General features: G+C 46.6%; 1 long non-coding RNA gene across 1 annotated transcript; it reads left to right on the forward strand.

Annotated features, from left to right (window-relative positions):
• The first annotated feature begins 10,249 nt into the window (after positions 1–10,249).
• LOC146830866 (uncharacterized) lies at positions 10,250–39,850 on the forward strand. Its single transcript, XR_014961202.1, has 3 exons — positions 10,250–10,317; positions 27,888–28,314; positions 39,736–39,850. It is a non-coding gene; the product is annotated as an uncharacterized LOC146830866 (long non-coding RNA).
• Positions 39,851–72,089: the final 32,239 nt, after the last annotated feature.

Here is a 72,089-nt window from a genome sequence, read left to right on the forward strand (position 1 = left end):
TCACCTTGTAAGGGGGTGCACCTGGAGACTTCAGTCGTTCAGATCCTGCTGATGTGGCTAAGACTGATTTGCAGGCCAGCCTGTCCCAGGGGAACTTGCCTGCCATAGACCACTTTGGTGCTGGAATGTTTTTGACTTTAAAGGGTCAGAGTGGGAGTCCTGAAACTCAGATGACTAGTGGTGCTTAACCTGAATGTCGACTATAAGGAATCGGGAATAACCACTACTGCTAACAAGAGTTAGAGTGGGACTTCTGAGACTCGAACTACTAGTGGTGCTTAACCTGAATGCTGCCTATAGTGATTGGGGAGTAACGACTACCGCTAGTGAGAAGGGAGTTGGAATCGGGAAGCCACCTCTAAAACACTCAAGCCCTGACCTCAGGGGACTTTGTGTATTGTTTGTGAATACCATATTTTACTTTGTGTTCATATATAAATACTCCTTTTTTCATAAAAGCAAGTATTTGCCTTAAAAATCATTAATTGCTGCTGTTGAACATATGTTGACTTGTGAGCCAGTGTTCCCCTCCCTCTGTCTACCTCCCACCTGAAAACCTTGGACTGCTCAACCCACACTACCACCTAGAGTCAAGTGCTGAAGGGGTACTTGCGCAGTTGCTCAGGACCCGTAGTAGGTTGGGCCCCAGGATATCAGGAGTAAAAGGCCTCAACTCTCAAGTTTGGGCCTAGTGACTTCTGCTTGCCCCGTGACCCTCTGAATGGGGTTCTGAAAGATGACATGACCGATAACACAATAGACATTTACATTGTAGAGTTACTGAGCGTACATACGTGGAGCCATAGCATGGAAATAGCAAAAGCCCTAGAGGCATTTGCAATTGTGTATGTTGAAAGTTACATGGTGCACCGTTTAGAAATCACTAAACTTTGGGGTAGAAGTAATGCTCCAAGATAAAATAAGGTAAAGTCTGAGCGCACCTTATGTGTGATAGAGTCATGATTGAATTAAGTTCAAGCTTAAAGCCAAAGCCTGTTCCAAAATCTCTGTGAGAAAGGGCAAACCTTCTGCTGAGAATACATGATCCACCAGTGAATATCTGAGCACGTGCTCATATTACATAGTTGTAATACAGTGCTGTAGGCAAATTCTATGAAGAAAAGATGTTTTTAAGGTGTGGATGTTCATTTCCAAAACTTCACTGGAGATTTCGAAGCATTAGATTATTAACATAGAAATTTATATCTATGTAATTTGCATCTCCACCTCACCAATCACGCCCACACACACAATGCACCCACTTACCTGTACACACTGCATTTATTTTCTTTAACTTTCGCCCTGTCAATGTTTTGACAGTTGTGTACCTCCTTCACCCATTTTCGCATTTATTACGCTAGTTACAACTGGCACACCTGGCCATTGCTGTGTACGCTGTGCAAAGAGACCAAGGATTGGATCAGCATGGATTCCGAACTCCCTTGTGACCCAATGGCTGGCTCTGTGAAATCTGCACTGAGTCCAGACTGAGCTCCACAGCCCTGAATCATGGCCCACCCACAACCTGAACTCCCTCAGCTCGATAGGGGCGGCTCTCATCACACTATACATGTGTAATGTGAGGCATGACAAACTACAGACACGCCATCCTGGACAAAGCAAACACCCTTAGATAATGCAAGAGTAAAAAAAACGTGAAATGTGACAGGATCATCACTCTCCCAGACTGGGCGGGCAGTGTCCACCTTTGCTGACTGCAGCTGCCACCCTTGGTGGAGCACAAGGGGGGGGGAGGCAGGACATTTCCAGGTGGGCACTAGTCCCACCACTGCAGGGCGATGTTACTGCAAATTATTTTTAGGACACAAAGCTATATCAAGCAATCTTTCGGTAAGTGGGCACTTTATGATAATAGTTTTACTGTGTACCTCATGGATCTGTGGAAAGATCAAAATTATTATTTCCTCATATCAGAAAATCCCACAGTGTAGCTGATATTTGTGTCATAGTGACCACACCGTCATCCGCTTCAGTCAACACGCATACACAGACATCACCCAAAGATTACACTGACACTTTATTTGTGGGTGAAGAACTGCTGCAGGTTTATTTCATACAACACAGTATGATAATAAAATTGGGTTATCTTACGGGCGATCCAGGGCAGGCAGCCCCTTGCTGCCCCGCCCGCCTGGTGAGCCAGCACACACGGTGGGTCGATGCCCGGCAGTGTGGCACATAAATATCTGCAGATCATCCACTGGGTCACGTGATCTGCCTCCTACTCCCGCCCCTTCCGACAGGGGCGGAGCATGTTGTGGCCACCCCCGGTTGGTCAGGCCCCCCAACCGCCCGAAGGACTAACGGGGCGCCGTCGCGGTCTTCCCAGAACCCCCTTCGGCTCCTGGACCTTGGCTCGGGCACCCTTACTGTGCCGGACAGGGGTACCCTTACTGTACCGCCTGTCGCAGAGGTACCCTTACTGTACCAGTCTGCATCCAGATCGCCCTGTAACTCCGCCTGCAACGCAAAAAGAAAAATTAAACATTCCAATAACGCGCTGAGCCTGCCACGCGGGGTAAGAGGAAAGGGTGGGAGAACGCGTGTCCAGGCTGGCTGCGGCGCGCAGGAGACAGAGGAGGAACTGGGCGAGAGAGCCCACTAAGTAGGGAGTAAGCCGCGCCCCCCGCCCCCCCCCAGCCCGCCCCCAGCTCCACGCGATAGGGGTTTTTCCCAAGTGGGCGTAGGCCTCGCGCGCGAGGCAGCACGGGGGGAAGGCTCCGACGGGCGGCCACTAGAATGCTGCCCTGCTGATGTCCCACTGCGTGGGACGCGGGCAGCGGCATAGTGACCACACCGTCATCCGCTTCAGTCAACACGCATACACAGACATCACCCAAAGATTACACTGACACTTTATTTGTGGGTGAAGAACTGCTGCAGGTTTATTTCATACAACACAGTATGATAATAAAATTGGGTTATCTTACGGGCGATCCAGGGCAGGCAGCCCCTTGCTGCCCCGCCCGCCTGGTGAGCCAGCACACACGGTGGGTCGATGCCCGGCAGTGTGGCACATAAATATCTGCAGATCATCCACTGGGTCACGTGATCTGCCTCCTACTCCCGCCCCTTCCGACAGGGGCGGAGCGTGTTGTGGCCACCCCCGGTTGGTCAGGCCCCCCAACCGCCCGAAGGACTAACGGGGCGCCGTCGCGGTCTTCCCAGAACCCCCTTCGGCTCCTGGACCTTGGCTCGGGCACCCTTACTGTGCCGGACAGGGGTACCCTTACTGTACCGCCTGTCGCAGAGGTACCCTTACTGTACCAGTCTGCATCCAGATCGCCCTGTAACTCCGCCACAGCTCTGGGGAGGCTACCGTCGCTGCCAGAGCCCCCTTCCTCCTTTCGCTGTTTATGGGTGCCCGCCCCTGCGAGACAGCTTTAGTGGGCTAAATAATGGGTCCTGTTCTGTAACCGTAAATATACGGCATTAAGTTGCAACATTACTCAGAAGCCCAGGGCAGACTAACCACGAATGACTCTAGGCCCCAGTGCCGCTCAGCTGAGGCGTGACTGGAGTTACTAGCCCTATAAGCGATGCCACTGCAGATCTTCCTATCGTAATTATGGGAAGATCTAGCACCTACAAATGGAGTCAGAACTAAACCATAGCTGAATTCGTCAATCCATCGCTTCCCTTCATAACCTAGCACTAAGGTGTTGATTTCCGCTTTGTCTACACAGGGATGTATAGATAGCGGCATGGTACCTAAAAAAAAAAAAAAAACAGCTGCTGCTGCGGGCAATTGCATGATTTCTTTAGCAGGACAGAAGATTTTTTAACTACTAAATGGACGTCTGCTTCTTTCGTGACTCCGGATAAAGCCGATATGGCTGACTGAGCTGCCGAAGGTACATCGCTCAGCTCGAGGACCCAAATTTGTGAACGTTTCCCCCCCTCCCTGGCTCCAATGAAATGTTGGGCGAGAAGAGTAACACCTAAATCTGATTTTCAGGCTGGAAATATGGCATCGGTAACAGGGCATTGGTGAAATAGGCGCTTATGGACCTGCCATCCCCTTAATACTTTCCAATTGGCCAATTTGGGTGCCAACTGGCACGGAATTGTGTTCCCAACAGCTACAGCACCATAAGCAGGGTGAAGGTAACGTGTGAGTTAACCCCTTCACCTACGTGTATAAACACAGCTGACATCACTGTTACCTGACTTTGCTCCCTTTCACATCGTATTAGTCTATTGTTTACTACAACCGGCCCATATCTTAGCAACATCTCCCGGTTTTGGCCTCTCTACTTGCAAATTAAGTTACCTTAAATTGGACGATAGAGTCTTATACTAGTCCCGCTGTTATCCCACTCTTTCCTTACTCTCCCCTGGGACAGCGTATCCAATTCCTTGCTTGTTGAATAGCAGCTAGCTTTGGACTCTATTGCTGCTGAAAGGAGTTAATATCTTTGCCTACAGTCCTTGTTACACCGGTGTTGCAGTGCTGTAGGTAAGTCGTGGCACCGACATCATGGCTTGAAAGGAAACGTCCCATTGCTATCAAATAATTTGTTGTGCGCCCCAGTTATAATTTCGTTCCTAACCCATAATTGGCAGTGTCTCTATTCAGCCAGTGCCTCGGTCACGACCACCTTAACTCATGACAATACATCTGGCTTTTCCGCTAGCCTTGTCCATTAACCTGTCAAATGCCAGTGGGGAGCAGCACATCTCTGGTCCTGCTTATTTCAGAAGGTGCTACGCACATGTAGGTGAGGGCATACCATTCCCGGTGTCTGGTTGAAGTATGCACAGGGCATTGCCACTCTCCCACGGCAGTGCTGTGAGCCGTTTGAAGTAGTTCATCAGATTCAGCCAACCACCCCCTAGGTGGAGGCTTGCACTCCCAAACTTCTGCTCGTGTAAAACCCGGCCACACCTTCAGTTCAGGGAATTTTAGTAATTCGCGACACTGACAGCCCCAGGGGCCAAATACTGCGCTGTGTAAATGCGGCCCGATACCACCATGAACAATTGGCTTGTATGGATGGGTGTTAACTTAGGCTGGCTGAAGGCGAAGCCTTTGCCAATCACTCCTGGCAAGACGTGCCACCGCAGGTAGAATAAAGAGTTAACCAGCCCTCCTACCTTCCTTTCCCAGTCCGACCAGGTCGAAGGAGAATGCCCCTTCCAGAAAGGTCATGGCCTCATCCCTGACGCTTATCCATCCCGCATTCTACCGGGAATCTACCGCATCGCCTAGTAAAGCGAGGGGTACGTTCGCAATATCAAAGACATGCATGTTCACATGCAGACAGGAATCGGAGGAAAGCTGGGGGGGGCGATGGTGTGAATAGTGAAGGGGCATCTGGTTCACGGCTTTCAGGAATGAAAACAGCCTCCAAGGTAAACTTTTAAAATGTATGGTAGTGCTGCACGAGCAGCAAGGTATCGTTTGCGCGCTTTACCTGCACACCAACTAACGCCACCCCAGGGACACACACTCTCCTTATTAGACACAGGGAGATTAAGTGATTTTCCAGAATCACTGCATATTGATAAGGCGCTGACACTTCTCTCTTCATATGCAAACCAACAGTTGTCTAGAGGCAAGGATACGTCCGGAGCAGAGAGACAAGTGTCTTTATGACCATGCCTAGCAATCTTGCCCTGGGGCCAAACACTGACAACATTCCGATGCGAAGTCTTCGCCTGGCGAGGATGAGCGTAGTTTATACCAAGGTATGTTACTGAGACTCCTTCCTGCTCCACGCTATGCTATTGCGACTCCTTGCTATGTAAATAGTGTCCCCTTCTGCGCAGCGTAGCTCAAACCGATAGGCCGTATCTTCTCCCTTTTAAAAGCATTAGAGCAACTACAGGCATGTGAATCATCCTGGAAAATAATGCAACAAAGTGATATAGTAGGTGTGTCCTAGGATGCTCTGCAACACTGATCGGTGTTCTAATAATGTATACTTTGCATTGTGTATGCAGTTCTAGGATGAAAGTTGATAGCTCACTATCCTATATTAGGACTTTAAGTTATACATTGCAAGTAACCAAAGGATGTCCCTTTTGAAAGCAGTAACCGGCTGATCTGTTTGCATCCTATGCCCTCTGTAATGTACTTGGCACACGTCTTTGCAGCAGGCAATCTTGCCATTATGTGAGGCCTGACAATTGGCGGGTGAAAGAAACGCTGCAGCAGGTGCTTAAAAGCTTAATAAACGTTTGCCGAAAGTGCCATGGTCAGGTTGTTGGGGAAATGGATCTAATCAATCAAATGTACGATGGGGGTACTAACATTGTAGGTGTACATTATGGGGGTCGAAGCACGATAGCGGATAGATTGTGCTTGCCCAGGTCCGTCATGGCTGAAACGTTGCCGTCATAGCGAATTAAAGGTACTATACACCACTGGTGTACAGTGATTGTATATTGCAGTACAGCATTATATACAACAATATTGTATACCACCATTTTATATGTGTTAAAGTCCAAGTTTGCCCCACTTGTATGCAATTCCTCCGCTATCTGTTTAGAATTTATCATGGCATTCCTTGTGCATTTAGAAATCGGCTAGAATTACATATGTAAATTCTGTGATTTAGCTACCCCCTTGTACGTTCCCCTGGATGTAGAGCAGGAGGAGATTGCCCTGTGTTAGACTTGATTCTTCTGTGGGTAGGAACTGCCTGCTATAAAACATTTATTTGCCCGCCTAAGAGGGGCCTAACTCATAGCAACGACACCAGCATCCAACATATCCCATTCTGGCCCCCCATCCAAGTGCTATCCAGTCCCTACCCTGCTTAGCTTCCACGGCGACCGAACGTATAATTTACCAGGACACGGTAGCTCAGCGCACTGAAAGCTTTGCAATGAGTGAAAATACAATTTTTTGCGTCCCAGGGTGGGCTTGAACCACCAACCTTTCCTTTAAGAGCCGAACGCGCGAACCGATTGCGCCACAGAGACCGATGCCTCAAGCATTGCCAGTACGGGGATCGCACCTGCCACCTTCGCGGCACTAGCACCCCGCTACAACCAATCGAGCTAACCGACCAGGCCAGGAAAAACAACTAGCTCAGCGCACTGAAAGCACTCCAATCCATTTATAAAAATACAATCTTGCGTCCCTGGGTGGGCATGAACCACCAACCTTTCCTTTAAAAGCCGAAAGCGCTAACCGATTACGCCACAGAGACCGATGCCACAAGCATTGGCCAATACGGGGGTTGCACCCGCTACCTTCTTGCCACTAGCACCACGCTACAACCAACCGAGCTAATCGACCAGGCCAGGAAAAACCAAATAGCAGTAACATAGTCGAGGAACTGGGACACCAAAATCAACCTTCCACAAACGGCAAGATCAGATGTCCCCAACACGCCAGAGGGTACACTTACAATGTGCTGCCAATGCCCATTCGTGCAGGCCCGGCATATACCCCAAACGATCTCACAATTCTGAAATTGAGAAGGAATAACCTGGGATATTGTCCAACAACTCGCACTTATGCACAGATTGACCAAAACGTTGACCAGAAATCGATGGAACAATGTTAGAAAGGGGGAAAGGCCTCGCCCGTGGAACAAGCATTCTGAACAGCAGACCCCCACACTATGAGCGTGGTCGACAGCAACCAGCCAGCTACATCCCACAGACACTGCATGCATTCCTGCCACCTTTGACGTTTCATTATAAATTAAACTTTCTTCCATTGCACACATGTTGTGTTCTAGAGATGTTTCCAATGCATTTCTCACTAATGAGTACTTCATCAGGGGCTTTTACAGCGAACTCGTAAAAACAGTGAATATTTTGTGAGAAGCCCTGGCTATCCATTCACAAACTTCACCTCGTGCATTTCAGAACAGGGGTGGAGTTATTGTTGGATGAAAAACGAAAAATGCAAATTCCCCCGAGTGTTACCCTAAATCGTGAAACATGCCGATTAGCCGTGTCACAATGAACAATCTAACCCAAGCGTAACAGTGAAAACATCATATGTGGTACTTTACACCCAGTTTGTAACACCCATTCCACGCACTGTGCGAGGCTGACACCTGTTTAAATCATGCTACAACATATATATATATTTCATTTATAGTAAATCTCATTGGCTACCATTTTGTATAATCATGCTTTACGCACCCCGAGGCCGGACCTTATGCCATGTAATAAACATGAATACTTTTTACCCATCAGCTCTCGCGTCACAGCATGAAGGCCTGTACCTAGAACCACACGTGCAACAAAGCTACTTTTGGCACACAGCGGCACGCATGCTATGAATAGTGGGTCAAATTTGCAACGGAGACAAGTACATTTGCCATCAAGATAACGATACCTTGACAAAGCACGTGCAGACAGGCGTCTCAATGTCCCATCTTCCCCATGGCAGGCACTCCGCCATTGCTGCCACAAGCCCACCTGGCAGCGCATTACATCCACAACCCAGGAAAACAAGAAAGGAAACGAGGGCTGGCAAATGACACCTCCCTCAATCCTCGGCCGAAACGCGGGGAGCGCTGCACGGCATCCTCGGTGCGCCGCCGCCACCGGAGAAGACCCAACACGTCCGGCACGTTCCAAACCGACGCTGGCAGCCAAGACGCGCGCGGACCGGCAGCGCGTGCACTGCACAGACTGGAGGGGCTCCAGGGGGGGGGGGGGGGGAGCACCAACCTGCGCGCGCAGCGTAGGAAAACGGCCGGCACCCATCTAGCGCGAACTCGACCCCCGGCACCGGAGCGCTCCTCATGAGCACCGCGAAGCGTGGACAAAACGCCAGCACGTCTGCCTGGCGTGCACCGGGGCGCCCACCTGAGCGCCTCAAAGCAGGGGCAAACGCGCGCACAGTAACATGGCGCGAACATGACCCGGAGAAACCGGAGCGCCTACTTGTGCACCGCAAAGCGGGGCAAATGTGTGCACAACTACATGGCGTGGACTCGACCCGAAGGCATTGGCGCCCCCACATGAGCGCCACAAAACTGGGGCAACTATTTGCATAGCAACAAAGCGCGAACCTGACCAGGATGCGCCCACATGTGCACCGTAAAGCGGGGGCAAACGCCCGCACATTCATATGTCGCGACCTCGGCCCGGAGGCATTGGAGCGCCCACATGCGCACCGCAACGTGGACGCGACCTCGAGGGCACGAACCTGGCCTCCTGCACCAAAGTCGGCAGTCCTTCAAGCCGGCGGACCACACCTCCTACAAGTCCCGGGTGCAACCATCCCAACTATGCGGTACCTGGGAACCCGCCCGGGGCACAGCGCCAACCCTCGCGCGCCGGGGAACGAAAGACCAACGTCGGAGCGCCATAAACACGACCCACGACCCATAAAAGCATAACCATGCCACGCGACTCAAAGCGCATCCCCCCGCCGCTCTCTCCCCCCCACCCTGAGCCACAATGCCGCTTCAACCTGGCACGTGCACAAACTGCCTAGCAGGGGACACTCTACTGCCCCGGGTAGGAAACCCCAAGCGAGGGGGGGGGGTGGTGGACATGACGACTTACGGGGCTGGGGGGGAGCACTGACCTGGCTACCGACACGACCAAACACGCGCTCCGGGCACCAAGACCGCAGCGACCCTCGGCGAACCTCAGCAACCAAGAGACGGCGAATTTCCGCGTGAGGAAAACGCCGGGATACGGCCAGCCACGACGAGACAGAACGCGTGTCCAGGCTGGCTGCGGCGCGCAGGAGACAGAGGAGGAACTGGGCGAGAGAGCCCACTAAGTAGGGAGTAAGCCGCGCCCCCCAGCCCGCCCCCAGCTCCACGCGATAGGGGTTTTTCCCAAGTGGGCGTAGGCCTCGCGCGCGAGGCAGCAAGGGGGGAAGGCTCCGACGGGCGGCCACTAGAATGCTGCCCTGCTGATGTCCCACTGCGTGGGACGCGGGCAGCGGCATTGCCCACCGGTTACAGTGTTTCCAAAGCTTTGAAAAGCAATCATTAGAAACATCGCGCTTCACTGCTGATGGATTGCGTTAGTACTTGTTGCAGCGGCGGATGGCCAGTCTCAACACTCGTTGTAGGACACTGCGGCCGGGCTGCTCCGGGGGAAGGACGCAGATGGATGCTTTTTTTTACCCCAGCGGCTCGGAGAATGGCCTCACCTTTGCTCGAGCTGCTGTAGTACCCAACCCCGACTATAAATCACAGCACACTTCAAGGGCAGGGGCGGGGCACTGCAGGCAGGGCCCGGCGAGCAGCGCGCCAGATTGACAGCTCAAGGACACACGTCATCACTAGTCGCTCTCATCAATCCCCACAGCTCCCGTCCTTCCCTCAAACTATAAAGTATGCGGCACTTGGCACAGAAATGGTAAGAGTTGAACTTTAACCTAGGCACGAGAATACGAGGTAACTGTGAATGTGCAAGTAATTCCCTTTCTGCTTTTATTAGACGTTTCTTTTCTTTGGTTGTAGTTTTATTTATAAAGCGCGAACTCGACCAGAAGGCATCGGAGGGCTTTACATGAGCACCGGTTGCATTACAGACGGACACATACATTTTAGGCAGGGGAGATGAAGTGAATTGCCCAGTCACAGGATGCTTATGCCTCCCGCCACACTTGAACCTGGACAGTGGCGTAGCAGGGGCCGGTGGTACCCGGTGCGGAAAATTTCTTGTCACCCCCGGCTTTACAAAATGGCAAAAATATGTGTTTAAAACACATTTTGTTGCCGTTTTGTCACCCCACTCAATAATTTCTTGTCACCCCCAGCTTGACAAAATGGCAAAAATATGTGTTTAAAACACATTTTGTTGCCGTTTTGTCACCTCCCTCAATAATTTCTTGTCACCTTTCAGCTTGACAAAATGGCAAAAATATGTGTTTAAAGCACATATTTTTGCCATTTTGTCACCCCCTCAATAATTTCTTGTCAGCCCCGGCTTGACAAAATGGCAAAAATATGTGTTTAAAACAAATTTTTTTACCATTTTGTCACCCCCCTCAGTGATGACACCCGGAGTGGCCTCCACCCACCGCACCCCCTTCCTACGCCACCGGTTCAAGGTCTGCCGTTCCAGCCGTTAAGCCACATCCTCTCCATTTCCATTCCATTTTGCTGCAGTTCTTTAATATGGTGTTCTGCCCCCTGTTCACTTTCCTTCCATTACAACAGCTATCCCTGAAAGATGGCAACACACACTAGCCCGATTAGCACTCGAAATTGGGCACAAGTTCAGTTTGGACCACATTACACAGCGCAAGGCTGCAAATCCTGCTTTCGGTGATTTGAGGGCCGGCCCCTGCTATTTGTTATTATGGCATAAGGTTCCTTCCTTTAGTCCAGAATGTACAGGTGCTGTCGAAAACCCAACGCATTGAAAACCAGGCATACCCTAATCTGTATCATACATGTGAAAAGACCCGATTCAGGGGGGGAGACTCATGATTTTTAAGCCACAACGTTTTTTTTTGCATTTTCTCGCCTAAAATTGCATCTGATTCAAAATAGGTCAATGGGGATGGTACAGCACCAACTTTGTTTTAAATCTCCCACTTATTAGTTTTAAAATGTTGGCATGTATGAAGGCGAGCACTGTGCAAATCAGAAAGGTCCTGTCACCGTGACACATCTTAAAGAACATACACCATGTGAGAGAACGGCCTAATATCCTGCCACTGTAAGATTCGGATGGGCTAGTGATTCCTGTCGCAAATCCAGGAAATGTATTTATGCTCTCACAGCGTAGTTCTGTGTCAGGCAATGTTGCACTTGCCTGTTAAGAGGGACCTGTGGCAGAGACAGAGACTACTACTTCTCCTCTGGGTGCCCTTCCGTCAATGGAGAGCGCGTTCATCTGTTCTGTCAATACTTCATAAGACATCCATCACCAGACCAAAGAGAAGACCTCTGGCACCTACTTTTTTAAGGCCCGGCCTAGGGACAGAGTTAGTCGTTTCACCAGCCTCATACAATCATGAAAAACATATTTCAAAATAACATACACACTTACAAACACAGAGGGGCTTTCAGTCTGTCTTCATCATCCATTGGTCTGTTCAATTGTCATTCACATTTTCTTCAGCTCACCACACCATACAGAATGGGTGAGCCATTCCAGGCATTGGCACTTTTTCACTGTGAGTGCCGGCATTTACCTGATCTCAGGTGCACACCAGCCTTAAAAGAAGCGGTTTTTAATACTATGGCTGATAGGACAAACAGATTAGTTTGCAAATGAGTTTTCTTTCTATTTTTATCCTTTTAGTCATCCTCATGTATTTAACCTATATTCTCGGAATACAGTGATATTGCAGGACCTCTCAGCTGCCTCCGATGCACTCGACCATCCCACTCTCATACACATTCTGAAGTTTCAAAAAGGATTCATTAACATCCTTCACTGGTTTTTCTCAGACCTTTCCAACTCACCCTAGTTTTGTTCTATTGGGCACCTCCAGCTCCAAAATGATCCCTATCACCTGCAGGGTCCCCTTTGGTTTCATACTGTCCCAAGTCCTCTTCAACCTCTACATGGAGCTTCAAGAAGCTCTGCTCATAGATAAAAGCATCAAGATTCACCAACACGATGATAATATACACCTTTGCATGAAAGGCTCTTGTGCCTCAGACATCCAACCCTTCAAACATTGCCTGCACATCCTCCAGACCTGGGTGTCCAGTGCCTACCTGAAGCTCAACCCAACCAAGACTGAATTCTTGTTATCTACCAAGAACAACAAACAAGAACCAGTACAAACCTGGCTCAGTGACATGGACTTTGACGGTTTCGAACCCCAACTTTAACCAAATACAAAGTCATTTGGATTTCCCCCAGACATCAGTCACACCCTCATGGAACACATGGCCAATAAACATACATGAACTGGTGCCAGCTCTCTCTTTTAAAGAAAGAGTAACATTTTCTTCCAGAAAATGACTTAAGAACTGCTGCTCAAGTCCTTGTACTCTCACATTTGAACGGTGGCAATGCCCTGCTACTTGGCCTCCTAGACACCATACTGGCACCATTTAAGGGCATCCTACATGACACAGCACAAGTCATCAGTGGGTTGGCAAAATATGATCTGATCACTCCCATCTGGCTCAAACTCCATTGTCTACCCTTGCAGGCCTGCACCGTCTTAAAAACCAGTTTCATCATTTAAAAAGCCCGCTTATCTTGCAGTTAAACTCACCCTCTCTGGTGGTTCTCAGCACACCTGCAGTCAAAAAGCAATCAAACTGCATACTAAGGCCTTGATTCTGAGTTTTATCGAATGCATGTGCTTTTTTACTATACCCGATAAATGACACTAACCTAAGGTGCGATAAGTATCATCTAATGCAAGTTTAAGGGGAATAACATTCAGATTGTTGTGCTTACTACACCAAAATCCATATGGTACAGTACAAATTATACTCTCTTCTGTGAAATTCTGTCAGATTTGAACTGCCAAAATGTTAATAGGGGTGGATTATTTAGCGTACCCAGTAATTACCAGATGCCGTAAATGCCACCCAACTCCGAATTCTGACCCTTGTGCAAACAGGGGTTTATGGGGGTTAACACTCGTAGATGTCGTGTCCTCAAAAGTGAAAAAAGAAAAATAAATCAGCAGGCTTTTTCCATCTATGCACCCAGGATACACAATAACATTCAGGTATTCATCAGGACCACCCCAAAGCTGCTCCGAATTAGGAAAGAGCTGAAGACACACTCCTTTAAAGTACAGTACCTCACACAGTGCATGAGCCATGCACAAACAGACCTACCTGTCCTATCACTCTTTGACTTTATGATTGTCTTTGACTTTATATATTTTCTTTTGATGCACATTAAAACAAAAAACGATTTCTATACCTATTTAAGGTACACCTGACTACAAGGAAGCACCTTTGCTATTTAATGAAAATTATATATTTTTTCAATTTAAAAATTTATATTGCTTGAATATGGCTGCTACATTTATCGCACCATTTTTTCTGGTGTATGCTTGAAATGAGCGAGCACTGGCAAAGCCAATAGGTCTCGCCTTTGGGACTGATTGGCTTTGCCAGTTGCTTAAGAGGTGCAGTACAGCAAAGGAAACACTGTGCAACATGATAAAAAAAAAAGGAATCAACATATTGTTTGATTTTGGTCACATCATTCCACTGATGCAAGTATGTGTCAGAATGCCTGCCCACATCAGAAGAATGACACAGTTGCCATTTGCTTTAATTTTTATTTACTGATACAAGATGGCAGACGCACCTTGGATCGGTAAATAAAAAACATAAAGATTTTCTTAGCACCAAAGCAAAAAAAGAGGAAGGGGAAAAGCAGCACACAGAGTACAGGGGGGGAAACAACAAGAGGAAGAGAATACTACAGAAGTACATGGGTGCAAAGGGGTAACACAGTGTGTGGTAGAGGGAGAGAAGCACATAGATGAGAGAGGAACATGGAACAAAGGGGGTGAGAAGCAGCACACAAGCTAGACAGATGTAAAGCACATGCAAGCTTGTGGCATGCTTCAGCAAAAAGAAAAAAGTAGTTCCCTGAAAGTATACAGCAAAAGGTCACAATTAAAGAGGCTATGCACCAGGAGAGGGACAAAAACATGATGAACAAGGAAAGCCATTGAATATGAAGCAAGCAATTGACAGTGACAATAGAGCCAACTAAATGATAAGCAATGGATGGGCTTTAAGCCTACTGTAAGTTCTCAGCAATCTGGCAATATGTCTTTTTACACTGTTTGTTACCATGAGCTTTGCAGATCCTCGTTCAATATTTGCACCTTTTAAGTGTACAATTTTTAAGCCTAACACAGATCATGTACATTTATCTTCGATATCGATTTTCCAAATTTCTGCTCAAATTTGCAAGTGTGTTATGATCCTACCAACCTCACATTGCTGCTGAAAAGCAACGTGTCCGATGAATAAAAGACTGGGGAGAAACAGTTTTGTAGACACAAAAACACACATCCACCTCATGTACTATTCATATTATCGATTCATGATCTGGTGAAATATTCAATCCCTATTATTTGTCATTACCTTTACATTTTTTAGACAGCAGCCGATATTCTGCTTCTGGTCACAAATATTTCACTTGTTATTTAAGTCATGCTTACTACAAAGCACTGTCTTGACAATATTTAATTTTCACTGAGAACCAGGTGCAGAGAGAGACTAAAATCATGCTGTGTATGTCAGCACTTTACTCCCTCCTTCACTTAGCAACAGTACAGACTGTCAACTGCAAGACTGTGTGTAGTCGAAAGGGTTGAAGAGTGCAAAGATCCTACATGTGTTTTACTGAGATGTCTTGCTTTAACACAGTGAATACATGTTATTAGAACATTGGAATGTTGGGAGCTCCATTGAAAACAATGGAGTGCTCCGGGCTTATAATGGCTGGTATAAGCCCAGAGCTCCAACATTCCAATGTGTCTTTGTCCACAGCTCTGGCTGTGAACAAAGGCTTCAGGGAGCCTGAGGAGATTTCAATCCCCTCGCGCTCCCTGAAGGCTTTGTTTTGTTAGAACATTCTGCCCTCTAGTGGCAGAATGTTCTAATAGCCTTATAGCCTTCGTAGCAGGGCTATACCGGCTTTTAAAGTCCCTCTGCTTTGTTAAAGTCCCTCGCCTTCGGCTCGGGCCTTTAACGCTGCAGCGAGCCTTTAACAGCCGGTATAGCCCGCTACGGCAGGCTATAAGGCTATAATATAGCCCTTCTTTGCGAGTTCTTCCATGGTGATAGAAGATCAATCAATCAATCAATCAATGACACTTATAAAGCGCGCTACATACCCGTAGGGTCTCAAGGCGCTGGGGGGGGGGGGGGTGCCGCTACTGCTCGAATAGCCAGGTCTTCAGCTTCTTCCTGAAGGAGAGGTGGTCTTGGGTCAGGCGCAGGTCGGTCGGGAGGGAGTTCCAGTTCTTGGCGGCCAGGTAGGAGAAGGACCTTCCTCCTGTAGTCGCTCTTCGGATGCGGGGGACGGCGGCGAGGGCGTGGTTGGCTGATCGGAGGTGGCGCGTGGGAGCGTAGAAGTTGACTCGGCTGTTGAGGTAGCTCGGGCCTTGGTCGTGTAGGGCTTTGTGTGCGTGGGTGAGGAGGCGGAAGGTGATTCTCTTGTTGACGGGGAGCCAGTGAAGGTCTCTCAGATGTCCGGAGATGTGGCTGGATCGTGGGATGTCGAGGATGAGTCTGGCTGAGGCGTTCTGGATCCGCTGGAGTCTCTTCTGGAGCTTGGCGGTGGTACCGGCGTAGAGGGCGTTACCGTAGTCCAGTCGGCTGGTGACGAGGGCCTGGGTGACGGTCCTCCTGGTCTCGGTGGGGATCCACCAGAAGATTTTCCGAAGTATGCGTAGGATGTTGAAGCACGCCGAGGAGACGTTGTTGACCTGCCTGGTCATGGAGAGGGAGGAGTCCAGGATGAAGCCCAGGTTGCGTGCATGGTCTGTCGGTTTGGGTGCGGTGCCCAGGGCGGGAGGCCACCAGGAGTCATCCCAGGCGGAGGGTGAAGAGCCCAGGATGAGAACCTCCGTCTTGTCCGAGTTCAGTTTCAGGCGGCTGGTCGTCATCCACTCGGCTACCTCTTTCATCCCTTCGTGCAGGTTGGCTCTGGCGGCGGCGGGGTCGTTGGTCAGGGAGAGGATCAGCTGGGTGTCGTCGGCGTAGGAGATTATGCTGAGGTTGTGTTTGCGTACGATGGCCGCGAGGGGGCTCATGTAGACGTTGAAGAGGGTGGGGCTCAGAGATGAGATGTTTTCGCCTTCCCTCAAGTGTGATGCAGAATTTAGTACAGACAAGCGCATTAAAGCAATATTCCGTTGAGTGTATGGTCCAGAAAGAGGGATTATCAGTGCTCAGATCCCTAATCTTGATATCAATCAATCAATCAATCAATCAGGATTTGTAAAGCGCAGCTCCTTCACCCGTGAGGGTCTTGAGGTGCTACCATTCTGTCCGTCATTCTATGAGGGGTAGTGCACATTCTCTGTACACTAGTCCTGAAACCGCAGGTCTTTGTTAAAAATGCAGAATGAAATAGAAGGAATTTTTTTAAAGATGCAGGGCACAACTGCAAATACTGTACATCGGGCACAGGGGGCAGCACAGTGGACTTCCCTTATTGAATCCGTAGCGAAGAACAGCTGGAAACTGCATGTGGATATGGAAGGTAAATGCCATGCCAAGTATAGACTCTTCCCATGGCCTCTTTTTAAAGCTAGGGTTCAGCGGGTGGTTGACGCCAGGCATATCCTAGCAAATCGCATTTTGTTGAGGAGGATCAGGTACTTGCACCTTGACAACAGTGGTGCCTAAAAACTTCATAATTATAACAGCTTCTATGGTTTCTGTAGAAGTTCCCCCAGCATGTCCATGTATGGGTGTATGAGAGACACCAGTTATGGACGAAGGTAGCATCGTATTTGTGCCAACACCAGTAACGTGAAACCATAGTATAAAAATGCAGGAAGGCTCAACAATATATTATACTGTGAAACCTCCAAATTGATTTTGGCACTATGATGTTAACAGTCTTGGCATGCTGACATCACAAAGTCAACCCTAAGAACTTAAAAACCCAGGAAGTAATGTATGTACTTTCTATGTACCTCCTTAGCCTAATGGGATTGCGAGTCCCACATTAGTGTGTGAATGTGATTCATTGCCCCACACCACTGCCTCTTTTGCATCATTATTGCCTGTCTGGTGCAACTCTTAGTTCAGCCTCTTCCTGGCCCTAAACTGCTACCCGCCTTTACCAGTCCTGTTTCTGCACACCCAGGTTCTCTCACTACTCCCATTTCTGTGTCACTAGAGGTCCCATACAACTCCTTCTTTTCGCTCATGATCACACTCAGCACCATTCCCAGTCTCTCATCTCATCCTGTTCCACCACCTCCTACATCTCCTACAGCAATGTATGTCCATCAGGATTCCCAGTCCAACACCACATGGAGACTCCCATCATTTCCTATTCTAGTCCATTCTCAACCTTGCACAGTCCTTCAAAAAACCTGATCTTGCCACAGCCTCTTACACCATTCTCCTAGCTTTTCACCACACCCACTTTAGCATCCCTTTCAGTCCCACACCACCCCTGACCTTACACAATCTTAATCTCCACTCCACACTCTATCCAAACCCACTGGCAGTCCTACACCAAAGCCTTTCCTGCACATTCTATACCACCATTCCAAGAATCACACCACATCTTGCGACAATTGACTCATGTCCCTCCACCACTCTCAGTTCCTCGGTGCTCCTTTACAACATCATGTCCTACCCCATACTATAACTGACCACATATACACTGACATTCCTTAACAATGTCTATAGAACCCCATTGAAAGCCGACACCACTGCTGGTCCAGGATACATTTGGTTTATTGCCATTGCCTCAGTGCTTGTAATTCACTTCTGTCCTTAATCACTGCATGGGATGCAATGCTCCATGTCCAGCATCACAATCATGTTCGTTCCACTTGCAGTCCCATATCACAAGGCTGTACTGGGTTTTTCATTACTTTGCACTCAAAGTATTTAATCGATTATATACCTCTCTCCCTGCTAGCCATGATCTCCTCCAGCAGCTGGGTGCCAGAACCGTGAGGAAGCAGTGGGAGGGCATCAGCTCTTCAGTGCTCATGTGACCTGGGTTCCCTTCTTTGCTCTGTGGATCCTCCTGTCTACACTGCTCTGACTGCTAAATGCCTCTCAATGGTCATTCAACAGTGGTCATATTGGAGAGCACAGAGCTCGAAGTGCCATGAACTATACTGCGTCTTTTAGCTATTTGTCCTGTAATTCTGTAAATAGTTATATTGCTCCCTGCTTATTGTGTCTTCATATTTTTAAGGAAAATATTTGCCTTTTATTAAAAAAAATATTGAAAAGGTCTCCTTTATTTTGTGTTAAATTTGGCTCAATTGGGTATTTATGAGAGATTAAGGGCAAATGGCAGTCTTGTAAACATTTCTGACAGCTCACAAGAGAATAATAGATTGCTGACTCTGTAAACACAATCCATTCTGCTATACCTACATATAAAAGGCAAAATAATTTTAAGTGGGGTAGCAGAGCTGAATGCCAGTGAATGTAGGGGCGTTACAAAAGTACCTACCCATAAAATCCAATGTTCTCAAAAATCCATAACCATTAGCCCACACAAAAACCAAAGGTACCAAGCAGCCCTAACCTACCCTCAGATGGGACAGCAAAAGACCATGGCAGGAAAACTAGCTCAAACATTATGCTGACCAAACATCTGCCGGGCTAGGCACAGGTGTTCTCAAAGGAATAATATTAAGAAAGAATGGATGCACAGGTGCTCTAAGAAAACATGTCAACTTAGTCTGACAAATTAGTACTACATTTTAATTACGCCCTGGTGAAATCTTCTATGAGCTGCCAACATCTTTTTGCATTGTACATGTGATGCGTAATGCCAGAGATTGCGCCAATACACCACGAAATTTGGTATAGGTAAAATTCCTAACAAAAACTGAATTCAAGAGGCTGTAGTTCTAATGCAGGGCAAGGATAAAGGAATTTTTATTTTTATTTTTTCGAACACCTTTTTATTATTTTATGGTCAGCAATAAACTAGGTACACTACATTATACACAATCAGAAATTTGAGTCATTCTTTGATTACAGATAAGCAATTAAACATGACGGATAACTGATTGGACATATAAGTACAATACCTTAAATGGAACCCCTTCTCCCTATCCCACATTACAGTCCCCTAAGAAACCCCCAAGGGCCCCATATTGTTTTCCCATTTTCGCGGGCGACCTCTAGCTTTATATATATATATATATATAGTCTGTTCTGCTTGTTGGCACCAATCTGAGTCGGCTTTCCACTCCGCTATTCTGGGAGGTTGTATTGCTCCCCAATGTTTTGCTATGTTACGTTTGGCGATCATAGCCGCTAAGGTCAACCATATTCTCATGTATCTGGGCCATTCCTCATCTCCAGAAATCGTCAGTAGGAACCATTTAGGCTTCAATGGAACTTCTACTCCCGTCACCCCAACCTAATATCTTGTATTTTTGCCCAATAGTTTTGTATCTCCGGGCATTCCCATATTATGTATATGAAAGGCCCCTCCTGTCTGCATCCTCTCTGGCAGAGACCGTTGTCTGCACTACCAATCTTGTGAAGCAATGATCTGGGATAAAAAACTTGGTGTAGGACCTTAAGTTAGATTAGTCGGAATCTGGAGCGGATTGCTACTTCCAGTGGGCTTTGAAGGGCTTCCGTCCATTCCTCATTGTCAAGCTGCCCTATGTCTCCTTCCCAGGTGGTCTTTAGTGTTGGGTAGGGATCGGTGGAGTTATTGAGGATTTTTTGGAAATTAGTGAGATGACTTTAGCATGTAGGGGGTCAGTGAGGAGCCGATCTTCCAACGGCGAAGCGTCCACAAGTACCTCCCCTTCTCTTATATGATGCTTTAGGGCATGTCACAGTTGAATGTACCTCAGCCACTTCCCTTGCCCCATTTCAAAGTCCTTTTGTAGCATTTGGAATGTGATATATGCCTGGCCTCTCCAAACGTCCCCCAAACTGTCAAGACCCAGAAGTTTCCACTTTTCGAACTCCCTGAGTTGGCCCACCTCTGTCAGTTGGTCACTATCCCAAAGAGGTGTCATCCCCGTCAACTTCCTGACCCAACCCAAAAACCTAGCAGAAGCCCGCCATGCTTTTAACACCTTCAGTATGTGAAGAGGTAGATCTCTCAATTTTGGTTTGTTATACAAGAGGAAGGGATAGCTCCTGGTTCGCATCGCCTCTCTACCCGAAATGCGTGGTCCGATCTGTCAGTGAATACCAAGTCATTGACGCACACCATTTGAGAGACCAGGTAATAGGCCTTGATATCTGGTATAGCCAGTCCTCCCTCATAAACTCCTCTGTTCATTTTATATGAAGCTATTTGTGGCGCATTTCCGTTCCAAATGAGCGTCCTTAGTTCTGTGTCTATTTTTTGAAAAAATGCCTTAGGGATCTCATAGGGCATATTCTGGATTGTGTATAGCTGCAATGGGAATGTCATCATCTTGAATAGTGCTGCATGGCCCATTACCGTCAGAGGTAGCGAGCGCCAGCGTTTGACATCTATGACAAATCTTGCCAACTGGGACTCTGCATCTTTCTGGTAGAACTTACTTGGGTCTCTAGTTATATATATCCCTAGATATTTAAAACAGGACGTTTCCACCAGACGTTTTCACCTGAAGGTGAGAGCAGGCACTCCTCCCGCCAGTGGAAACAATAACGACTTGTCCCTGTTAATGCAGTAACCAGAGTAGTCACCAAAGATCCGAAAGATCTGGAGGATTCTATCAATTGACTGTCTGGGTATCTCCACATACAGGAGTGCATCATCGGCATAGAGGAATATACGTTCCCCCCATTCATGCCTGATTGGGATACCCCACATCAGGGGATCCTGCCGTATCCATGCAGCCAATTGCTCGAGAGCCAAAGCAAACAGGAGTGGGGACAGAGGGAAGCCCTGTCTCGTCCCCTTTTGTAGCTCGAAGATTTGAGATGTCGAGGAATCGACCCACACCCTCGCCACTGGCTTATGGTAAAGGAGCTTCACCCAGCTCACAAAATTATGTCTTAACCTGAGTCGGCCCAAGACTGCGTATAAGTACTCCCATTTCACACTATCGAAAGTCATTCTGGCATCCAGCGACAATGAGGCCGACGGATTCGAAGTTCACTCTGACGTTATGTGGAGGACCCCAAGCAATTGTCTCAAATTAAGCCTGGTGCTTCTGTGGGGCATAAACCCTGTCTGCTCTGGGTGGATGAGGGAGGTCACAACCCTACTGAGTCAGACAGAAAGAGCCTTAGCTACTACTTTGGGCTTGTAGTTTAGGAGCGAGATCGGGCAGTACGACTCGCACACTGTCGGGGGTTTACCCTCCTTAGTATTACCATGATTAGGGGCGTTCTTTGAACCTGTGGGAGTGCCCCCCTCCCGCGCCTCAAATAACACCTTGTAGAGGTGCTCAGCCATGTGAGCTAGTGTGCATTTAAATAGCTCTAATAGTAGGCCGTTTGGCCCCACTGCCTCTCCTGACTGCAGTACGCAACGCACTTTTGATTTCCTCTTTCGAGAGGTCATCCTCCAGCATCTCACTCAGCTCTGTGGACAGTGTTGGTAGTTGTATGTCCCAGAGAAACTCTGAACATTCTTCCTCCGACTTCCAATCTACCAAAGAACCAAAGAGTAGAGGGATTCATAAAACGAGGCAAAGGCCTCAGCTATCTCACTGCCTGTAGTGGAACTTCGGCCCTGTCCTTTTTTCTAACCAGGCTAGGAGTTTGGATGCTTTATCGCCTACTTCATATAATCTATACTTTGTTGCTTTTGCCTGTAGTCTGGCTTTATCTTCCACCATGTCCCTTAGTTCTCTCTACCGGCGCCCCAGCCTATGTTGTAGCTCTGCATCTTCAACCCCTTTCTCCACCACTTGTGCCTCCAGCTTAGAGATAGTATCTTCCAGGGCTAGGCATTGCAGTTTATTTTCCTTTTTCGTTACCCCAATTAATGCTTGGGTTTGGCCTCTAATTACAGCCTTATAGGCTTCCCAAAGAGTCAGTGCCGATGTCACCGAGCCCCTGTTTTCCTTGAAGAATTGTCTTGTCCCTGTCTGCACTGCTTTTTTTGTTTTGGGATCTTTACGATGCCAGGGGTCATTTCTCGGGGTGAGCATTCTGTCCCTATGCAGGCCCTGTAAAACCACCTCCACCGGGGAATGGTCTGACACACCCCTTGCAATATGCATTGCGCCATGCAATTCCCCTAGATTGTGCGTATGGGTAAGTATACAGTCAAGCCCAGAGAGACTTTTGTGGGAAGTTGCGCTATATGTGAACTGTCTAGTATATGGGTGGTGATGTCCCCATATATCCCCTTGGCCCATAGTACGGGGACATTCCCACAGTGGTCCTGTTTGTCATGGTCGAGCGACTTGACATTGTTCATGTCACCTTCAATTACCCATCTTCGCTCTGGCAGGTTGACCAACATCGACCCTATGGCATTCAATGCCGCTGGCTGCTGTCCCAGGGAGGGCATATAAGGAACATGGATTGAACCTCCTGCCTTTCCACAGACCACTTATAACTGTAAATCTCCCCAAGGGGTCTGTCCATAAACCGTCCAGGATTAGGGGGAGGGAATTCTTCCCCAGAATGCCAGTGCCTCTGGATCCTGAGGTATATCCTGCAGGTGCCAGTAAGGTATAACCATATCTATTCAGGGCTTTGCAGTGGTTGCCCATTTGATGAGTCTCCTGTAAAAGGACGATATTGGGGGAGTGCGTTTGAAGAATTGGAATACTGTGGTTCTTTTTATGCTATTGTTGAGGCTATTGACATTCCAGGACCAAATCCTCATCGCCTTCTGAACTGCCTCAGGATTCCTTATTGTGTTTGTAAATTAATTTCCTCTCTCTCCCTCCCATTGCTCCTGACATACCCATCCCTATTTGACTCTTCAATACTCGTAAGACATTTATAATTCTGGTTCCACCCTGAGCAACTAACTGTGAACAAAATTTCCTATAATACCCACATCTTAACCCCCAACCTTTGGACCCCATCCCCCTCCCTCCTACCCTGCTAAATGGGCAAAACATACCACAACTGGTCTACTTGCAGAGCGCGTGTCGCCCCTTAATCAACTTTCCAAACAAAGATGAGAGGTGCTCGGCCACGGGCAGGAATCTTTTCACCCTACTCGTCTACAATCCCTTTCTGAATAATTTTGCTATAGAGAAGCTAGTGGGACAAGTGTCAATGGCCATTATCCTCCACCTACCTCCTTTGTCTACTGGCTAAGTCTCAATATTATTTCCTTCCTTGGCCTTACGCTTCTTTTCTGTTGAATTGCTCAACTTTCAGGCCGCTTTTCTACTCTCTGCCTCTGGTTCAGCTGTCGCTGGGCCATCAGACCGCTCTCCATCCGATCGATCTCCATTCCTTCTGTTATGTTCTGCATGTATCAGAGCGGAACTGGCGCTCTTCCCATTGCTCGGGCCCTTGGAGCGCCATCCGTCCACCCATTTCCGTACCTCTTCCAGAGCGGTGAATTCCCAGGATTTGCCATCTGCCATTATCCTGAGATTTGCTGGGAACAGCATCATTTACTTAATGTTTCAATCGCGAAGTTCTGTTTTCACCGGCTCAAAGCTCCTTCTCTGTCAAGTGAAGTCTGGGAAGAAGCGGATCAGTGCATGTTGGTACTGAATATCACCTTTCACACGGGCTGAGTGCAGTATTGAATCGCGGTCCCGGTAGTTTAAGATACTCACACTTATCGTCCTCATGGTGCCCCTAGCCTGGGCGGAGGGACTTGCGCCCTGTGGGCCCTCTCCACTGAGAAGAAAGTAGACAGTCTCTTGTGTTTCAATGTATTCAAAATTAAATCCTCCAGGAATAGGTCCACGCTGGGGGCACCGCCCCCTCTGGGACCCCCACCACTCTAATATTATTCCTCCTCACTCTTCCCTCCTAGTCTTGCAGCTTAGCCGCCATGATTGTAGTTTGCTGAGTTAATGACTGTACCTGATCTTCAAGTTGTTTTGTTGCAGTCTGGAGTTGGGTGATATGTGTTTCAGTCACTGTAACCTTCTCCCTTAACTTAGACATATCTGCTCGGATTAGGTTGACCTCCAGGGTCACCGTATCTATTTTGGCTTCCAGCATGCTCTTTAAATCTCTGATGGCTTCCATTATGGCTTCCAGTGACGGCTCCTGCGCCTCTTCTCCTCCCACCGTCCGGGGATGTTTTGGGATTGTGTAGCTATCCATTTTATTTGTTTGGTGAGTCATAGCACTTTTGGGCTTCACCATTTCACCGGAAATCAGTGAAGCGTTATAATTTTGTAGAGGGTTCTCCATGGTCAGACAATCCGGGGGCAGCACCCCTGCACAGTCATAATGTCCCTCCAATATGCCACTCCTGGTATATGAAAATCTACGTGTGTACTGGCGGCCAGGTTATTTGGGAGCTGATGTACTCTAAAGTTGACCCTCCAGCGGTACCCGGGTGAGGCTCCCTTCACTTTTCCTTTTCCTATGTCGGGCCGGGCCCCCACATTTACTTTTGGGCCATCCTCACACTGGACAAGGACCCTTGACCGACAACCCTGGAGAGCCGCTCGTTGGATCAGAGTCCTGCCTCATTGTTGAATATGCCCTCAGTGGATGTAGGTAGTGGCCCCTCAGCGCCTCAAAGTCCGGGCCTAAGCTCTATTGCCTCCTCCATGCACAATTCTAGGGCTCACACAAAGTAGTCCTGGCCTTAATGCTGCCCCGCCCGCGATTGGGTTTCTTAATAAACTAGGGGGCAGCGTTTACTTCAAGACTTCATGTCCAGATGACCCGCCGGCTGCGGTTATGTCCCGCGGGCCGTTCTAGGCTGCAGCATAATTACGTGCCACGGCTCCTCTCCATGGACCAATCTGCCCCCCATTGGGTGCTGCAGGACCCCCCGCGCCTCTCTCACCTTCCTCGTCGGGGGAGGTCCTGTTTCTTGATGTGCTGCCACTCAAGCACCGCTGAACGTCTCTCGTGCCGCTCCGGCCCGAATGTCAGTTGGACCATCACAGGGCTCCTCATCTGACCCCTCCGAAGGGGCTTCTACAACCCCGGGGTCCGCTAAGGCTCAGCCGTCGTACTCCCGGGGAGAAACCAGTCCGCCCCCAGGCTCCGATTCGCACCTAGTCTCCTCTCACTCAGCAAAGTAGGTCCCAGCTTGATCAGAGCTGATGCCCTTCCTCGGCTTCTGATAATGGCGCCGATCAGTCCGACTGAGGGCTCCATGGCCGTTCACATGAACCGAGCCTCCCACGGTTCCTCTAGCGGGTCTATTGCTTTGGGTGGACCTCCACGGGGGTGTCACACACCCAGCCTCTTATATGGATATTGGAACGGATGCTGGGGTTATGCTCCGATGCAGTTGGAGCTCAGCTACGACACGGTCATTCTCGGCCATGGCCATGCCAATGATAAAGAAATTTGAAAATTCTTTTTCAGTTTAATTTTCAGTGAAGGTGACCATTTGGGTAACCTTTTCAGCATAAAGTACATATTATATTATTATTGTTATCATTTGTATTACAAGGCAAGTGCCTCAGAGAGTGAGGGTATTGTACTATGTTATCAACTTCCTCTCCCTGTTCTTAGTTGAACCCTTGGCAATTTTGGGTTTGGATTCTGGAGGGAAAGCATCACTCACCTTTTGTCTGCAGCCTCTTCTGCATCATCCACCCTTGCAATATTTTGCAATTTTTTAAATGAAGTAAGTTAATTTCAGTACCTTGTAAAATAGTTCATGTTTGTGGCAGGGCAGGCCCCTTACACTTAAGCTGAATGAGGACCACATTACAGACTGCACAGTTTACTGAAGACCATTGTGCCATGGGAAATCAGGTCAGTATTTTTGTACCAGGGGCCGATTGGCCCCTTACGAAAAATCAACAGCAAATCTTGTCGGAACACTACCTAAAAAGATTGATGCTCCTAAGAGAAAAGAGCCTAAATAGGTAAGAGAATGTGCTGAAGAAGATGCCTTCATCACAAGAAGCAGCACTATTGCTTGTATTGTGTAATCTTTGACTGCAGTATCCTCAGCTTGGCACAAGGAAAAGAGAAACCATGGTCATCCCAAAGGGTCCAAGCAACCATCTTCAACAGAGGTCACCTGAGGTGCCACAAAAAACACACAAAAATAACACACTAACAAAGCTATGTTCATGAAGGAGACCCCATGCCACCAGACCCATAATATGTTCCATGTATTCAATGTGAAACTGGCCAAAATGTTAATGTGGACCTCCTCCAATTTTCTTTGGTGGAAGAAGAAGTGTTTGTGGGTTTTGTGGAGGCACTTTGTTCAAGCCAGATGTATTTTCAACGATTGCTGTACCACATCAGTACCATCAATTGCTGGAATTGGTTGCAGACAAAATTAAGGAAAGTCCTGTGCAGTCCATCCATTTCACTACAGACCTGCCCACCAGGTGTCAGGCTAGAGACTACATGCGCATCACTGCACACTGGGTGTCTTTTAAGGGGTTAAGCAAATGTTGGACACCATCGTTGGTGATCCTTTTTGAGGCATTAGCAAGCATAAAACAGTTTCAGTGTTTTGTATGGAAAAAGCACACACAGCTGCCAACATCCTGGAAGAATTCAATACTCAAGTCTATGAATGGCTTCAGTCAAGGTGTCTCAGCGGTGACAATGCAGTTATTTTGTCAAAACCATGGCAGATAGTGGATATTTCAGAATGCTAGATTTAGCTCATTGCTTTAACCTAATTATGCAGGGCTTTTTCAAAATAGATGTAGACCACAACACAAAGGTATGAGTTGCACACATTTTAGCCATTCCTTTAAAGCCTAGAAGCAGTTGACAATCATTTAATGTGTTAATAAGGCCCCCATAAAAGCCCTCATACGGGAGATCTCAGTCTGTTGGAAATCCACCTTCTACATGCTGCGACGTCCGTCTGAGCAGAAAATGTCTAAAGGTAGAGGGCACACGGCTTCCAAAGCCTTGATAATGAGGTTTGCAAATGGGGTAAATAAAATGCCTGATCCAAGCACCAGTGCTGTTTGAGATTTTGATGTGGGAAGACAGCAAGGATGTCAGCAAGGAGGATTGTACTAGGAGCCGAGCAATCCCATTGTTGCATTTGCTGCAAGCCCATTTGTGTAAGATGAACACTCATTTACTAGTGTCAATGATGAAACAGCTGGCATGGTCAACATCTTAATCCTTTATCTGGATACAAGGCTCAGGCTTCAACAAGAGGCAGCGCTGTCTGAATCATAACTGTAGCTACTATACTTGATCCATCGTAAAAAAAAAAAGGGTAATCAACTTTCATTTCTTTTTCAGAACTGGTTGCCTCCACTTACAATAATTGGATTATCAGGAATGCAATTGAACTAGAAGAAAAAAAATTGCAACTTCAAGGATAAAGAACCAAAGTGCTTCCTTCATCAACCTCTCAAGAGCACAGTGGTGGCAAGTAACACATGCAGCAGCAGCACCCACCAGTGGTAAAACAATCACCAGTCCAAGACGCACTTCCTATCAAATCAACAACACAGAGAGAATTACTTTAACCAACCTCTGCTATGCGTTGATTTTTGATAGTTTTAAGATCTAAATAAAGCACACAGATGAAGGAAGCTCAGAAACAGCAACTGTCAACAACTATGATAAAAGGGGAGATGTTACAAAGACTGCCTGGATAACAAAACAGAATTCAACATGGATCTAAGCCATTGATCTATTTGCATGGGAAACAGGAACTCAGCAGGTTGGTGATAAAATATCTATAATGTCTCGTAGCAAGTGCAGTTGTCACAGTCAGGACCAGTCTGTTTTCCAAACATGGAGCGATGAACAATGATCAAAATGAATAAATGTGTCATCCCCAAAATGATCAGGCTCCAGAAGACACAATGGTAGATGAGAATGATTTCTTTGACATCTTAAGGATAAGGAGTGATCATTATCCAGACAAAGTTCCTGATTATGAAGATTAAGTCTACCTTCTGGACCAAAATGTAAAATCAATACACTACTAACACAATAGAAATGTCTGCTGTAAGAAAGTAAAAAAAAGTATTGCCTTTTTATATTTGATGTGCCAAGAAATGAAAATGAATTTAAATGGGCCAATTTTCCTTTGTGACTTTAACACTTTATTTTAAAGTTATGAGACTGACCAAAAGCATACAGTGATGTATCATCAAAAGAAAAATGGAAGGTGGCACTTTCACCAAAGCATGGTGTACACAACATCAAAACTGAAACGCGGGGCGTGGCTTGGAAAGCCAACATGGTGGTTGTAGCCTAGCCGGGCTCCAAGCGTCCACGCCGAAATCCGGTGATTATCCTTGCAAAATCCTACTTGGAGCTGCTTAGTCTGCAAGGCTTGTGCCCCAGATTGCGGGGGTACCACATTTATTGCAGAGCGGTGTCCAGTAGGCGTGCTCCGGAGCAGCACCAGTACTACTCCCCTTCCGGCGCCTGGGCCGCGGAGTGGACCTGTCGTAATAGGACTCAAGGCCTGGACCGGTCTGGGTGGTTTGCCGTTTGGCCAGGTGCGGGGCTCCTGTCATCTGGCGTCCCCCTGAACACCTCCGAGCGCAGGATCGGAGGAGTGCCCAGACTGGGCGCAGGTGAAGGTCGCCCCCTCCCCCCACTCGGGGCTCCAGCACCAGCCGCCATTACAGACGCGGCAGCACGACTGCAGTCTTCCTGTGTGGCCCGTGGTTTTGACCGTGGCCGTTCATCAATGCCGGACTGAGGTGACTGGAATCGCTGCGTGAGCCTAACGGCGCCTACTTCCAGGCGGCACAGACCGGGTGCACCATCTGCAAGTGTCCTGCATGCAGTGGCCGCCGGAGGGAAGCACGCAGGCGGAGTGTTGGAGCCGGGTGAGGCTTGTTCGCGGCCCTTTGAGGTGAGCGCTTGCGTGGCGGGGGGCTGCTGCTCCTTCCCCCCGCCCAGCCCTCGGTGGCCTTCAATGCCCTGCTGGCAGCCTCTGAGGCCCCCCCTCCTAATGTGAATGGGGACATATCCTGTGGGCAAGATCACCCCTGTGTGCCACCAGTTCGCTACATAGCCTGGGACCTCCGCACTGTCTGTGACTCGCAAGGTGAGACCGCTGTGCCTTGTGTGGTGAAGGGGCCTGACCTCCCATAGACCGGCGCACTGTGGTTGGTTGTGCCAGTGGCCCCCACCTCCCCTCTTGTGTGACTCTCATGCTTTGGCCTTTTGGGGAGGTACCCTACGACCCAGACGTTCTACCCTGCATAGTGACCACATTCACCTCCGGCGTGATGGGCAGGGACAAGCCAGGCGGCGCTGGCCCCAAACAGGGCACCCTGGATCATTTCACTGCGCCCACCGGGGGCTCCGCGGGCGGTGAGGGGGAGATTTCGACGCCCGACAATACGGCCCTTCTCACAGCCATTAACAATGCCAGGGACATGTTGGATGCGAAGATTGGCACAGTGGGGTCAGAGGTTTCCTTTTTGCGCCAGGATCTCCGCAAGGCTGTGGATCGCATCACTGAGGCGGAGACGAAGGTCACGGCCGTAGAGGACACTGAGTCCACCCTACAGAAAAAAGTTAACAAACTCTCTGTGGTGTCGGAGGAACTAGCCTCCAGGGTTGATAATGAAGAGGGCAGGGCGCAACGCAATAATCTGCGCTTCGTGGGCCTGCCGGAGGGATGCGAAGGTGCCTCTATGACCCGCTTCATTACTGAGTGGCTCACGATCCTCCTGCCTAAAGACCTGCTGTCCACTTGCTTCGTGGTGGAGCGTGCACACCGGGCCCTGACTCAAAAACCTCCCCTTGGTGAAAATCCCAGACCAGTAATTGCCAAAATCCTGAACTACGTCGACCGGGATGCCATCTTGCGCCATGCCAGGACATGCAAAGACTGCTTTCAACACGACTCGAGGCCCATCATGGTGTGTCCGGACTATACACGCCTGGTCCAGCAACAGTGCCAGTCCTTTACAGCGGCAAAACGTAAGCTACGAGACATGAACTTATAATATATGCTCCTCTATCCAGCCAGAATGAGAGTGATCTTTAACTCCAAATTGTTCTTCTTTGCCAACCCGGAGGCTGTCTTGGCCTGGGTCGAGGAGCGCCCACGACTCCGGCCAGGCTCACCATCGCTGCAGGACTCAGACTCCTCACGTGGATCGCGACGGCACAGGTCCCGACGAACAAAATCCAAGAGACGTCACGGCTCTGGATACGACAGACTGTCAACGAGCCCAGAGCGGTCCCCCTGATGTGCTCGACACACCACTGACTCTCAACAGCAAGTAGACATTGAGCGTTGTTTATTAATGTTTCTCCAAAAGCACTTTCCTCTGAGTGGGCGTGGATGCTAGGTCATGGGACTTCCAGGCCAAGGACTCTTAGGGTCACCCCCTTTTGTTTTCCAAATGTTCTATGGGTGGGTTGGGTATTGTTGGTGTGGGGGCTCGTGGCTCCCCTGTTGGGGGCCTGCTGTGCCTCATGCCACGGCAAATGCTCCTAGTTCACGGCAGTGTCGGGTGGGGGGTGGTGGGACATTATGGGAATGTAGTGTTAGTTTGTTTTTATATGTTATATGCAGACATACTTAATTGATCTTGATATCCGCGTTGCTATACATCCTCCGGCATAGGATGATGGCTCCAGGTGAATCAACCCCTCTCGGGGACTTTACAGTGGTTTCATGGACTGTTAGAGGTCTCCAGAATAAAGTGAAACAGGGTGCTGTTTTCTGTCAAGCTAAGAGGTATGGGGCTGATATCCTTATGTTGCAGGAGACCCACCTGCTGGGTACTAAAGCCCCATTCCTAGCCCGGTTTGGTTTCCATCACATTTACCACGCAGGGTTCACCAGGGGCTCCCGGGCTGTCGCCATTTTAATACATCGCAGGGTTCAGTTCCAGCACATTGCTCACAAGATAGACCCCGGAGGCAGATTTCTATTTGTCACATGCATGCTGTACGGTGAACTGGTCACTTTTAGCAGTGTATATGCTCCTCTCCCACTAGGGACCGCCTTCATAGACAAGATCACAAGTGTCTGGGGGGACCTTCACAAGGACTTGACACTTTTAGGGGGTGACTGGAATGACACGATGGGGCCTCTAGAACGACAACGCAGTATGAACCCTCAACCATTGTTAGGTCCCACTAAACTGGGGCCTGGCATCCATTTTGGGCTGGACTGATGTTTGGCGGGAGTATCACCCCTCAGAGCAGGGTTACACAGACCCATCTTCAGTTCATGGGTCCCAATCCTGATTAGATTATTTCTTCGTCCCCCGCATATTTCTCCACCGTTTCTCCCACCTGACTCACCATCCTCGCTGGCTCTCTGACCACTCTACGGTTGCCCTGCTGTTTCACACACTGTCTCACAAACCCCCATTTCCTTGGCTCATGTCCCCCTGACACCTCTGGTGCCCAGATTATCAGGACATGCTCTGCACAGCTATCTCCTCGCATCTGGACCACAACGGCCCCTCCAGCTCTATCTCGATGCATTTTGTGGGAAGCTCTTAAGCTGAGAACAGTTATCGTACCAATGAAAAACGTGCCCGGCGGGAGCAAATGGCGGCCTTAGACTCGCGCCAGACAGCCCTTGCATTGCAGCTTAACAGAGACCCTAGCCCAGTTACACGGCGCAACCTGCTACAGGTGCAACAAGAACTTCAGCAATATCTAATGGGGGAGGCTAGAGAAATCTGGGAGGCATCACAACACCGAATTTACCAATGGGGGGACAAATCGAGTAAAATGCTCCACCGGCAGTCAGGAGAATACTTCTCCAGCGATAGTCCCCACCATCAGAGGTGCGGATGGGTTGCAATATACATCGCCGGAGTGGGTGGCCGGAGAATTTGTGCGACACTTCATGGCCCTATATGCCAGACACGAACAGATCTCGGCCGATCTAATTGTAGAATTCCATAGGGATATCCCGCCCTGACGGCTCTCGGTCCAGCTACGCGAACGACTGGAGACTCCGATTACGATAGACAAGCTCACTGGAGCCCTCAATGCACTTAACCCGGGGCAGGGCCCCGGTCCCAATGGATTCCCGGTGGAACTCCTACGGCCCCATATATATGTGTTAGGCCCCCACCTGCTGGCCGCGAGCTAGGAGGCTGAGGACTGCCATATTGCCTCAGGACTGGCGACACACCGAAATAGTCCCTTTCCTTAAGCCGAGTCGTTCATCTGCATTCCCTATACAAAGGAGTACGAGGCAAGGCTGCCCCCTGTCACCGCTATTGTTCACTCTTGTGGTTGAAACCTTGGCAGCGTGGGTCAGAAGTGACCTGGTTCTCCAGGGCTTTGAATGGTCACAGTCGCGCTCGGACCGTATCGCTTTATACGCGGACGATGTCCTATTTTTCATCACGGACCCTTGGTTCTCTGGGCCTTGCATCCTGGAGATCCTCAGGGTTTTCGGGGGAACTACTGGCCTGCATGCGAACCCAGCGTAATCCGTACTGTTTCCTGCGTGTGGCCATCAAGGACGTGACGCTTGGGCGTCGAAGCTCTCCTGCGCCAATGACGGGTTTAAATATCTCGGCATCTTTGTGTCACCATGCCCCAAAATCTCTTGGGCACATAACATCGCCCGCTACTTGCCAGCCTTAACAGTGAAACCTCAGTATGGTCCTCCCTTCCCTTGTCCCTATATGGACGCTCGGGCATCTTTAAGATTGTGTCGCTGCCCCGGATATTATATCGCCTCCAAAACTTCCCTTATCACATCCCGCACTCCTGGTTTGCACAGGTCAACACCATACAAAACAGATTTCTTTGGAATGGTGGAGCGGTGAGGATCGCTCTTCGCACATGCGTGCAGTTCACGTAATGCGGGGGCATCGCGGCGGCTGACATCAACTCCTACTACGTGGCATCCCATCTGCTCGTGGTAAACGAGTGGTGGTACAATTCCCCCACGGACCCGGCATACGCGATTGAGCACGCGGCAATGAAGCGGACCCCCCTCCTACATCTCCTGTACAGTGCCACATGCCTAGATTTCATGCCTCCAGCAGGTAAAGTCGTAATGTCACTTTGGCGTGCTAAAGTCCGACAGATGGGTTGGAACAGAAAGCTTACCTGGGCAACTCCACTGTGGCATGGTACCTACCTTTGTCCGGTGGCCGCCCTGAAGGGATTCCGGGGAAGGGACCTTGTTGGAATATCGTCCCTCGGCAATGTGGTATGGGGCATTTCCTTGAAATCCTATCAACAACTACAAACGGAGTATACATTGCATAAATCACAATTCTACAAATTCCTACAACTCCGCTATGCCCTTACCCCCCTTGTCCGCACACTGGAGACCCTTCCAGAAATCCATCCCTTAGAGGGACGTCTGCTGATGAGTGACTTAGGCCTCCACAAGATCAGGCAAATATACCAGACCTTGACGGCCCACTCAACAAGACACGGCTGGCATGGCAAGCTGACATCCCTGCCTTGACCGATGACGACTGGGCCGAGACCATAGCTAGCCCGCGGTGGGCGCGGTCTCTACAAGATACCGCCTGATACAGTTTAAGTACTTGCACCGGGCTTATTATACACGGACTAGACTCTGGCGGATGGGTGTGATCCCATCCCCCATGTGCCTGCGGTGCAATCGAGGGGAGGGGACGTTTTTGCATACATTTTAGTGTTGCACAGCTTTGCAACCCTTCTGGCGTAGAATAAGATCCTGCCTCCAGGAGGTGTTAGCGTGGGAACTCCCGCTCGACCCGCGACTCTTCCTCTTGCATAGCACGGACGACATTGGGGGCAATATATATAAGCAACACTTGCTGTTCTTGGCTCTCACTATTGCTAAGAGAGACATAGCGCAATTATGGAAAGGGATATCTCCCCCAACACTGGGTAAATGGAAGACTGAACTAGACAGGTGTATGGGAGCCGAAATGGCAGTATTTATAGCTCGAGGCTGCCCAGCCAAGCATAGGAAATTCTGGACATGATCGGCGTCATACCGAGGGATCGAGCTCCGCCCTTTACCGCCTACAGACCCCTGATAGGTGTCCCATCTTTCATGTTTAATGTCTGGACTATCTCGCACTGTTTTCTAATGGTCTTCTATGCTAATGTATTGTTTATTCAAATCTTGAGATCTAACGATGTCTGCAATCTGTTTGAGTTATATCCCCTGCATGTTCGGCAGGTGTTTAATTTTGGTATAAACACTGGAATTATCGTGATACTATGTCATTTTCTCCTACAGGTCATTATTGGGCTGTCGCCCGCCATTCAAACGCAAAACCAAATAAAATTTGTTGTTAAAAAAAATAAATGAAAACGCAACAATGCATACCATGTTAATAGCACATTCCATCCCCTGGCAGCACAATAAAAAAAATACCTAAAGGTCTACCCAGTTGCAGCCACACTGAAAAAAAAGAACAGATGTAGAGTGTTTGCATTCCCAAAGAGGATACCCATTTTTTATTGGGTGGAGTCAGGTGTGGACAGTGTCTGTAGGTAATCCCTCAGTGCCTGCGAAATATCTTTTGGCAGGAGGTGGGAGGTTGTAGGCAGTGGCGGCTTGCAGGGGGAGTGCTGCGGGGCTGTGAGGTGGGGCAGGGGAGGGGACGGGTAGGGGGTAGTGGACTCGGACATACGACGAAACGGAGTAAAGTAAGCAAATAAATAAATAAAACTATTTACCTTGCGCGAGTTGCATCACCAACTCGGCGATGCAGCGAAACCCCCGCGTTCATAGGGGAGCACAAGAGTGCTCCAGCCAATTCAAGGCTGTTTACTCGCCTATACAAGCCGTGTCAGTACGGTCCGCAGGGTCGCAAAAATTGAGTTTGTGAGGAGTATTGTGAGGAGTATCAGAATGTTTTGGAAAAAAAAACAACAGGAGAGCACTACCATTTTTAGGTCTCGCCTGACCCAGCGCATGCGCTGGTCTGGCGAGACTTATTGAGAGGGCTCCAAAAAGTGCTACCAGGCCAGCCTAGAGCTACAGTGCATGTGCGCGGGCGCGCGCGCCGCGCTTTACCGCGAATACTTTCACTTTCGCGGCCGACGGCCGCTTTGTTGTTTGATCGCAATCGCGATCACTTTCGCGGCCGCACGGCCGCTTGGCATAGCCAATAGGTCTCGATTTTGGGACCTTATAAGTATTTAGTTATGCAACTGTTGCATGGCTAAACACTTATAAGGTCCCAAAGGCGAGACCTATTGGCTATGCCAATGCTTGTTATAATTGCTATGACTCCCGCCATGGATAGTGGGAGGCGGATCCAGCACTCCACTCGTGAAATTAACCTATCCACTTCCTATCCACTTTCGGACCACAGTTTAGGCGTATGACCTGCACCTTATCTCGGTGAATATGGATTCCTATGTAGCGAACGCAGCTTTTGCACCATTTCAAAGGGAAGTCACAGTGCACCCGAGTAGTCGCATCCGTTAGTGGGAATAGTTTTGACTTATTCCAATTAATATGGAAGCCAGATAATACCTCATACTGGATTAATTCTTTAAGTACTGGGGCTAATTTCTCAGTGGGATGATGTACATATAGTGACATGTCATCCACAGAGAGCCGACAGGAGCTGCAATGTTATGTTTCTTTGCCCAGTTTCAGGAGTAATGTGATCACCGCCTCCCATAGCGTATGCTGTAAAACACCCCTCTCTAGAGCCTCCGAATAGAAGGTGAGGGAATGTGGGGCTAAGAGATGATTGTACGCCTTGTTAAAGGCACCAGTATAGCAGTGGGGGCTCACCAAGGGAGTGCGACAGGGCGGTGGGGCAGGAGAGGGGCAGGGTCGGGGGTTAGCGGACTCAGACATACGACGGACAGGACGTAGAGTAAGCCTTACTCTGAGTTCTGTCCGTCGTATGTCCGAGTCCACTACCCCCGACCCTGCCTCTCCCCCGCCCTGCCTCACCACCCCGCAGCACTCCCTCAGCGAGCCACCACTCCATGGAGTCAATTGCCTGAACTATCTACTCAGCAGTAAAGGGTTCACTTATAAACTGTTGGTGTAAAGTGGTGAGCCACACCAAGGCAATCACGTTCAAATAGGCCGTTCGTTCAGCGTAGTCATTGCCCTAAAGCGTGGTATAAAGATCGGCGTAATAGTGAAGGAGCTCCGCCTGCATATCCCCTGTGCTGAAAAGGAAGGTGCCATCCTCCAGGTGTAATTCAGACATATATGACGTGCCTCCAAGGGACCAAAGGAGCCTGGCCAGTGTAAGTCCTGGCCGCTCCAAATCCCAAGAACTACGGGCCCTAGCATATTTTTCCAAGTAGTGAGCCTCATGCTCTGCAGCATCTCTAAACTCGGCCATTAAAGTAGCAAGTTGGGGTAGGTGGTCCTATGCGATTTGTTGAGCACTTGCTTGGTCTAGCTCAGCTAGCTCTGTTCAATGTGAGTGTGTTCTGTGCAAATCGCGGAGTATATCAGCATGTTTAAAAATGCATACGCCCCTGGTGCATACCTTAAAGGCGTCCCACAGGGTAGCCTTTGATTGTACTGAGTCCCTGTTGAGCTCAAAATATTAAATAGATGGTCGAACGAAGCTCTGAGTGTAAGAAGTAATAGCGTATTGCCATGTTAGGGAATCGCCAGTGACGCTCAAGGCTGCCAAAGGTGGGGTCGCATAGTGTCATCACAACAGGAGAGTGGTCAGAAAGTGTTCGCGGGTTTAAAACCCCAAATGTATCAGCGGTATAAACCTGGGGTAGGTAGCAACGCCACAGTGGGTAGCTCTGATGTCAGATATATCACAGAAAAAAACTCATTTTAAACAGAGATAGGCCCTTGGGGCAGTCATATCGGAAAGATATATTTTGGTCAGCAGTGGCAGTAAGCCAAATGGGACAAAGTGGGCACCATGCAGTCGGTCCACAGCACAGTCAATAAGTATTGCAGGTGAATGGCCTACTCTGTCAGGAAAAGTTCCAAGCTGGCAGCTACTTGAGAGTCCGGTGGGTCCCGATCATTGTTAGCGTATTCCAGAGAGGTGCGCTTCATAGAGAGTTGCTTGCAAAATATCATCATGTCTGCTGGGGTGTAAAAAAAATATGTCTTCCCATCAACACCCACTCAGAGGTGAGCTGGATTCCATACCTGAGTTCCAGTTTGCGTAGCACAGCTTTAGCATCTGTAAACTTGTGTTTGGTAAAGGAAAAAAGGAGACTGTTGTAAAGGAAGATACAGAGTCCATCTGTACATGTAGGTTATTTCTTTATTAGTAGCTTGGTTCCAGCATAGGTGGTCAGGATGGTAGGAGAAGATAGTTGGTACAAAGATAGCCCCACCAGGAGCAAGCTCCTAACAGCTCAGTCTGAGTTGACTAACTGACTCTCTAACACAGAGAGGCACCCAGGCATTCTATGATGTCATGGAACATTCTGATAGAGCAGTACAGTGGAGAATAGTAGACAAGTAATTTACTACAGAGACACTAGTACCTTGATACTGGAGCAGGCCGAATTCCTGTGTCCTTCAGAGCTCCACATCATGATCCCTAAAATTGAGGGACATGCAAAAATTGGCTACAGGAGGCTTCGGGCACCGGGCTGGGGCCTAGGGATCTGTGCACATGCTCAACTACGACTATGGGTGTGAAATTATGTCCACCCAAGAGATCAGAGAGCAAGCGCTCAACGAAGAATCCAAGATGGCCAGTGCCCATTGTGTCCTCTATACCGAGGATCCAGATGTTTATTGTGCCGTACCCTTGTCTCTTGAGCTTCATTTTGAATGGCTACCACTTTCAATCATGTCTCCAGAGGTTCCAGCTGCTTCACCACAGTGGCAGTAGTGTCTTCAAGGCCTGAAATGCTCACCCATGTGGTCCAGTCGAGTGGCGATGGTGTCAAAGTGTGCATCTATTCTACGGAATCACGTTTTGAGGTCAGCCATAATTTCTTTCCAGCCTGCTGGTGGATCAATTGCAGGGCCCCCAGCCGCACCCCCCCCCCTCCATGTCGGTCACAGTCTCAGCTCCCCCAGCAGGTTTTGATCGCTCAAAAGGCAGCTTCCTATGTTTAGGGTTGCCTCAGACCATGGCAATAACGGGCGCGACTGCGGCCAACTCTGTGTCGCTGGTAAGGGGAAGGATTGCCAGACCTGGCAGCAACAGCACAGCAGTAGGCGTAGGCAAAAGAGGGGCCCAAACGATGGTTGCAGATATTAGACCCAGTGGGGCGAGACGTCAAGCAAGCACAGGCCTTACCCCACCCACAACAGCACACACAGGCCACGGGTCAGTCCCAGAGGTGCAGCGGGCAGAAAGAATCCAGCAGGGCCCAGGGATGCAGGCCTTTTCGAGGTCAACTCCCAGCCTCAGGGCCCAAGCGTAGAGATCGCAGTAAACTCAGGCATCACCCCGGGCAATAGTCCCAGTTGGGGCCTCTTAGGAGGCAAGCAGGCTCGGGGTTGTCACACCTGGATCCCACCAGCAACAGCAAGAAGCAGTAAAAATCATCCGACTAGGACATAGCTTAAGTATGCCTCCAGCAAGCACCCAGGCCAAATCATGCAATTGAAAGGGGCAGGAAATGCATCGTACCACTACCGCATAGTCCTAAGGGGCCTCAACTGCAGCCCGGAGCGGCCGCTGTGCAGGCAAGATCTTCAGGAGGGAGGTCCAACTAGGCCCAGACACGCTGTGAACCACGCAGCGGGCCGCAAGTAGGATGATCAGGGACCCCGCAATGCACAACAGTCACGCCTCCTCACAGCTGTCCGGTATCTACAGGGAGAAGACAGGCCGCAGCAAAGGCACGGGCCGCGCCTCTGGGCTCTCTTAGGCATGCTGCAGTTGCAGAGACTGCTTCTTTTAGTGTTGCAGTTTCCAGGAACATCCAAAGTCAGCCCTCGATGCTAGCAGGTGGCGGGGGTGGTCCCCCATGCCACAATACTCCTCACTGCAGCCGCAGGGCCCATTCGACCCAGGATTAGAGCCAGCTCCATTTGAGCTTCGCCGCAGTGCTGCCATCTTGTTCGCCAGTATGGCGACATCCCCCTAAACTTGGTATTTTTAATATTTATGTGATTATTTTGGGTGCATGCTTCTATGTATCTCACAAAATGTTAGTTGATTAGCATTTCACCAGCATCTCTAGGTTTCTCAGAGAGTTCTCAATTTACCTTGACTCTCAAGACTCAAATTATTTGCCTTTTCCTGTTCTACAGGTCCGTCTCTTTTTGAAAAAAGTAATCTCTGCATATCCCGTCAAAAACATCTAACAGACGACCCATCTCTCGCTACGACTATCGGAAAATACTTAAAGAGGCATGCCCATATGAACTGGAAAGAGGTAATTTATTTACAGTGATGCTGAATAGTGGTTTGAATGACATAGCCTAAGTGATAAATGTGGTGGAATTGATTACCAAAGCTATACCTTACTTTTATTTGGGGGGGGGTCATTATTCATTCAGAGTACATTCAGCTAGTTGTATGATTATCTGGGAGATTGGCCTTGGTTAATGTAATGCAAAGTTGCTGGTTCTCACTCGGAGTACCTGCACATCATGTTTACCTCGACTTCCAAATTATACTGTCCTTTCCTTCTCTCATTCAACAGATCTCTTCAGCAAGGAACCTCTATGGTGCTCCTACTCTGTGGTTCATCCTTGTTCCCAAGACAGCCAATGTCAGAAAGCAGTTTCAACATTTTTATGCAGTATCAATTTTAATTATTTTACATATTTTGAACTGTGTGTGACCTCGCTATTTTGCATTCTATCCCAGGCAACTAACTTGGAAGTCTAAGGGCTGATGGAGACTGCTTGAATAGTCAAATTTACTGCCATCGTCCTTCCATGTATTTATTATTTTATATGACAATTGTATATAGTGCCGAGCACTGAAAGGTATGAGTGATTTACAAAGAACCGCACCGACGCAAAAGCCATACAGTTAACGCAATAACACCAATTAGATGGTCAATGCAATAATGATAAAACTGGTAATAGTTACCACATAATGAATTATGGAAGAAAGGGAACTAAATAAGACTGCAATGAGAACTTGAGTGAAGTATAGAATTGGTGGTAAAGGGTAGGAAGGGAGGCTAAGAAGAAGTGGAATGGATGTGGAGGAAAAGGAGAGGGAAGTGAGGACTAGAGAGTAGGAGAAAGAGACTCAGGGAGAGAATGAGCAGTCGTAGAAGGAGAAGGTGAAGGGGATGAGTTAGAACTGCACCACAAACATTTGGTAGGTTACAGGGAGGGACGGAAGGAAGCAAGATATGAGGGAAAGAACAGAGAGTGAATTTGAATTTTGAATTTAAAAACATTTCTATAGCGCACTTTTACCATGCGGTTTCTTGGCGCTGTTAGATTGTGAGAAGCAGGCAGGAGCAGAGGGGAATTTAAGCATTGTAGGCTCGGGGAAAAAGAAAAGTTTTAAGACCCTTCCGGAACTCAGTGTAGGAAGATGACATACGGAGTTCCGGGGGGAGGGAGTTCCAAAATGCTGGAGCAAGCACTGCAAATTTCGTACCGCCAGTCTTTTTCTTGCTGAAGCGGGGGATGGTTAGCAAAGCCTGATGAGTAGACCTAAGCTCTCGTCCAGGTATGTAGGGGGTGATGGCAGAACAGATAAATTCCGGGGCAGTGCCTGTTTTAGCCTGGAAAGTGGTGCAGCCAAGCTTGAACAGAGCACGCTCTTTCACCGGCAGCCAGTGCAAGGCCTGCAATAGGGGAGTAGCTCTATGGTATTTAGGCAGGCCATGAATCAGGCGGGCAGCCTGATTCTGCACTAGCTGCAAATGGCGAATGGCGTAGGCTGGAGCGCCATTGTAAATGATGTTCCCATAATCGAGGCGCGAAAGCACCATGGCCATCACTATAATTTTTAGAGCGGGTAAAGAAAAAAAACGAGAAATCTTCCTGATGATTCGAAGGGAAAAGAAACAGGAGGAAACAACTGAATTAACCTGAGAGTGAACAGAAAGTGAGGGATCCAGGAGGATGCCAAGGGTCTTGACCTTAGGAACTGGGAGCGGGGGAACACCAAGTGAGGAAGGCCAGTGAGAGGGGGACCAGGGACTGCAACCACCTCTGGTCAGGACTAATTCCGTCTTGTCCGGATTGAGTTTGAGGTGGTTGCAGTTCATCCAATCCTGGATGAACAGCATGACGGATTGGACATTTGAAGCAGAGGAAGAGGAGTGGGAGAGGTCAAAAATTAGCTGGAGGTCATCGGCGTAATTGAACACCGTGACCTCGAGCTGCTGTAACATAAAAATGAGGGGGTAAATGTATAAATTAAACAAAAGAGGGGAGAGGGAAGAGCCTTGGGGAACTCCACATGCAACCTTACGAGAGGCAGCGGTGAAACCAGCAAGATGGACTGCCTGAGCCCTGTCACTCAGGAAGGACTTAAGCCAGGTGAGGGCCAGGCCCTCTATACCCGCCGCCTTGACACGGGTGAGGAGGATGGAGTGGTCCACCGTGTCAAATGCGGCGGATAGGTCTAAAAGAATGAGGGCCTGGGGGACGTTGGTATCGATGCCCTCGCGTAGGCTGTCCATCACTGAGATCACTACCTTCTCCGTCGAGTGGAGGGGGCGAAAGCCCGCCTGCCGGGGGGAGAGGCAGTGGTTGGCTTCCACATAGGTGCTCAGGGTGCTGGTTACATGGGTCTCCAAAACCTTGGCCAGGTAGGGTAATAGGGAAATGGGACGGTAATTGGAAGGGGATGAAGGGTCGGCACCGGGTTTTTTTAGAATGGGAATGACTGCCGCAAATTTATGGGCAGTGGGGACCACTCCAGATTTGAGTGAGTCATTTAAAAGTGTAAGGGAAGGGGTAGGGCAGTGTAGGAAGACTTCTCGCAAGATACGAGCAGGGGCAAAGTCTAGGGGGGAACCTGACTTTACCTTTTGGAGCAGGGAAGGAAGTGTAACTGTGGTCAGAGGGGGGAAGGAAGTGAGTTTGGAGGTGATGGCAGGGGGGGAGGGATTAGTGAAGGTGGGGGAAGGGGGGGAGATATTAGCCTTGATCGTTGCGACCTTGTCAACGAAGAAGTCGTTGAGGGAGTCGCAAAGCGGTTGAGAAGGGGGGATCGAGGCCGTGGCTCTATTAGATGAGGCAAGCTCATGTACTGTGGCAAAAATCTCTTTAGATTGAGATTCAGCTGCTAGTATCCTGTTTGAGTAAAACAGGGTCTTGGCATCGAGTATGCTTTGTTTGTATACTTTGAGCACAGAGAGATAGATGGTTTTTTTGGCGGGACTATATTCTCTTCTCCATGCGCGCTCTGCTCTGCGTGCGGCTAATTTCCTCTCCTTAAGATCGGGGGTGAACCAGCGATTAGCAGCATGGGCACGCTTCACCGTGATCCGTCTCAGGGGAGCAAAATCATCGCCTGCCCGGGTCAGCCAGCCATCGATGGTAGTCAGCTGGTCCGGGGCGGCGAGGCCCGAGAGGTCAGGGCAGGAGTTGGCCAGGGATGAGCAAAAAGATGGCATGTCTGCCTTACCCCATTTTCTAGCCCAGGTGTTCTTTGGGAGAGGAGGTTTAGGCACTGGGGCTAGCGCGAGGGAGAAGGAGATTGAAAAATGGTCCGACCAAGAACAGGGGGAGATGACAGGAGAGGTGGTGGGGATATTTAGGGTCCAAACCTGGTCGAGCGAGTGGCCATGAGCATGGGTGGGGCTGTGAACAAGGGGACAAAAGTTAAGACTGGTCATGAGGCTGGTGAATTCTTTGGAAAGGGGGGTTTCAGCGGGATCGTTGGGCCAAAAATTGAAGTCGCCCAACACCAACACTGAGGAGTTGTTAATAACCAGTGTGGCGAGGATGTCTTGAAGGCAGGAAACAAAATTGGAAGTTGTGTGAGGGGGTCGATAGATGAGAACAGCAGTAAGGGGGGTAGAGTAAGAGCTAGCACGTATTATTAGGCAGTCTACCTCAGGGATAAGAGGAGAGGGGAGTATTTGAAAGTGGGAGTCAGTATGTGTTATCAGGGCTACTCCACCACCTCTCCTGCCCTCCGGGCGATCCGCACGAATGATGGAGTAAGAGGGAGGGAGTGCGGCTAGGACGTTGGGGAGGGAGTCTGCCTTAAGCCAGGTCTCTGTTAAAAACAAGAGGTCCGGGTTGTGGCTGTCGAGAAAATCGTGTAGCTCATGCTGATGGCTAACGACAGATCTGGTATTAAGGAGCGTGGCAGTGGTATTATAGGACGGCGTGTGGGGAACAGGCAAGATGGAATGAGTAGGCGCAGCAGCCCGAGGCCAAGGAAGACAACTTTGAATAACGGCAGGGGGTGCAGCGGGGGGGCTCGTAAGGAGATTTAAATGTTGTAAAGTGAGTGTTGGAGAGAGAACAGAGGGAGAGTGATAAGGAAGTATAGGAGAGGGCAAGGATGGAATAGTTTGAGAGAGGTCAAAGAGAGGGGGAGGGAGAGGAGAAAGGATTGGAAGGATTAAAAGCAGAGTAGAAAGTAAAAAAGAGGGAAGAGGAGAGAGAAAAGAGAGCTGTAGAGAGAGCAGAGGGGGAGTGGAAAGTAGAGGGAAAGAATGGGGACTGTTGATGGAGCAAGGTTATAGGAGGTGGGAGGTAGAAGAGAGGGAGAGGAAGGTATAGAAAGTTAGGAGGGAAGTGAGAGTAGAGAAAGTAAGAAAGGGGAAGAGGAGCAAGAACAAAGTGTTGGAGAAAAGAACGGGGAGGATAGTAGAGGATGAGGAGGGAGTGGTGGAAGTGAAATACAAGAAAGGAAGGTGGGGATCAAGTGGAAGAATTGGAGGAAATGGGAAGAGCTAAGGACAAGTGGTGATGAGGTTGGAATAGGAACATAGGGATAAAAAGGAAATGAGTAAGAGTGGAAAAGAGTAATGGACTACAGAATGGATAAGGAACATACATGGATGGAGGTGCCAAGTGGGAGAGAAAAGTGACATGCAAGATCAACTGCAGAAGCAGGATATCAAAATGCATGTGGGCATACCTTAGAAATGCTGAATGCTGTGTCTGTCCATCTCTCTCAACTTTGCTCTAATTGCCCCATCCATCCATTGAATGATTCCATAAACTTTCCCGCAGATGTGAGCTATATTGTGCAGCAATATGTTTCCACCATCAACATATCTCTTGGCAGGACAGATGTGGTGTAAGCAGTGCTTAACTTTTGAAGGAGGAAAGTAAAAACAAATCCATGGTCTCCTGTACCATCCCCTTACAGTGCCCAAGAATTGAGACATCCTGGTGCTGAATGTAATACTGAATGGTGGGTTGAGGTTAGATCCTTTTTATAATCTATGCTTACAGAGAATCAAAATTGCTTAATTGCTGAAGAAACCACATTCAAAACAGAATACTACATACTTTGCCTATACCTTATATAACTTTGTTATATGGAATAGACTACTTTTTTATTTAAAAATATAGTATACTTCATTTGGTAAAAATGGCTATGTACTGCAATGACTTATGCTAACCTCTGTTTTGGATTTACTTCTGAATCTCTCTTCCTTTTGTTGAAGAATTATGTTTGCTGCTTTACCTGCACCACTCAAAATAAGAAACCTAATTTCCTGTGGCCTGTGTCGCACTGCTCATGCCCCACCTGATTGCCTCAGGCAAGTGGGGTGCGCTGTCTCTCTGCAGCGCGAGTGGCAGCAGCCTCCCAGCAGCACCAACGAGGCAGTGCCTTACTCTTGCACCCCCGAAACAGCACACCAATCACCAAAAAAGCATGGTGGTATATCAGCCGTGATGACCAACCTCAGCAAGTCACCAGTACAGACCACCACAACATTGCCAGTTCTGGTGAACGACGCAGCTGGGTCCAAAGCTAGCTCACAACTTTGCTGGGAATGTCTGGCTTGCTTGTCACCAATTCTTGCCCCCGAAATGACAGCACCACAGACCGGGGTAAGTTGAAAGGTTTATTAACTGAAGTTTATCCCTACAACAGGAGCGCAGCTATCCCTCGGCCAGCTCACGTGTAATGACTTCCCTGAGCGCTTGCCGTTAACTTGAAATACAGAATGTAGGCTAATCTCACACTCTTTTTTACATTTTTTATAATAATTTTTTATTGAAGTCCATAAATATTGCAATACATTAAAGACATTAAGATCAAAATATCCATTTAAAAAGAAAGTTATTATCGAGCCTAACATTAGATTTCCAGACAATTATAAATATCACATACATTGCATAGAGCACTTAAGTACTAAGGAAAAAATACTTTCAAAATAAAACCATAACGCTTCCCAAACTTAAACAATATATGTGACCCAGATTTTTTCAAACTTGCTAAGACCCCCCACCCGAAGTGCATAAATACGATCACTTCTAACCGCTTGCATCTTATGGGCCCACTCCAGGACAGAGGGAATCAAATCAGTACGCCACCTTTGTAATAACAGTGATCTGGCTACTGCCATTGCGATATATAAAAGTTTTACCAATTGGTTACAAAGGAACAGCTCTGGGTCAAAACCAAAAATAATTAACAAATCGTTCACTACTAATTGAATACAACATTCAGATTCCAAATAGCAGAAAATATCCTCCCAGAACTTCTGAATCTTAGGACATTGTAGCATAATATGTGACCAATTAGCTGAAGGATGGATGTTGCAGCGAAAACAATTCGCTGAAGAATTAGCATACATTTTTTAAAGAGAAAGAGGGGTTCGGTAAAGTTGCCATTTACTAAAAAACAACATCCTTCGCCAATTCGCCCCTCTTAATGCACTAAAATTTTGTTTATTGATCGTCGACCATAAATTCACAGAAATTTCAACATCTTCATGGTCCTTCCATTTTTTTATTGCCTTCTGTCCAAGAGCCAATACCCTTATTGAAGCTAAACGCTTTCTCCATATCCCGGGATTTCTACTAGATGTATCCTCTAAAAGTTCAGTAACCAACTGCTGTTGTTCACCAATTTGGGAACCATCTAGCTTAACAAGAAATTTAGGAAGAATGTTATATGACCCTAAAAGAATAAAATCAATAATGGTCACTTGCGACATTTCAATCAAGGTCAGCCATCCTCCATTCCTCAGAAAATCTGAGACCTTACAGAAACCTACCGAGGCCCATTTTGCAGCGAGTTCCGAAGATTGCGTAATACCTGCTAATGGTAGAATGCTAGATAGTAGGGTGGCTGAATTTATTACTGAGATGGAGTATCTTTTATAAACTGCGTGACGTTTTTTAAAAAACCACTGAAGACACTTATAGCGAACCAGTTTGGGAGATTTAAAAATTGGAAGAGGGAAATGAATCTGACTTTCCTTACACATAAGATCCACAAAACTATTAATAAACAGATTTACCTGTAATTCAGGTTTAAATCTAGATAAATATTGTGCAAAATAAGCATAATAGTAATCCCTGAGATTCAGAAGAGCTAAACCTCTTTGTTCCACTTCTTCATAAAAAGTGCTGAGTGCAATACGTGATGATTTTTTTGCCCAAAGGAAGGCTGTAAACATTGATTCTACTTGGGTAAAAAATGAACCTGATAAAATACATGGAATAGTTGAAAACAAAAAATTAAACAAAGGAAAAACAGACATTTTAATCAAGGCCACCGACCCAGGATGGATAAGGGGAGAGAGTGCCAGCGTAAAAACAAGGCCTGAGCGGTGTGAAATTAAGATGGTATAAATCACTAACTTTTTCGGAGAAATATACCCCCAGATATCTTTTCGGTTTGGCATTAACACAGGGAAGAATATCAGGGTGCAGATCCCAGCTTGCTCCGCCACATTGTAAGATTTCTTTTTTCATTTTATTAATGCGATACTCTCCTAAAGCCTCAAATTCTTCAAAAAGCTGGAAGACTTTAGCCTGGACCTCTATCTCTGGCTTAATAATAAGCATAATGTCGTCGGCGTATAATTTCAACTTCGCCATAGATGGAAATGGAGGACGGATATCAGCACAGTTTCTTATTGCTAATGCCAACGGTTTGCTAAAAAAAGCAAATAAAACCGGCGATAAAGGGTACTCCTGCCATGTGCCCCGTTTTACTATAACCCGCCCAATCACCGACGTATTAATAATAACATTAGCTTCAGCATTGTTGGGTCATATTCTTAGGGGGAATACCAAAGTGACATAAAATCCTAAACAAAGTCTCCCACATAACAAGGTCAAAAGCCTTCTCCGCATCTAATAGAAGGACTAATGCGGGTATCCTCTGTGTGCCAAAATAGTCAAGAGCCTCAGTTAGATAATGTGTATTAGTAGCCAGCTGCCGACCAGCAATAAAACCATTCTGATCCGAATGGATCAATTGCGCGTTATATCGATTAAACCGAAGTGATAACAATTTGGTGACAATTTTATAATCTAAATTTAATAACGTTATCGGACGATATGAATTCAGATCCTCGCTGTTCTTATCTTTTTTCAAGAAACTAACTATATTACCCTGTCTAAAAGTCTCTGGTATTTCACCCCCCTCCAATAAAGAATTTACTAATCGAAGAAAAAATTCTGCAAATGAGCTAAAAAAGGTTTTAAAAAATTCAGAAGGATATCCATCCGGACCACAGGCCTTGCCGCTTGGGAGGGATTTAATAACGCCCTCCAACTCTTCTATAGTAAAGGGACTTGCCATAGATACTTTTTCTGTACCTGAAAGTGTCGGTAATTCGTTTTTCTGCAAGAAACTTTCCAATAAAGTCGTATCCACCATCTGTTGATGGCCATAAATAGAGACATAATGCTGTAGCATTATTTCCCCAATTTTAGCTGGGTCATCTGTACGGAGGGTAGTTAAGGGGCATTTCAGTGCACTAATTTGATTTATAGCAGCTTGCTCCCTAGCCTGCCAGGCTAAAAACCTCCCAGTGAAATTACTTTCTTCATAGGTTTTTTGACGGAATTGTTGATAGGAGGCTTCACTCTGAGCGTGGTAGTTAGCACTAAGTCCCCGCTTGGCCTGATCGAGCTGGCGCTGGTTAAACGCAGAGGGGTTATTAAGAAATGCAGAATGGGACGTTTGGATTTTCTGTTCCAAAATTCTCTTATCTGCCCTAACTTTTTTTACAATTTCTGCATCTGTACCAATAATTAACCCCCGAATAAAGGCCTTAAGTGCATCCCAAACCACGCTCACAGGTGCAGACTCACTATTTCGAAGTAGAAATTCCTTAATCTCCATCCCGATAAAACCCACCCAGGCCTCTTCATTAAAATATTGTCTGTTCAGCGACCAACGTTTAGGCGATCTAACACAATTTCCTAACTGCACCTCAAGCACCAGCATAGCATGATCAGAAAAAACATTATGTAGGAATCTCTGCTGGTAAAAACACAGCCTCTGGGAAACCAAAAAAGAATCAATCCCTGAAGAAGTACGGAATCTCCCAGACCAACACGTATACGCTATTTTGGAAGGCAAGGCTGCGCGCCAAGTATCCTGTAGATCTAAGGTACTTTCATAATGTTGTAAGGTTCTGAAGGATTTAGGTTTCAGCTGCCGCTTGGCTTGCACTGAGGAGTCTATTTTAGGATTCATTAAGACATTAAAGTCGCCCCCCACAATCAGCTCGCCAGGAACCTGCATTAGGGACTGAAACAAATCCTCATAGATCTTAGGATTGTCCTCGACTGGGGCATATATACTAACAAAAGTAATTGGACTCTGACTTTGTCTAAAAATGCAGGTGACCCAACACCAGCGGCCCTGCTGATCTTTCTCAAAATTAAGAACTGCCGCTTGAAGTTTTTTATTTAGAAATATTGCTGTCCCCCTATGGGAAGCGGAAGACGAAGAGAATCCCCTGTAAGCTGCCCAAGACCTAAACATAGGAAAATGTGCCAGTTTTGCCGTTGGAATATGGGTTTCTTGTAAAAATATCACCGCTGGGTTTTCTGTTTTAATCCATAGTTCAATTGCCCGCATTTCTTTTTGATTGTTGAGACCATTAACATTAAAAGAAACCACTCTTAACAGTTCTTTACTAGCCATAGTTGGGACCTAACCTGAACCTGGTAAACCTCCTACCCAAAATCAGACTCGAATATGGATTTATATAACATAAATGCATTTGCAATAAAAGGACTTCATTTCTTATTATGTTCGCATCCCACCCCGCGTAGTCCCACCCCCAAAAATGTGGCAAACCCCCCACCAACCACGCTGACCACATTTCACCCCCCCCCCCCCAACATGGGTGTCCTGTAATTACACCCCAATGATCTTACCCCTAGCACCCCCCAGCAATTTTCAATTTTATCAACATATTGAAGCCTGCCCACAAGTATATGATCCAACTGACTAAACCCCAATTTGGATAATTCATGATTGGAAAAACACCTGGACCTCCCGAAACAGGGGCAAAAAAAACACAACCCTATTTGGCCCCCAAAATTTAAAACAATTTATCATGATGACCAAAACTGACATTTTGCATCAAGCCTGAATCTCAACAGGGCCAGAAATAACTATCACTAAAGTACGGCTCAAACACGCATGCACAATAAAGATACAGCCCCTACTAGAATCAATTTAGCAACTGAGCAGACAACCTAACCTTAAGAGGACCATCAATGAACAAGACGATGGTCGAAAGCCCCCCAGTACCCAAGCCCATCTGGTTATAGTAATAAACCAAATCCCCTCCTAGATCCCAGAGCCCTGAGAGTTCTCTTTTAATAGTTTTTGGGCTTCATCCAGATCCGAAAACATAAAAAAAATTCCCTTGACCAGGACCTTCAGTTTAGACTGCTGGGCGATGGATGCTTGTGCCCCATTCGCTCTAAATAAATGGAGCATCTTCACGAACTCTTTCCTTCTACGCGCCGCCACAGCAGACATGTCTGAAAAGATGCGGCATTTTACAGTCTCGTTTACTGAGAATTGTCTCTGCTGGACTGCTTTAGACAAAATCCTCTCTTTAATGAGATAGTCTGCAAAATTTAAAAGGATTGTCCGTGGTACCGTGGAATTTGGGAACGGGGGGGCAGGAACCCGGTGAGCCCTGGTGATAATAAGGTCACCTTCGAACTCTGGAATTACCTTTTGTTTGATAAATGAGTCTACCCACTGCAAGGTTTGGGAGCCCTCAATTACCTCCGGAATTCCCACTATCCGGAGATTAGCCCTCCGAGAGGGATTTTCTAACTCCTCCAGTTTGTACTCAAGGATATGGTTGCTTTTGACTGCCGCTTTGGCCTCTCCCTTTACGATGATCATCTGGTCTTCTAAGGCTGAGATCCGAGCCTCAGCCTCCTGCAATTTAACTGGAAGGATTGACATTGTGCCTTCGATATTCTCTAGGCGTTGATGAAGAGAGGCAAGTTCAGCTTTCTGAGTTCTTTTCAGCTCGCGGACTTCCTCCAGGATTAAGTTTAGCATATCTTTGACACTCATCTGAAAATCACCAACTAGTTGCTGATTGGGGCTAGATACAATCTGAGGAGGGCCCACAGCGGAAGAGGAGCTCCATTCAAAAATCCTCTCGGGAGAGATCACACCCTCCAAGACTACAGGCTCTTGTAAGGGGACCTGAACATGAAGCTGAGTTGGCAACTCAGCTTGAGAAGACAATATTCTATTGGGGGCATTAGATGAAAACACACTCGGTTCTGAAACCTCAGTATTTTCTCGGCTTCCCATGACTCCTAAATGTCCCGCTTGACTCTGAGCAATCGGGAGAGTTAGAAAAGTTGACTTATCCCGATTAGATATGTGCTCCAGGGATATTTCCGTGGTAACAATAGGACCAGTTTTGAAAGCCGCTGCTGATATTGTTAAAGCTGATGAGGAAATAACCACCAAAGATTCCTTAGAGAGTTTAAGAACAGAACTAGAGCTAGAGCCAGAAGGAGGAGACAGCAGAGTTGCTTTTTTCAAAAATAATGAAAATTGTTTGGGTTCTTTTGTTGCTCTCGCCTTTTTAAAACCTTTGGGCCCTGGAATTTCTTTTGGGGTTAATCCCAACACGGATATAGCTGCGTTCTTATCGGCCGCATCCGCTAAACCATCCTGATTCAAGGTTGCAGCAGAGGCTGGAACCTCTTCCTCTGAACTCTCAAAAGTTGAATCAAGGTCGAGCAAATTTGAAGCACTCCCCTTACAGGCCAGTCTGGCAGTCTCTTTTATCTCCTTGGCCTGAGCCCGACGGGTTTTCACTTTGAGACAGGCATTGAGTAATTTCCCCATTCTGGCTGCCAATCCGCTAGGATGTCTCCCACCACTTCTGAAAGCCCTTGGAATGGTCAGTTCAAGTGGTATATACCACTTTTAAATAAACCAATACACCCACTAAAGTTGAAGGCTTCCACAGCAATTTTTAAAAAAGTTCATACAAAGCAAAGATTTCTTTTTTCCCCCCTGTTACAGCGTGGAATTGGGCCTATAATAAGTAAGGCAGGTGGAGCCAAAGTCAATACTATTGCCGAACAACCCAGGGCATAGGGAGGCAACTAGTGTAAAAAAAAAAAAATGAGGTCTGAATTTATGCCGGTTAAAGCAGGGCAACATGCAGAGGAGCCGGTTTTAAGTAAATACTCAGGATAGTAAGGATATTCAGGAAGGATTCACAACGCGCCACATCACATCAGAGTTCCAGTTGCTGCAGCTTGATGAAAACATGCGTGTGTATCCAAAACAGCCGCCACTGCGCCACATCACCTCCTATATTCAAAGTTCCAATTGCTGCAGTTTAATGAGAACATGCGGGTGTATCCAAACGGCCGCCACCGCCGTGGTTTTTCCTGCTTGCCTCGCCTTCCCTCCAGTGAGGCTCTAACCGCTGCCTGGTAGCTTCTCCTGCAGGCTCATGTAGCTTCTCGTAGCAGGCGTTCGAGCGGATAGAAGCGGATAAAAAAGCTCCAAACAACAGCGTTTCAAAACGCCACTGAACAAGGGAGAAATGCGCCGATTTTTACTTCGCCTCGATTCCCAAGGAGAGCCCATCCGAGTTTCTGAGGCTAACAAAACAAAAACGCCATCCTCCCAGACATACGCCAGGAACAATCTGCCATTTCCGTGGGGGGCGGGACTTAGATCACCTGTGGCTACGCGGCATGGTGCTCCGCAGCCATGTCCCACACTCCATGTTCTTACACGCGGTTCAAGACTTACACGCTTTCTGAGCACAACACTTACCTTGCCCTCAGTCCTCTAGTGCCCGCCTTGGAGGGAATGTACTGGGCCTTGGGGAGAGCAGGCAGCCCATGTGCGGTCATCTTGCCAGCTGTTCTGCATCCCAGAGTTCCTCTGTGGGAATTCTGGGGGAAATTGTAGCAGCCCAATCCAAGATGACTGACACATTTTTTTCTCGGCTATCCCAAACTGTTATCAAGAGTTTTTATGATTCTGTTTCCTCTTCCTGTTTAGGGCCTATTTAAAGGAGGCTTTTCCAGACATTCATTGAGTCGCAATGCTTCTAGTTTCCGTATTGTGTTCTCTCACTCCTAGATTCAGCCTTGTGGCAGTCCAAGCTCCAGCCTATATCTTCTTGACCCTTCTTAATCTTCAGTCCTGCTCCAGTTCCACTGTTTTCAGTCTTGCAGTCCTTCTCTTCTATTTCTCCTTGATACCAGGTCTTGGGAACTCCACCATCTCTTTGAGGATTTTTGTCTTGTTGATTTTTCTTCCTTGTGACTCCTTCTGGAGGGCACTTTCCTTCTTGGCATTCTCTAGTGTCAGTGGCAACGTGGCTACTGGAAGGGGGTTGTCCTTACCTCTGTCAGGCTAAGACTTTGACTTCCAGACATGGAAACTGCCTTGGGGAGCTCACTAGGCATCAAAGTCGTGACAGCCTGTTCCCTGTTTGGGCTAGCAACAGGAGGTCCCGTGGGCAAAATTCCTGCCTGAGTGGCCACTCACAGGGAATGTTGTCTTACATCCATATTCAGATGAAGGGAGGGTTGTGTGTGGTTGTAATATGACATCAGTTCTATACTTACTACTACTTAATGGCAATGACATAAGGAGAAACGTAGGAAGAAGGCGTAGGAGAAATGTGGCTCTTGCCAGGTGGGACGTGAGATGGTAGGTATGGCTAAACACTCAAAGTATACCTCTTCTAGCTTTAAAATTAAATGGCAGAGAAGGGTTGCTTGTGGACCAGGCTTCGGGGTTTGGAAAGAAATACCCTAAATGCAGCAGTTGTCATTAAGAAAGGAATCTGACTTAACACTCGCTCCAGCAGCCACTTGCTCACCCCTTCACCCATGACCCTTGTTCTCCTCATCTGTGTCCACTTCGGCAGGCTCTAGAGTAGAAAAACAAAAGACACCTATTTAGTAATATCACTGTCAACTGCAGTAGGGCATAAAAAAAAAGAAATATAAAAAGAATGTGAAATAATTGTTGGCCAAAGTGTCACTATGTAAAGTTTGCTTCGACATTTTAAAAATCCAATAGTCAAAAAATTGACACAATCAAAAGTTTGAAAATTTGGGTAAGTGACTAGGAAGCAATCATGATAACAATGAATAAGGGAAGGAGTGAAAGAGTGGGGAGAGGAGAAAACTGTTAGTCAAAGCATCAATTTGTAAGGTTTGCTTCTACAGTTTAACAATCAGTTATAAATTTGAAACAATGAAACATTTTAAAAATGGTGGAAATGGCAAGGAAAGAATCATGAAACTAATGGATAAGGTACAGAGAAGAAGGGAAGGTAGAGGAAAAAATTAAATGAGGAGCATGGAAAAGGTTGCTGCCATGATAAGTAAAAATCGGCGAAAGAAAAAATCGGCGAAAAAAAAGGAGACAGGAAGAGGTAGGCTGGGGAAACGCAAATGTAGAAGTAAGCGCAAGAAGGTTTGCAGCCCTTATGGGCTCGTGGGAAGAGCAGCTGGTGTGGTAGCTTTGAATGGAGTGGTTTATTGTTTACAAAAAATTAGATTATATTCTCACGCTATATGAACAGTTGTTTTGGTTTTTGGAAGGGATCACAACATATTTGAATTAATTCATGATTATTTTTAATATAAATGATCATAATTTGAAATTAACTGCACAGTTGAGTAAGAACAAAAGCGATTCTCTGGATAGTAAGATTAAAATTTCAAATAATAGATTAGAATGTTTTGTATAGAAACCCAAGAACGGGCAATTTCACACCACATGTTTCCAGTTGTCGCCCCTGCAAGTTGAAAATCACATTCCTTATGGTGAATTACTATGAGCATGTAGAAGTTGTAGCTTATAAGATAAGAAAAGTAAAAGAAAATATGGTTAAGAGATGTAAAATGAAAGGGCACTTCTGCCACACACTCTCTGAAGCCATCAGGTGGTTAAAGAACAAAGGGGGTCATTATGATGGCAGAAGGCCAGCCACCGGCAGCCGTGCAGTGGCGGGCCTTCCGCCATCGGACCACAATTTTCCCCCGCCACATTACGATGGCGGGGGATCCAGACTGCAACCTTGGCGGACCGTCTGCCACAGAACCGCCACAGGCAATCGTTCCGATTGCCTGGTGGACCGGTTTGCATCCATAAAATGTTGACGGTGCCTAGCAGGCACCGTCCGCCAAATTAGTATGCTGGCTTCAGCCAGCCTTTCCGTGGCGGGTAAACCCGCATTTTTAACATCGCAGCGGGTGCTGCAGTCAGCAGCACCCGCCGCAATGTTAAAGTGCAAAATGCGACCGCCATGGTGCCGGTCGCATCCTAATTGGGTGTGCGGGACGGCTGCATGCATGTCGGGCGGTCCTGATTCCCACCACGATAGCGGGCGGACTCAGGTCCGCCCGCCATCGTAATGACCCCCAAAGTGTTGATCAATGAGAAACAAAAGGAGCAAACAGAAAAGGAAACTATCCAATTTATTACCACATTCAGTATCAATTTCAGTGCAATTAGGAGGCAAATGTGTGTGTGGGATTGTGCAGGATGGAGGGCACACAGAGAAGTCTGTATCTTGCCACACTATGACATGTGCGCCCCAACAGATGATATGTTGTGTCTCATAAAAGCACAGGATGTATTTTGCGTGGGCTTGTGCAAAGTGTACTTGGGGAAACTGAACTATTCATTGTATGAAAATGATTTGGCCACCATTTGCAATAGGGATATAACTGCTAATGACCAGAATAAAAGTTCCTACATTTTTATTCCTAAAACCATATACTTATGTAGAATTTATGGATTTCATTGGCACACAAATACAATGTCATACAAAGCATTAAGGGGTCTTGAAATGCATTTTGTTTTGTTAAGATTGTTGCTATGTATCTATTGTAAAAATGTTAAGGTTATTCTACGAAGGCTAGTAAATATGCATTTTTCAGTGTTCATCGTTTTTTTAAAACTATTTTGAGCACTATACTAACATTTTACAGATTTTCATTTTAAAATCCATTTAACTTTTCTTTAGTTTAAAATATCAGTAAGCTCATAAATATTTATTATGCTGGTTTCAGTTATTTAGTTGATTAAAAATGATTGTATTTCTGCATTATTAGTAAAGTGATTTCAAATAAAAATGTACATGTGATGCATGTTCAATTTTGTTTGTATTTTAATTGTAATAAATATTTATATTTAATGAAACATTAAATAGAAAATAAATTGCAATTAAAAGTAAATAATGTTTTAGAAATATAGATATATTTGAATTTTGTATTATCTTATTCATTAAGCTTAAAATAAAATGCACATATTTTATTTGATGTAAATTATTAGTCCATTTAGATTTACTTTGCATGGAAACACTTTTTTAAATATGAAATTATTGCATAAAAAAGAATTTCATTAATCAAATCTATTTTTATATTGAATTAATTTTTTTTTACATTAAAACTTTTTAAACATTTTTGTGTGTGCTATATTTGTGAAAATCTATTTTTGTCTTTTTTTAAAAAATACTTAGGGGCCGATTACGATGTCGGTCGGAAAGCCTCTGATCGCTAGTCAGAAGCTTTCCGACCGACACAGTGGGTTTGTGGTCCGACCACCGAAAAATGATGTCAGCGGTTGGAGCGTGAACCGGCCGGTCATTCCGACGCAGTTCCGACTGGCTCTCGGAATCTTCTTTCTGGTCGGAACTGCACTGTAATCCCCTAAGGACGGCATTTCCACCGTCGGGATTATGATAATTTTCCGACATGAAAAGGCTGTTGGAAAGCGACTTTGGCGGCCCCTAGCAGGGCCCTCTTGCCTCCGCGGACTAAAGTTGGTGGCCATGGGGGTACCTAGGGTCCTCTCCTGCAAATCCATGCACTGTGTGGCAGGCACCATGTTGTGCCTGCCACAGTGTGCTGGGTCGCATTATAATCAGGCGGTCGGAACCGCCAACCGGACCGACATCATAATAAGCCCCAAAATGTTTCTAGTCTATTATTCTGGTCGATTTTTGTTATACTTGCTAAATTTTTACTGACTATCACTTTGGTTGTCAACAATTTTGTCATTACATTTGCGTGTATTGAATATCAATATTTTTCTTATCAATATTTTTAACAAAATATTTTTGTATTCAATTTTCCGACAACAAGTGTTGGTCACTTGTTGCAGCCCGTTTCCATTTTATTCCTTTTTGCAGCATGCTGTTATCATAAGTACTGCCTTTTTTCATTTCGAAAATTGGTGATTTGATTATGTTTGGCCAACCCAACAGGTCTAGGTTATAACGTAAAATGCAGGCAAGACCTATAGGCTTTGCATATATTTTTTTTGTAATTGGGCATACAGGAAATACTCAGAAGAGAGGAAGTAAGTATAAGAGTCTCGGAGGTGTGTGGCATGGATATACATCTTTGCTCATGACTCAAATTGTCCTGCATAGTCTATGGAACTTTTCATTAGGACGCTGTGAAATTTCACATATGCCGGCATAATTTGTTGAATTTTGCTTTACTTCAAATTACACCATTATTCAACATTGTGTAATTATGCCAGCAAAATTATGGCTCAGGAGAATGGGAACACCTATATGGCCAGAACGCCATCAGCTGTCGTTAGCAGTACTTGTTTGTGTTCTTGGGCCTTTTTTTGTGAGAAAAGCATTGTTGTGTCCAAAATGGGTGCGATAATAAATTTTGCGCTAAAATATAGGGCTAAGTGCTACATTCACATTTTGCGTAATTACGAGTCATTTTGCGTACTTTTTCTGAAATTTCACTTATTTATGCGAAAGACAATTATGCAGATTTCACGCATCCCTACTTTTAATTAAAGTCAATTTTGTCTTCAGTATACAAGGTAAATGCTTGTGGCTATCTATTTTAGACACAACTAGACCCTGGGTGGTGATATGTAATAGGAAAACTGGCAAGAATTCCAGAAATATCTGAACAACAAAGATGTGGTAGTGTGCTGCTGTCAGTGCCTTCTCGTGTAAGTCCAGCTGAAGCAAGTGTTTTGGTAGAAAACATAAGGATTTCAATTGTTTCATGATTGTTAGTTTTTTCTCTTCTGGCTTCTCCAGTTACTAGTCTTTAATAGGGGTTTTCACATCTAAGCTATCAATATTCAGATATTTCATGTTAGTGGGGTTTCATTTTAGGAAATTGAGATTCGATTTCTGGGAAGCTGGCTTTTTGTATGCAAAATTTGCAAAGATGTCCTTTATCAACTTTCTGTCTTTTAATTTGAAATGTTGGCAACTTTATTAATCACTGTGAACCTCCAAGCTATAGAGAGGGCATGATCAGGTTCCCATTTGGCTCTATGTCACTGAGATATACAGAAGAAAGACCCTTAAGGAAGCCAATATCTGTAGGGGCAAACGTCAGATAGGAAGTTGTAAGAGAAAACACCTAGCACTTACCAGTAAGAAAGGTTGGACCAGTGCTCTATTTGTGAATAATTAAAAAAAAAAAAGTAACAAATGCTGGTTTCCAAAGTTTTTTTATGGGCCCAGCAGCTAACACCATCAAATATTGTGGTTTGCTGAATGCCAAGTTTGTTTAGGACCTGATTTAGAATTTGGTGGTCAGGGTACTGGATTTAACATTTAGAGATGGGCAGACCTTAAGTCTTCCTTTGATGGGGCACATGCTGGCTGCATTGACTGAAAACTTCCTCCGACGGCCTGATGGAGTAGGAGCTGTCGGAGGAAGGACATCACACTGCCCACCCTAATTAGAGTGAACGGTGTAATGTTTTTTTCTTCCTGTCTGACACTGCCAGAACAGGAAAAAAACAATAATGGTAATCAGTGGTTGGGGGTAAGTAGTTTTTAGTTTTTAAGAAAAAAGCTCCCTCTTTGGGAGTGTGTCTGTGAAAAACAAAAACTTTGTAAATGGTTGGTGTGTAGCTGTCAAAACCATGACAGCAGTTCCTTTCAATGTACAGAGATTGCCGCTGGAATGGCAGTCAGCTCTAAATTTGACGGTCAGAATTCTTTCGGTGGGCTGGAAGTAATGTGCTCTGCTACCTTGACGGACTGTACGCCATCCACCAAACCTTAAACCAGTCCCGTAGTCTTGTTTCCACCTCATGATGCTTTTATCCACGACCGTATGCCTCATTGCTTCCTATTCATTTACTCCACTATTGCATGTTCTTTTTCATCCCTGCTTTCTTCTTTTGTCATTCTTCTCCTATTTTGCTTCCTCTGTGTATCTTCCTTTTCTGCATTTCTCTTGTTACATCCACAAAGCATGATGAAAAAAAAAACGGTTGGTCCCCTTCTACGGGCATACATTAAGCACTGGCATTGATCCACTGATTAACAATGACTGACTCTGACCTATTTGTACTGACTTTAAATAGGGTCATTGGCCTGGTTGCCACAGCCAAGATTTCCCTTTAGCCTGCGCGCCCAGGGGACCCAGAGACGCTGTGCTGTGTAGACATTGTAAAAGTCCTTTCTTCCTGAAAAACCGAGAGCATAAACATTACATTTCTCTGCCTTGGCGAGCGCACCATCCTTTAATTTGAAATTGTGAAAACAATCTGAGTTGCTTCATGATAAATGAATGGATTCCGTGAACCTGTCTCTCCTCAGCTCAGGCGAGACAGAACCATAGAGTTTTGCTTCACGGTCCTGTTGCCCTGGCCTGGAGTGCTCAGCAGATGTCATTTTAATATGGAAGGTGGCAGGCTCCAGTGCCTATATTAATATATAAGACAGCGTGCCGTAACATATAGTAGCCGCCCCATTTAGCACCGAAAATTCAAAATGCGCTGGTGGTGGGATCAGGGCTGAGCGATGTGTATTAGCAGTCAGGATAACACGTCACGCAAGGCGAGCGTGGTTAGCAGGCGCGCACTGCAGGAAAAACATGGCGGGAAATTCCCAACTCGCAGAAAAGATTTGCAGCAGTAGAAAGCATTCATCGAGGTTGCTTAGAAAAATACACAATGCTGAAAATTGAATTTGCGGGCTTGATTCATTGGAGAATAAGCATTCCAGGTGGGTTCCTAACCATGACGCCTGTCGCCATGTTTTATGATATAGCATGCATATCAACGACTGTGAGGAATGCAGTCAGCAGCGTTAACATATGTGACAGGTTGAAAGTTAATTAAAAAAGTGAATAAAATGCAAACATTTAATTCAACAGAAACGGTCCAGGGAGCACTTTATTCACTAATATAACACGGTTTCCAGCCATGTAAAAAATGTCACAGACTTGTCTGCCAGAGTCAAAATCCTCAACATGCATGAGGCCTTTTTAATGGCCCGGCCTTAATTTATGCACATCTGGACAATCTCGTTATAAGGCCGTGTGTAAGGGAACTACTGGGCAGCTTAAATAAAGGCTTGGACCTTCATTAAGAAAAAACTCTCCTTCAGAGAGGACCGAACTCTACTCCCCCATCCATTCATGCCAGGGCTTTTGGTGGTGCCATAAAGTAATGTCATTCATCCGGGAAGGGAAGACAATGAATAAATGGGCCATTTTAGGTCTCGCTGAGCCCCAGCGCTTGCGCTGGCTCGAAGAGACATTTTGTATGTGGGCTCCAAAAAGTGCTACCAGGCCAGCCTAGAGGTACAGTGCATGTGCGCGGGCGCGCGCGCCGCGCTTACTTTCACTTTTGCGACCGCACGGCCGCTTTGATCGCGATCACGGCCAACGCTTGTTTTTCATTATTACTACAAGCTTCCTGCGTCCCGCGGCCAATCACGTGGGCCAGGACTTGTAGAAATCTACTCCTACCATCTTCCTGCCCCTCGGAGACTCAGCAGGTTATGAATATTTCTAGGGCGGCTTGTTTGGGGGCTCTGTGGTTACAACATCGGTGGCGAGGGCTCGCAAACATGATCGTGCGCAGAAGGCACTCTTTGCTGCAGGCGCAGCGCCACACTTGCCACACTGTACACGCCCCCCCCCCCCGCCCCTTCACCCGCCCCGCACTGTAAGGCCTTACCAGTGCTGATATAACACACAGTCTTTTATTGATGTATCGGTGTTGCATAGGAGGAGCCAGCCGAGGCAAACCGGGCAGAAAGGACTTGGAGAGAGAGACACATACACTTCCACATACACACACGTACACAATCAAACAAACGCTGATATTCTCTCACATAAGCACACAATCACCTACCTTCTACTACACGTAGATACGCACAGACATCCTCACACTGACACACACATACAATGATACACAATCACGCAAACGCAGATATTCCGACAAATACACACACACACAAATACACACTCGGACAAATACACAGACGCACACACATAGCTCCCACAAACTCAAACACAGATATAAACACGCACTTACATACACACCCAAAGACACACACACACGCTTACACACACACTTACATTTCTATACTATGCCCCTAACAGACAAGCACACATATACAGACCCACACCACACAAGCACACACCAACCTCTCCTACAATTGCCACTGTTTATGTTTATACAGCAGCCGTCATGTAATGTACGTTTCGCCCTTAAAATAAAACAAAATGTACTGTGTGTGATCAAATATAGGAACCTTCAAAGTACAAATGCATAAAGACAAAGAAACAAACATTTCCCACAACACAAAGAAATGTCTGTCAGCTGTCCCCGTCTATCATGGGTAATGTGTATGCATTGTCTAGATAAGTGCAGATAACCGATCGGTTATTAATGGTTTCTTATCTCAACGGATACGCTACTGTTCGTATATGATATATAAGCATCAGTGACGCGCGTTGTGCACACAGCTTCCGTCCGTCTGTCGCTCCAGCTAGAATGTACAACGCATCTGACAGGGCCACGGGAGCCCGGGACTCAGCGGAGGGAGTCTGAGCAGGGCAGGTACATTGAGGGTCGAGGGCGGGGTGTGCAAGTCCTTCACACGCCCTCAGGTGTGAGGAGGACCGTGCTACGCACTGGGCCTCATTATTCTAGGCCCTGTTGTCTGAATTGCAAGAGTGTACTTAAGTAATAACAATGGTCATAGTAATAAGCCCTATTTATTCTCACTAATGTGGCAAAGGGCCACAATCTTTCAACACATTAGTTATTTATTTTCTATATGCAACTTTTCATGATGAATATGGAATGAAATGGTGAACGAACATTTTGGACAGTTTGAACATTGAGTAATATACTAAAGGTTGTGCGGGTAAGCAGTTACTCTAATGAATCATCTTGCTCCACACAACACGTGTAATATTTGTACTGACCAAGGTACTGTATGAACACACTTCTACACTTTCTCACACACACACACACACTTCAGGCTCTCTAGTTTGTACCGCAGAACTCAACACAAAAGCACACAAACATACATATAAGTACACGCACATTGTTGCACGTCCATGCAAATACACTAAGAGACACAGAAGAGGCATCATATATACAGACACATATACATGCGCGAACATGTATATCGATGTAATGCACACAAACTCTTAAGACACACCACATGATTTATGAAAGCCCAGCCCCCATACACATATTTATACCGAGAAAGCCTCATGTTCATAAACAGTGAAACAAATGTAAACGCACCTCCATATGCAGTCACATAATGATCCCTCATGCACTCTGCGCACACATGGACAGACAAGTATATGTATTTACGCAGAAATTATACACATACACCCACCCTCTTACATAAAAATACGCTCATAGACGTAAACAACCACGCTCCCATACATCTGCAGCGACACACAGGCACATAGTGACACATTAATATATCCTCCCCCTACACGTACTCAGACACACAACATATATATTTAGATGGATGCAGCCACACAGCCCCTAGCTCCGGAGATAAAATATAATGTCCCCAAATACATAAAACGGGACACATTGGTAAACATGTATGCACACACACGAAGTAACACACCATGGTTCATCATGCACTTATTTGCACACATTCTAGCAAGCACCTTTGGAAAAATACACACTCATGCGCACAGGCTCATAGACTTGCGACACACACACTTAGATCTTACCAACACAGATAAACACATGCACACACGCGGTTATGCACATAAAACACGTTCGCACGAGCACGGAGTGACATGTGTATATATAGCCTCCCCAATTATCTCCATCTCTCTCTCTCACAGACACTCTAAGAGACACGCCACATTCACATTCAAAGGAACACAGGCCATGTGGCTCTCAGTGCACCCAGGCATAAATTCTGAAACATAGACGTGACACCAAACAAATACACAAGCACACATTTGCATACTCGTACACACAGACAAGCAATGACACCTCTCTGCCTCACACACACACCAGCACACCCCCACATACAAGCCCAGACCTAAGAGATGCAACAGAGAGATAAACACACACTGTTACACAACTGGACACAACTGGATTGGCATCTGTTCTGTGCCATTTAGTATTCGTGGCACCTTTTGACAGACCTTGCCTTTCAGCCAACACAACCATGCACACTACTATTAAAACCCATATTAAAATCGTAACAATTAAACTACATGTCCCACAATGCAAAAGGCCAGAGCTGGCTACCTGAGATGTGGGTCCACTTGCTAGTAATGAACGAGTGTAGACTGCAACACTTCTGTATGCAAAACAGGCTCATTGGTTAAATGTAGGAATCTACCTTTAGAAACAAAAATAAAGTGGGGGCAGGGGCACATTAAACCCGTACTGCAAAGGGTCGGAAGTATCTCGGCACCAAGACCTGGAGGACTGCTGCACTTGGGACTCCCCTATGCAGACTGCTCTCCTTCCCCTTGAATCACATAATCTGTGCTTTTAAAAGTGCTACCTACCCCAGGCTTCTGCTGGCCTAGCGCTCGCGGTCACTCGCCGTGCACGCGCGCAGCCGCCAGCTTTATCGCCCGAGGCTCCATTTGTTACTTTCACTTTTGCCGCTGCTGCGCGCACATCACTCGTGTGTTTGCCGTCATGCGTGCGCACCCCTGCTTTCACTTTTGCCGTCTTGTTTCTCTTCCCTTCGCTCTACTCTCTTAAATCAGTGGTTGGGACTGGTATGGTAGGTTTTAGGCACATATGCAATTCTACCTCCTTCTTGCAGAGTGTAAGCTCAGTTAACAATCTCAGTCCCAATGTTTATATCTCAGAAATGCAAGCTGTGCCACACGGCTGGGACCTGCAGTGTCAGTCTGGTTTTCCTTCCCCCCCTCCGGGTAGAGACACACCGATTGTAAGTGCTTCAGCACTTAGGTGCAGCCTTTGGGAGCAGCAGCAGTGGCTGTCACCCGAAGTCTGCTTTTAAGGTGAGTGGCGGGGTGAGAGGTCACAGGGCTACTGCAGGCACTTTATTATTGGCGCAGCTCTGGCTTAGCTCACAGCAATGCAGACCGCACGGGTCCGGGCAGTCATCACAGCGGTGCAATCTGCTTTGTCAACTACTACAAAACTTGCACCGCCCGGTGCACTCGGGCATAGTGTTCATGGTCACAGTTCGCTTGGGCACTCTACACATAGTGCAGCAGTGAAAGACACTTTAGGATCACGGTGGCACCGCCTGCTTGGCCACACTTCAGAGCAGTGCCACAGTGCAGGCTGGTTGGGCAAGAGAATCTGTCTGTGCTCCAGTCACGGGACCAACACAGATTTCTCTCCTTCGAGTCTCTTTGGGGGGATGGACTGAACTCCAGGGCCAGGTGCTTCTGCTTGCACTAGTCTGTTGCTCCTCCTGTGGGGTTGGTGCATTCCTCCCCCTTTCCTCTCCGGCAGGTCAGCCTCCAGTCATTTCGGTATAGGGAGACAGCTCTTCCTTCCAGATCCGCTTACCTTTGGAAAGCTTGATGTCGTACATGCACTGGCCCCGATTGCTCAGCAATCTTCTGAGTATTCTTTGAAGCACTTCCTTCCTTGATCAAAGTGAGCTTGGAACTGAGCAACAAATGTGTCTGCAGCTCCCACTTTTATACATTCAAAATAGGCAGGGGATGGGTAATCTCTATTTGTGCTCTCCAGTGCGTCCTCGTCAGGAGACCACTTCTGCTTGCTCTTCCCATTGTTGCTGTCAGAGATGCCATTTACAGAAACAACACAACTACTGATCATCCCACTCCAACTGTGACAATTCTGACTATTCCAGTCATTTTTAATTTTTTCATGACCAATCTAATCTGCTCAAAATGGTAGTCTTTCAAAACTAAATCAAAGTTTCGCACAATTAATCACGCATTCAGCAAGCATTCCGTAGTACAATCAAGGACACTACTCTAGAAATGAAATGAAATGTAAGTATTCTGCATCAGTGTAAATGACAAGTTATCATAGGCTGTCAAATTATGGTGGTGTACATAGGGTCAAACCCGGACTATTTCATATAATACATTTTCGTCTCTGGTTGAAATATGATAAGAAGGCAGCAGAGTACATTATGTAAACCAATATGTTTAGCTTCTACTTTGCCTTTCCATTTTATTTCATGCCTCGGACTCTGCTCAAGGTGCCCAGCAGCTCCCTAACGGATTACCAAACTCTTTAAAAATTCTTCCTCACAAGGTGTTTTAAGTAAGCACTTGGACGCCTTACGGACTGGTCTTAACGCCATGCTAATTTCTCAGTTTAGTGACGAGCTCTTTTCTGTTGCCAGCACGATCATTATTGTGAAGGCTTGTAATTCATTCCCTTTGTTCTCCAGTATGATTAAGGTTCCCATTTGTGTAATAATTTTACATTAAAAGGCAGACAGGGAAACAATCTGTGTCAATAACTTCTGTATTTTTAATTTTTTAAAACAGATCCAACGACATCATAACTTTAGCACCCCTCCATGAGAGTCAATGACTTTTAGGACAACAGCAGTGCATATTAACAACATAGTTAAAAAAAAAAATTGGGATTCCTCAATGAAGTTTGAAATGCTATAGATAGGTAAATATGCTAGCTGTACAAAGCTACAGTTTCCTGGTGACTGTAATGCTTTATTATAAGCGGCTACTTGGCACGCTAAATCCTACCCATAAAATAGTAATATGGCACATTTAGTTTTCTTCCACATTTTATTTTAAAATTAGTTTCAAATTGACTTTTTCCACACACGGATAAATAAATATGAGAGAAAACATGGATACATGCAGGCATATAAAAACAAGCATTGGCATGGCCAATAGGTCTCGCCTTTGGGGCCTTATAGGTGTTTAACCAAGCAACAGTTAATGTTGTTGCACCAAGGATATTGTGCTGCATAACTAAATACTTATAAGGTCCCAAAAGCGAGACCTATACTATGCCAATGCTTGTTTAGGTCTTGTGTTAGCCAATATCTTTTGATTTTACTAAATTAATTGAGATTATAATAAATTTAGGCAGTGATTTAAAAAAAAATGGGGTTGTGATACAGCAAACCGCACCTATCACTTCCATTGACTTTAAAAGGTGCAATGATCAGGAGGGTCAAACCCCTAACCTTTAACGACAGAGTCGAACTCCACACTATATCCAAAAAAGATCAGCACAGCCCAACTCATATGTACAAATAATATCCTCAGCTGTGTCACCAGGTTTCACATTAAATCTTCATTCAAATTTTACGCACAAACTGCATTTCATTTTTCTTTAAAATACCACCTGTGGGGATCTAAGTTTAGAAGTACTTGGGAAGAAAACAATTTGTATACGTTAACAAGTCCGTTTTTGGTTCCAGTAACGGAGGGAACCGGGAATCCCACAATGAAGAGGGAGTGTAAATAGATAGGAATATAAGGAAGAGTAAAGTGTTATGCCAAGACTACTGTGGATATGGACAACCCACAAATGCTTAGTAATCAATTGATCAGATTTACGAGTTAACACATTAACCAGGTAATGTTTGTGATATAGACACGATTACCGAATCAAAGGGAAAGATAGATCACATTTTATAGATCAGATTTACGAGAGAACATAGTGTTTAATTAAATAATGTATGTGTCATAGATATGATTACGGAATTAAGGGGGAAGACTGACGTAGGACGTACTAACTGACCAGACCGGTTATTGGGTGCTTCGATCCATATCAGGAAGTCTAATCAATAAAGTACATACCAATGTTACTGTGGAAAAGATATGTGTATAGTGAAACAAATGGTATAAATATATTAGGGTACGGATTATTGAACTGTGTATTAACTGCTCACGGATGATATAAGAGTGAATCACACCAAAGTCTATCCCGATCCGTAATGAGTTGTCTTTTGATAAGAAATATCAGATGTATACTGCACAGAGGAATAAAGTGCAAGGTCTTATTGTAACATGGTATTTATTAGGATCAATGGATTTATGGTATGATATGCAGGAATAAAAATGCCTTGTGGCATAAATGTTTTTAATGTATATATATATATTGTATGTATTTCTGTAGCCCTGAAGAAGGCTCATGCAGGAGACAAAACACGTTTGATATTTTTGGCTAGTTCTGAAGAAACGTTTTTGTTATATGAAGAAAGGGAAGATGTGTATAAAAAGAATATTTTAAAGAAAAATTAAATGGAGTCTCTGCATTAAGTTTGAACGAAGATTTAATGTGAAACACGGTAACACAGATGAGGATATTATTTGTACATAGAGTTGGGGCGTGCTGATCTTTTTTTGATATATTAAAGTTACTTAGGGGCTTTCAGCCATCTGTCTTCACCCATTGGCCTGTTGTTGTGCCATTTCCATTTTGCTTCTGCCCACTTCAGCATACAGCATGGGGCAATGGGTCAGCTACTTGAGCCTCTGGTTAACATCACTTTGAGTGACTGCATCTCGCACTTTCACAATGAGCACACCCGCAAATAATGTATGTTAGACATAGCATCCTTGATGTGGTTTTCCCCTGTCTTTTTGCCTCTGCCTCCTGTATTTTTGCTGTGTGCAGGATTTTGTTTTTGCTGGTCTAGATGCTTTGGGCACTTAGCCACTGCTGATCAGTGTCAAAGTGCAAGTGCTCCCTCTGTATATTATATAATTGTGAATATGGATTGGTGGTTCCATGATTGGCTTGTTTGACTTACTACGAAGTCCCTAGTACAATGCATTGTGCCCAGGGCCTGTAAGTCAAATGCTGCTAGTGGTCACGTAGCACTGATTGTGCCATCCACACATGCAGCCTTTCAAAGGAGTCTCAGACCTGCCACTGCAGTGTCTGCGTGCAGTCTCCACTGCCATATCGACCAGGTATGTGCACCCACTTGCCGGGCCCTAACCTTCCCTTTTATTACATGTGAGGCACCCCTAAGGTAGTCCCAAGCTACCCTTATGGGCAGGGTGCAGTGTATGTAAAAGGTAGGACATGTACTGATGTGTGTGACACGTCCTGATAGCGAAATATAGAGTATTTTGTTTTTCACTGTTGAAAGGCTATCTGTCTCATTGGATTGAATGGGAGTTTATTCATAACATCTTATAAATATAACTTCCCATTGGGACAAGATAGAATGACAGAGTTTAGTATGCCTAAACTCAGAATTTAAAAATGCATCTTTTAGTAAAGATGATTTTTATTTTGTGTGTTTAAAAATACCACTTTTAGAAAGTGGGTATTTTCTTGCTTAACCATCTTGTATGCCTCTGCTGGTTTGTTGATTGACTGTCTTACTTTGGAGTGACAGGGTCTGGGGATGTGCATTCACTCTATACAGCCACTGAGGTGTGTCCTTTTCATGGATGAGTCAGAGCTGGGCTGAATAGACCTGGGCTGCATTTAGAGTAGGGGGAGGAGATTTCCTTGCACCTGAATGAGCCTGGTCTGCCTTAAACAATGCTGTCTCCACCTCCTGCCCGGTTGCTGGACCAAAGAGGACAGAACTGGTCTTGACTGTGCACAGAGCCACTCAACTAAGGGTGGGCGGAGTTTACGGAGTTGCACTATGCTTAATTCTGCAGAGTTTAATAAAATCTCAGTTCCGCTCCTCCCTACAACCGTCTCCTCTCTGTCTCTTACCTTTCACCCCCCCACTCCCTACATTTCCCGTGCCCTCTCCCCCTCCTCCCTTCTCTGTCACCTAAATCACCACAAAACCTCAGATGTCTCCTCCATCTCTCTCCCCTTCGTCTATCCCGCCCGGTATCACCGTTCCGGCTGTGCTGTCTCCAAGTACCTCCTGCACGTCCCTCCCTGATAAGGAATAAGGATCTCACCATGACACGCCTCCTGCTCTGCGATCCCTGGTTGGGACATAATACAATCTGCTGAAGTGCAGCCTCCTTGTCACTGGAAGTACAGTTGTGATGATCATTCAATTGGACCTGTGCATGGAACAGTTCCCGGGAGACAGCATGTCACTGACTGCCCTCTTACAAGCGCTCACTATATAGTAAGTCAAGGTGGCACGTCAGATCCAGAGTGGAATGCCTGCTGTGGAATGCATGTGGCCACTGGATGCCATTGTAACGCCGCTGGGAGTTACTGACCCACGGTGCAGCCATGTACCTGGGAGCAACCTATTTTAGAGGAATTTCTCTGCTGCGTGTGGTTCATAGACCGATTGCCCAAACAGATTGTGCCTATTGCATTGCATCTGGAAAATAGGTAGGTAAATGTAGACTTATCAAAGCATCAAGAAATAAATGGGGCTCTCCGTAGCTTGTCAATCCAGATAAATTAGCAGTTTGTTTTTTACTGTTTTAGGGGCCTTGTTCTTTTATTTGTATTTGTGAAGTGTCCCTTAGTTTTCATAAAAGCTTGACTGAATATTGGTGCTTGGAGGAATGGTTCCCTGTATGTGCAGCATGTGCTCTTGAACAAAACGTGATTTGGTGTTGTTTATGTACAAGGCCTTGTGCGGGTGTAAGGCGTGCTCTTCTGCATCGTGTGAGATTATGCTGTGTCAGTTAGCATCTACGTGAAATGTCTTCTCTCTAGCAGTTAGCTTGTGTGCAGGAGCTCTCTCTCTTCTGCGTGGCTTGATCTTGTGCAGTTGCATGGCATGGGGTTCTCCCTGTGCATGTCCACCTTCTCTGCTCACTCCTATGCAGCGTAGCAGCCGGCACCGCTCTACTGTGATCTTATGCAGAGCCTGCTGCTCTCGATGTGCAAAAGCAGCTTTTATTCTGGTGCATGATCTCGGCTCAGCCCCTCTTCCTCTCGCTCAAGAATGCCCCGCTGTGCAGAACGGGTTGGTTAATTTTCAACCGTGTGCAGCTCTGCTCCCTCAGATGTGAAGGGTTTGCTAGTCAGATCTGCATGCAGGAAGAGGGGCGAAGGCATGGCCGAGTGGATTCCTATTTTTTGTAGAGAACGAATCGTATCTTACCTTAATGAGTGCTGCAGGGGGTAGTTTTCTGATGCACCTGCAAGTCAGAAATCCATCCAAATCATAGAAAGAGGCGTAGGACTCCTACATTTCCTGCTTTTAAAAGCATTATTTCAGTGGTCCCCAAACTTTTGACTCCTGAGGACCCCCATTGAGTCACCACTGGAAGCCGGGGACCCCCAAGCAATTTGTAGGATTTAAATTTCAAACATTAAAACAGTAATTCGAAAAAAATAAACAAACGTGTGCACACAAAACAAATACTCAAATTACTAAGGATTTTAGGGGCATATTTACAAGTCCCTATCACCATGGTTGCGTCACTTTTTGCAATGTTCCTGTGGCAATAGGGGCTTTGCCTTATTTACAAGGCAATGTTAAGCCACTTATTGTGGCTTAACGCTGCCTTGTAAATAAGGAACCCTTTCACGCAATGCTTAGCGTGAAAAAGGTGGGCAGTGGGATTTGCAGTGGGCGTTTCACTGTGGAAATATGGATTTTTATGGTCAGTCATGTCCCCTATCTTGGACCCCAACGGTTTCATGTATAAATCACAAGTATATGTATGTTCCCTCCAGTTCCAGTTATGAAGACGCAAACACATGTGCGTCCACCGTCAACATGTCCTCTTTCAGATCCGCCATGAATGGGCCGGATATTCTATTTCTAAGTATGAAAGGCCACCGGCTTTATATGGTTCATTTATCCCATTTCACAGTCCAGGCGAATAGGCCCTGATTCTGCCATTAAGCCTTTTCTTGCCTTCTGCCTCTGAAAGCTCCAGTCTGAGCTCGCATCTGTACCCATGAACTTTGTCCTACTCCCTGCGCGGCTAACGGTGCCTGACTCGACCTATCTGCCTGCCAAAACTGTATTTCACCTTCAAGATTATCTGCTCTGCTCCGCTCCTCATCCAATGCATTCCTGTCTAGTAGTTTAAGTAAACATTCTTTCAGCTACCGAGCAAAAGGCCCGGCTTCTCTGTCTTTATGCAAGTAATTCATAGCCCTGTCACCATGGAATATTCCTACCCCCTCGCATCTAGTGTAGACACTTAGACGCTTGTACACGCACTAACAGTCAGTATAGTCAGTATAGAATAAGATTCTATCCTAAGAGACCTCTCTTTTTGGATAACACAGTTCTTTAAACATAGGATGTTAGATATGATTTGGGATTAGGTTGACATAACCCCAGACTTCTGTCTCCACATGTAGAGCTAAATGTCAAGTCCCCTTCACCCCCTAGTCGCACGTCAATCACACGTCAATCACACGTCATGCTGCTGCGCGCGCATCTCTGCCAAGTATTTCTGCTGACATTGCGAAATTCTTTCATGGAACCACCCTATTGTGACATCATACCTGATGACGTTCTTTAAGTTACGCCCAGTTACACCCATTTTAGTTACGCATGTATGTTCTTATCTTTGTTATCAACTGTTACGCCTCCTGCAACTGTTTCACTGTAATGCCTATTGTATAAAAATGATTACTTGTCAATAAAGTTGGTCCTTCACTTCCTGAACCTTCGTGGTGATGGAATATGGAGTCCATCAATTCGAATTGATTTTGGAATAAAGCCCGTTCCGAACCTCTAATACCACGGATTCTGCCTCTTATTTTACTGAGCTATTATTATAGATTTTCCGCATCAAATTAAGTCCCGGTAATTAAATTATTTATATGGCGCCCGAACAGGGACACTTTCTCATCTCACGCGCCGGAGGTGCGTTGCAGGCCCGGTCTCCTGTCACAGCTGGACGGACAACAACGCGTACCCACAGGATTTCCTGTATCTCCCTCCTGCCGAGCGGGGGTAACTGAGGCTGCGATCAACACCCAGACGAGGCGGTGAGAAGTGCGAAGTATCCCGACCAGAGCCTAGCTGAGAGAGCAAGATCCGAGGTATACAGAGGCCCACCAGGTTCCGAAGTTCCGAAGTTTCGAGTCGAGTCCAGTCCGGTCCGAGTCCAGTTCAGTTCAGTTCCGAGGCCTTTCGTTCCGAGCTACCCGGTGA

This window comes from Triturus cristatus, chromosome 5_1 (genome assembly GCF_964204655.1).
Source record: "Triturus cristatus chromosome 5_1, aTriCri1.1, whole genome shotgun sequence".
Classification (NCBI taxonomy): Eukaryota; Metazoa; Chordata; class Amphibia; order Caudata; family Salamandridae; genus Triturus; species Triturus cristatus.